At 41.4% G+C, this 72,089-nt stretch overlaps 2 pseudogenes; both read left to right on the top strand.

Annotated features, from left to right (window-relative positions):
* Positions 1-20,825: 20,825 nt before the first annotated feature.
* Positions 20,826-29,123, top strand: LOC111720289 (annotated as a pseudogene).
* Positions 29,124-37,802: 8,679 nt separating this feature from the next.
* On the top strand, positions 37,803-69,017 carry LOC116422705 (annotated as a pseudogene).
* Positions 69,018-72,089: the final 3,072 nt, after the last annotated feature.

Here is a 72,089-nt window from a genome sequence, read left to right as displayed (position 1 = left end):
ATGCTAAAATTAGACAACTGACTTATCACTTTATAAGAATCCTAAAATAAATCCAATATGTATAAACACATTTATATAATTCTCTTCCTGCACAAGAAAAATAAGATTAAAAAAAAAAAGAAATGAAATGAAATGAATAAGGAAACAAAATGCAAGCAAACAACAACAAAAAGACTGAGAATGTTACGGTGTGATTGATCCACATCAGTTCCCACAGTGCTCTCTATGGGTATAGATGGCTCTCTTCATCACAAGATCATTGGAGTGAGCATCAATCATTATTGGAAAGAGTCACATTTATCAGAATTGATCATCTTATAATATTGATGTTGCCATGTACAATGATCTCCTGGTTCTGCTCATTTCATTTACCATCAGTTCATGTAAGTCTCTCTAGATCTCTCTAAAATCATCCTCCTGACCATTTCTAATAGAACAATAATATGCCATAACTTATTCACCCATTCTCCGATTGATGGGCATCCACTCCCAAAAATCCTGTGAAAAGTATTGGCGCAAACATTTTTGCACATGTGGGTCCCTTTCCTTCCTTTAAAATCTCTTTGGGATATAGACCCAAAAAACCACTGCTGGGCCAAAGGGTATGAACAGTTTGATAACTTTTAGAGCATGGTTATAAACTGCTCCCCAGAATGACTGGATCTGTTTACAATTCCACCAACAACATATTAGTGACCCAGTTTTCCCATATCCTCTCCAACATTCATCATTATATTTTTCTGTTATCTTAGCCAAACTGAGATGTGGATAGTGGTATCTCAGAGTTGTCTTAATTTTCATTTCTCCGATCAATAGTGATGTAAAGCATCTTCTCATGTGATTAGAAATAATTTTCATTTCTTCATCTGAAAATTGTCTGTTCGTGTCTTTTTACCATTTATCAAATTGGAGAATGGCTTGGATTCTTATAAATCTGAGTCAATTCAATATATTTTAGAAATGAGACCTTTATCAGAACCGTTAAATGTAAAAATGATTTCCCAGTTTATTGCTTCCTTTCTACACTTGTCTGCATTCATTTTGTTTGTACAAAAACTTTTTAATTTAATATAATCAAAATTATCTACTTGGTGTTTATTTATGAGTTCCAGTTCTTCTTTGGACACAAATTCCTTCTTTTTCCACAGATCTGAGAGGTAAACTATTCTATGTTCTTCTAATTTACTTAGAAAATCATTCTTTATATCTAAATCATGATCTTATTTAGATCTTATCTTGACCGTATGTAGTGTTAGGTGTGGGTCGAGTCCTAATTACTTCCATACTAGTTTCCAATTTTCCCCAGCAGTTTTTGTCAAATAGTGAATTCTTATCCCAAAATCTGAGTTCTTTGGGTTTCTCAAACACTAGATTACTATAGTCATTCACTATTTTGTCCTTTGATCCTAACGTCTTCTACTGATCAACTTCTCTATTTCCTAGCGTGTACCAAATGGTTTTGATGACTGCTTTTTTATAATATAGTTTTAGGTCTGGTACAGCTAGATCATCTTCATTAGCAGTTTTTTTTTTCATTAATTCCCTTTAAATTCTTGACCTTGTTCTTCCAGATGAACTCTGTTACTATTTTTTCTAGATCTGTAAAATAATATCTTGGGATTTTGATTGGTATGGCACTAAATAAGTAGATTAATTTAAGTAATATGTTTATTATATTCACTCATCCCACCCATGAACACTTGATATTTTCCCAACTCATTAGATCTCACTTCATTTGTGTGGAAAGTGTTTTGGAATTGTGTTTATATAGTTCCTGACTTTCCCTTGGCAGATAGAGTCCCAAATATTTTATGTTATTGACAGGTATTTTGAATGGAATTTCTTTTGTATCTCTTGCAGCTAGACTTTATTGGTAATATATAAACATGCTGATCATTTGTGTGGATTTATTTTGTATTCTGTGACTTGGCTAGACTTGTGAATTGTTTCTAGTAATTTTTTACTTGATTCTTTAGGGTTCTCAAAGAATATTATCATATCATCTGCAAAGAGTGATAATTTGGCTTCCTCATGGCCTACTCTAATTCCTTTAATCTCTTTATCTTCTCTTATTGCCAAAAGTAAGACTTGTTTTCATTTATTTATTTTGCTAAAACAATTGGGGTTAAGTGACTTGTCCAGGATCACAGGACCAGGAAGTGTTGAGTGTCTGGGACTAGATTTGAACTCAGATCGTCCTGACTTCAGGGAAGTGTTTTTAATAAGAATGGGTGATACAATTTATCAAATGTTTTTTTCTACATCTACTTAGGTAATCATATTATTTTTGTTAGTTTGCTTATTGATATAGTTGATTATGCTAATAGTTATGCTAATAGTTTTCCTAATATTGAACCAGCCCTGCACTCTTACTATAAATTCTGCTTGTTCATAATGTATTATGCTGGGGATGATTTTCTGTAATCTCATTGCTAATATTTTATTTTAGATTTTGGCATCAATATTCATTAGGGAAATTGGTCTAAAATTTTCTTTCTCTGCTTTGACCGTACCTGGTTTACCTCTCAGCACTATATCTGTGTCATAAAAGGAATCTAGTAGGACTCTGAAAAGGTTCAAATCTAGCTATTCCTTTCAAATCTCTGAAACAAGTGAAATCATAAAGATCTAAGTGACAGATATGGAGCTCAAGCTTGTGAAGCAGGCCAGCAATGCCTTTAAGTTACATTGTTCTAGCTTGATTTGACCATTATGAAATAGAAATTGGGAAAAGACTGAGGGTTTCAAAGATAGGTTTAAACAAAGGTGGAAGTATAGCCCAGATCAGATTTTCTGCCCAAGCTTTCCTGCTTGGCCCTTCCAGGCCTGGTGGTGGAACTTGGGAAGCATCTGACCTTTCAGTGCAGAAAGGCCTCTAACTCAGAACTCTGGAGAATGACATTCACTCTGCTAAGGGTAAGGAACCCTCAGCTCCTGCATAGCATGAGAGAGCCCAGCTGAACGCTTGGCCGATTTCTCCCTACTCTTTGTGAGAGTCCAGGATGCTGGCAACTACAGCTGTTTCTACTATAGAAGAATGGCTCCCTACCAGATATCCGAGCCCAATGAGGTCACTGAGATGACAGATGAGTGTATCCATGGACTTCAGGCATAAAATGGAAATTTGGATTTCAAGTTTGAAAATCAGGCTAAGAAGGCAGGGAACTTACATGGTTCTGGACTGGTCTGACCATGTGAGATAAAAATTGGAACAAGTCTGAGGGTCTCTAAGGACGATTTGAACAAAAGTAGAAGGATGAACCAGCTCAAGTACTGCTCCAAGCTTAAGGGACAAAGAAGGATCCTGTTTCTAGGTGGGCCCAAAAAACATCAGAGGTTTAACAACCATGCCTATTCTGGGATGGAGACTTTGGTCAAAAAGTGACCAAAGCGAGAAAGGAAGTGATGGTGTCTTTCTGAGACTTCGCACCTCTTGCTACCTTCACCCACTCAACCACATTACAACTGTGAAGCTAACAGTGAGGATCTCTGACTTCTGTTTGGATTTCCATATACATTTCCCAAGCGTTCCTCCCAGCCTGACTTGGCCCAGAAGTGATCTCAGGACCAATGTGACCCTGCTAGGATGGGGACACTCAAGGAATAATTGCATTGTTCTCTAAAAGGAAGGAGATGAACAAATTCTTCCAAATATGGATATCACTCAAGATGGAGAACAGCTATTCCTGATGAAGGTGATCCTCAAAGACTTTGGCTGCCATTACCAGCTTTGCACAAAAGGAAGTCTCTGCAAAAAAGGCAATGACCCCCTGCAAGAAGAAGTAAAATAAGAAGGCCGCAATACTTATTGGAAGGTGCCAATGACACTCTCTTACTCAGCCCCTATAAGGAAAAGAAACCAAGACCTTGGCTCTGACCAAGAAACGTGGGAACAGACGGTACTGATATTTTAATCTTTTCTTCAACTTCAGGACTGTAGAAAAAAGATTGTGACCTAGCAAGCAAGACTTTCCCTCATATTTCCCTGGGACCCATAATGCTATGCTAGTTTCTAGCTTTCTAAATATAATTTCAAGGGAGAAGCCCTTTCTGAGCAGAGAACTAACATTGAGGGTCTCTATTAATTTCCCATTAATCTTTGCAATGCTGGCAAAGATGGGTATATCTGCACAGAAATAAGAGAATATATTATTAACAAAATATGAGGATATTCTAATGGAAATTTGAAGGCCTCTCAGCCACCAGGGATTGTGGCCTTGTAACACCCCATTTCAATTCGCCCATTTCCTCCTCCTTTTCCTTTTCATGGAATTCTCTGGAAGGATTCATTTTATTTTAAACCTTTATTTCGTAAGGAATAAAATTAGGTTGGGACTGGGACTTGCTATTTTTTCTTTGTGATCTTCACTGCCTTTGCTTCTCCCTTTCTATTGTGTATCACCAGGGTGTGGGCAAGGAGAGAGCCCTAGGAGATAAGTAGATTCACCACTTTTCCCCATAATCCTCTGGTTCTTCCTTCCAATATAACCTTGGAACTTCTACATTGAATCACAGAAAAGATGAGTACGGGGTGTTCATAAAGTCTCCCAGATGGAACATTTTCCCCCTGTCCTATTTCCTCCTCCCCATATCACAGTGGTCTTTGTTACCCTTGTCTCTGTTAGAGTATCCATATGCAGCCTGAGGGCCCCAAAGAGGAACCACTAATGTAAGATGCTCAGGCAAGAAAGGGATAGGAAAATGAGTCGAGGGGAGGGGATTGTGGAAGGGATTCCCAGTCTTGGAAACCTCCCTCTTCCTCAGATACAGAAGGAACCAAGGAGAGATCAAGGGAAAAACTCATGAGTTACCCCTCCTGTTCTCTCCAGTGAGGAAACTGTTTCATCCTTGACCTTAACCTTTTGCAACAGGCTCTAGGCCCAGAGCTGAACTACTTCTTAACCACTTACCAATATTTTCTTCTAATCCACCAGTGCAGGGCCTCTGAATTGTAAATCCCCCAAATTCATGGAGGGATTTCCAATTAATGATTGATCATTATCACCTGCCCAGGCCCTCTTATTCCGGGCCACATTCTACAGGATCCCCGACCCAAGGATCACACCCAAGGCATGTTGGATGGGGATGGGGCTGGGCAACCTTCCCGCAAGTTTGTAACAACCTGAAATGAAGGTGAGGGTCTCAACAATGTTTGGAACTCTCATCTCACCACATTGGTCTCAATTTAAGTTTTCCAAACTAAAACCACCCAGATACTGAAAAAATTTATTCCCAAATTTATACCCGCCATAAAACATGATGTTTTCTATATATGGATATTCTTTTGTTTGGGACATCTGTCAATCCCTGCCTTTCCCCACCAATTTGGTCTCAATAATTCCCTCCATTGGGAGAACGGCTACAACCATCGTGAAATGGAATTTCCCAGTAGCATAAACATGCCCACCTCCTTACAAAATAAACACCTACAGATGATATTTATTTTTATATTAACCGGAAGTTTTCTTAAATAAATTTAACAGCTATGAACTTGAGAGAATGGAAGTTTTAAACCCATCCCAGGAGATTACAGAGCCTGCTCAATGACCATTGGCATCAAAGAACCTGGAACCAAACAAATCAAATTAAGGTTCTTATTCAATTTTCCCAAAAACAGGGAAGGAAAAAAGAATTTTAATTTTTGAACTGAAACTGCCTGGTACCACCAAAGCCTTTAATGGTCACCAACCCTGTTAAGGGCCAAAGTCCTTGATTCCGGACCTTCGCCATCAATTAAACCCAGTTCCTTTGTGGTCCCGCCATTATTCTACCTTTTTTCAGGCCTCCAACGCCTGTACTATCATTAACAATCATTTAAAGGAGAGTTGACCATTGACCCTTAACCTGAAAATTCATCCTGCATAAATGCTTGTATTGAAATATATTTGTGCCCTTGACAGGTGTATAAAGCCCATAAGGACTATATTTCTTTTTTTCTATGGAATTCTCAGCAACTTTGCACAGATTGGGGGCAGCAAGGAAGCCTTGATAAATGGTCATTGAGTTTGAGCTGGGGTCTTTCTAGCTAGGATGCCACTTTTCAAGGGGACTTTGGCCAACAGATTAAATTTGAATTTGAATGGCAAGACAGCCCAGAAAGTCGGGCTGTGTCCCAAACCTGGACCTTGATATTGTCCAGTTACCATCTAAGGAAAGTATGGAGAAGGGCTGACCAAAGGGCAAGCAGAGCAGCCAATTCCAGTGCTGGCCATTTTGGCATCCTACAGGAAATAGAGTTACTGAGTCATTTATAAACTTGGAGATTGAGAGCAAAAAATGCCTACATCATTTGCATTTTGATTCATGATTTTAATCCATTTGAACCAGGAAATGCTGATATGGAGATAGTTATTTGTTTTATGAGCCTGGGCAGGGAATTTAATTCTGTCTACATCTGCAATCTCATCTGTAAAATCTGGAGAGTGATACCTACCTCACATGCTGTTCTGAGGCTCAAAAGGGAAGACATTTGTAAAATATTTGCCAAGCTAAAAGTACTTCACAATGGTTTCTACTGTTGTTGTTACTGTGGGTGTGGTGGCTGCTGGTGAGGATGTACATACTAAGACACCAGCAAATGACACTCACCCAGAAGTCAACCCAGAATGGAATAAAATGTCCCACCTACCGTCAGCCTTCCAGAGTTGTGGGGTTTTGAAGCTGAACCTTGGGATTTAGGGTCAGGGATTTTTGTAAAATGGCCCGGGATGCTGCCTTTTTCACAAACAGGGATGGAAGACTCCAGATCACCATCATTTGCCTTTTAAACCTAAATACCCATCACCAGTCCTTTCCCGTTTTTCATTTTATTTTAAGTCATTTAATTTGTTCAGAAATAAGCCTTTGGAAATTAATGGTCCCTTTCATCAGTATAAGAGCGGAAACTGTGGGGACTGAGTTTAGGGGGTGTAAGGCAGCAGAGCTGGCCACCACATCCTGGGCCAGCCTCCAGTCCTGTGACCTCTAGTCCTCTTTAGACTCAAGACTGGGACAGAGCTGAAGACCCACCATGGATTCTACATTCACTTTCCTGCTCTCCATCGGTGAGTGTCCAAGGTTAACCCCAAGGAGGGAGGGAAAGGAGCTTGGTTGATTGAGTCAAAGGAAGGGAGGAAAAAAAGAGGAGAAGAATATGGGGGCAAAGAGAACCCAGTCCTTTTCTTCACAGGGATCCCTTCACATTCTGATCAAAGCAGAAATTAGAAGATTTTGTGGGGGTGGGCGGTGGGGAAGAAGTCAGGTGGGCCTGGGGAGCCATCTGTACATGGTTTCTTTAAGGGCTTTTTGTCTGCATTGGTGAGGTTAGGGGGAAAGACAGGGAAAGTCCGCCCCAAAAGCAAAATGTTTCTTTTTCTGTCTTTTTGTCTTCAAATTCCCCAGAAAATCCTTAAAACCAGGTAGGGAAAAACAAGTGATTTGCAAGGGTGAAAATAAGGTGAGGAACTTTAAGGATGGGAGAAACAAACACTTGGCTCCAGAGGCCCCTTAAAATCAAATTTGTTTTCTCAGAAATTTTTCCAAGACCCAAATCCTCTGGCCTTCCCCAAGTCCCTGTGGTAAGGGCCAAGGGAAGGTTCCCCTTGAGGTTAGGGGCCGACTGGGGAGTGACAGATTCCAAACTCTGGGAGGGATGGAGATTAGAGGAGAGAAATGAATTGTGGTCCCAGGCAGACTTTTTGCTCAGGGAAAGTGGATGACTGGAGAGATGCCAGAAGTTACAGTTGCTGCCTGAAAAGGGCCCGTGGTGGAGGTACAGGAAACCCCTTGATGGTGACAGGTGAGGGGTTCAGGTATCAAACCATCCTTTTGGGGCAAGGGGCCAGTGCTGGAAAGGGCCCGATCCATCTTAGGGTCAAGGGTAAAAGGAAAACTGTTGATCTTTATTACTTGTCTCCACTCACTAACCACCTTCCTAGGTTCTGAGACCACCTGCCTCACCCACTCAGAATTTAAGATTATAAAGTTTTGAAATATTTCCCCTCAATTATTCTGCCAGGAGGAGAGCTCACATGTGATGAATTTTCTTTTAGAGATGGAGAAACTGAGCCCTGAAGAGGACGTAAAGGGACTCGAGCAGATCAGTTGGACCTTAAGTGTCAAGGACAGGATCAAGAGTCATGTCTCTTGGCTGCAAACCCAGGGATCTCCCCCATCTGCTCAGTATCCCTTGGTGATTCAGCCATATAAGCCAGCATGCTCCTCCCTCAGGCATACACAGCCGCCTTTGGGAGCAGGGGCACCCAGCTTTTAGAGGAAACTTTCCCTAGATGAACTTTTCCTTTCTTCTTTATGCTCACAACCCCAAACGCAGTTGGCTCCATGTTCCCTCTGGCCTCCCTACATTCCCCATCAGCCTGGGGAACAGATGTTTTTCCCTCCCCAACCCCACATTTAAATTCTGCCTTTGCTCACCCTTTTCCCTCCCGCCTGTAATGCCCCTTCTCACCTTCACCCATCACTTTCCTATACATCTTAAAGCCCAGCTCAGATGCTGGCTGCCCCAGGATGCTGTCCCAGCTGGCAATGGCAAAGGTCCCTGTCCCTCCCTGCTGCCCCCCTCTTGGTCCTTAGTTTGGGTTTTCTGGACAAGTTTGTCCATTTGGTTTGTGATAGAAAATGGGTGGTGGGAGAAGGAGTTGGGAATTGGTGGTTGTGAAAAATTTTAATACCTTGTATTCCCAATATTGGTGGGAGGGAGGGAGGGAAAAGTTTTGATTGGAACCCTTTTTTCATGACATGAAAGTTGTTTTAATGGGGCTGATGGGGTAATGGGGTGTTTGGAGTTAAAAAAGTTGTAATTCCTTGGGAAGGAGTTTTTAAGTAAAAGAATGACCCTTTCCCCTTTTGGGGTTTACTGGGAGAGGAAATGACGATAAGATGAATGAGGTCAGAAAAGAGAGTTTAGAGGGTTTAATTATTCCTTCCAGCAGTTTCTGTTTTCCTGTTGTATTGGAAGGGGACAGGAAAAGCCAAGTGGGAAAGGGGCCTGGGAATTAGACATTTTTTCTATTCCCACAGGTTGGAGTTTGAAGAGAAGCAGAGATTTCAAATTTTTAAAATGGAGAAAAGTTTGAATTTGTTGTGATATTGTATTAAAGTTTTCTTGGTTCCTTGGGTGATTGTTGTGTTGGCCCTTTGAAGGGGAGTAAGAAGGAGATAGATGGAAAAGGGTGCCCCTTGTTTTTTTGTTTGTAAATTTACAGTTTTGGATAGAGTTTTAGGTTGAAAGGAGTTTAAAAAATTTTAGGTTTTGGGATAATGGTTTAAATTGGGCCCAATTTTGGCCCACTTTTTCCTTTTCTGGGTTTTTTTTCATGGAATGATTGGATGGGATTGGGGAAATCAAAACATTAACTTTCTTTTTTCCTCCTTTATGAGGAGCCTTCTCCAAACCCAAGATTGGAGTTTATTTGAGATTTCCAGGGGAAAAGGAATTTGTAAATGTTTAAACAGCCTTACCAGAAATTTTTGTTGGATGGGAAAGCCTTGGGAGTTTATTACAGAATTCCCTTGAAGGTTTAGGATTGAAATTTTCCTTTTATTTTGGGATGGAGGGAAACTGGGAATTAAAAGTTGTATTTAAAAAGACAACCCAACAAGATTCCCATTTTAAAGCCCGGTTGTGGATTGGACTGTGATTGGTGATTAGTTCGGGAATTTGGATTCCATTCCATGTTCCCAAGAGAGGCCCAAAAAGTAGGGGGGAAGGGAAGATCCAGGGAATTTTGAAGGGATGGTTGAATAGGGGGGTTGAAAAATTTCGGGCCATTCTAAAGTTTAGGGGCCCCAGGAAAAGAGGTTTTTTCACTAGAAGGACCTTAAGGGAGTGAGACCAGAAAAAGATTTTTGCTTTGGGGGTTAGAGAGGGGTTTAGAAATGAATTTGACATTATTTAGGATTTTTTTCCTCAGGGAAAATTTTGAGAACCTTTGGGGCTGGGTTTTGGTGGTTCCTAGGAACCAAGATTACCTTTCTGGGTGTTTGGGGTTTGGGGTTGGTTTTAAAGAGGGGAAATTCTTGTTGTGGAAGATTGAAAACCCAGTTTTAACAGAACCAGAATTTAGCAGATTTGGACCGGTTTTCCTCCCTTTCTGTTCGGGACCTTGGAGGACATTGGGAGAGATGTTTTAAAGGACAGGACAGCCCTTGGTCAATCAGAGTTTGGTGAGGCCCTTGGGAAGTTTGGGGTGGGTGAGGGTGGGGGACTTCCAGGAAAATGTTGAGTGTGACCCTTGCCTTCTGCCCAAGGGGAGGGGTTCTCAGAGCCAAGGGAGGGGGGCCTTAATACTTCGATCTGTTTCTTGGGTTGGCCTTGAGTTAGGGAATTTAAAGACATGGATAGTTTCTATTTGGATTGGGATTTAAGGAAAAGTTGATGGTGAGTTTCTGATTAGAAGGTGAAGAGGAAAGAGAATTAGAGTTGGAAAGGGGACCGGAATTTTCCATTAATGATTAATGAGTTCCTGAAGGGAAAGGGATTTGTCCAGGGTTACTTTGGGGTGTGGGATGAGAGAGATGTTTTTCTTTTTCCTGGACCCTGATTTGAGTTTGGATTTTGCTTGCCCTGAGCCCCAAATGTGATGGGGCCCCAATGAGAAGGGAGGGAGACCATGCCTTCCTTGCCTGTCAAAGGATCAGAGTATGAGATCATAGGGAGGTGAGCCCTGGGGAAAAGAAGTTGGATTTTAAGCTGGCTGTAATAAAAGACAGAAATTTTTTTTTCATACCCGCTTCCTTTACAGAGGAGACAATTGGTTCTAGGAATAGACCTTGATGAAAAGAGTCATGGTCACACAGGAACAGAACCGGGACTTGACCGAGGTGTTCCTGATACCCCCTGTTTTACTTTGTGATCTTCGCCCGTTTTCTTCGTCCCAGGGGTGGTGGACTTAAGATGGACTCCGTGCCGGGAGGCCTCGTCAGACCGGAGAGGAACATTCACTTGCTGAAGGTGGGCAGCCCTCGGCCCCCAAGCACTTCCACCCCCCTCCTTTGGAGGGCCAAGGATGTGGGGGAACAACCGGCTACCTGAAAGAATGACCCACCATTGTCGGATTTGTGATGCCCCAGGAGATGTGGGTGACAGGTAAGAATGGCTTCAAGTTCTCAATATATAAAAATAGGGGGGGAAGAAGTTGAAAGGAGCCCCAGCTTTATACCCCAAGGAGATACTTTAAAGAAGGAAAGGGACCTGGGAAAGCCAAAAATGTCTGTTAAGCCCTGTTTGTAGGGCTAGAAACTGGTGAAGGGTTGGATGCCCATCAATTGGGAGAATGGTTGGCAACCGTGGTATATTAATATTATGGAACGTTAATTTTCTGTGTTCCAAGCAGGATGAATAACAGAGAGCTTGGAGAGACTTAATGAACTGATTGCTGAGGAAATGAGCAGAACCAAAGAATTATATATAACAACAACGATACTGTATGAGGATGTATTTGATGGAAGTGGATTTTCTTTGACTAAGAAAACCCAAAACAATTTCAATTGATCAATGATGGACAGAAGAAATTAACCCAAAGAAAAACATTGGAAATGAAATGTAAATTGTTTGTAACTTGTTTTTCCCGGGTTATTTTTACCTTCTGAATCCAATTCTCGCTGTGCAACAAGAGAACTGTTTGGCTCTGAACACATATATTTTTCCTAGGATATACTATTCAACATATATAGGACTTCTTGCCATCTAGGGGAAGGGGTGGAGGGAGAGAGGGGAAAAATCGGGACATAAGTGAGTGCAAGGGATAATGTTGTAAAAAAATTACCCTGGCATGGGTTCTGTCAATAAAAAGTTATTATAAAAAAAAAGAAAGAAAGAAAGGTAGCCCAGAAAATGTGTGCTCTGTTTAGCAACATAAAGGAGAGGTTGGGATAAGGACTGGTTATCGTTTAGGAAGTGGAAAACAGGGTTAAAGGATGGACCAGCTCAGGAAATGCACCAAGCTCAAGGGACAAGAATGGAAGGAGAAACAACCACATTTTCCTAGACAGCCCCAAAGACCATCTGAAGTTTATTATCTACCCCTGTTAAGGGAAACAGACTCAGGCCAATGAATGATCAGAATCAATGGAATGGTTGGTCAGGAATTCTTCAGAGACCTCTATGATCTTGCCTCCCTTATACCCACCCCCAGCACAACTGTGGAGGGGATCTTGAGAACCTTGGGTCTTTATTTGTGTTTCCAGATGCACTCCCCAAGCCTTCTCTCTCAGCCTGGCCTGGTCTAGAGGTAGCCTCAGGGAGCAATGTGATCCTCCTTTGCTGGGGATCCTCATGGATACCTAGGTTTGCTCTGTACAAGGAGGGAGTTGAGGGAATCCTGCACAGCATGGAAGCCCATGAAGACCGGGGCAGGTTCTTCTTGACCCATGTAACCTCCAAGGACTCTGGCAATTACAGCTGCAGCTATCAGCTGGGCACCAATGAAAGTCTCTGGAAGCAGTCTAGTGATGTCCTGGAACTTCTAGTAAGAGGTGAGAAGACCCCAACAGGAAGGTACTGGTAACTGCCCCATTCCTCAGCCCCTACAAGGAACTGAAAGCATGGCCTTGTTCCTGGCCAGAAACAAAATGTAAGACTCTATAGAGACTTTCACCCAGTCCTCACTTCCTGGCTAATGGGGACCCAACGTGTGAGCTGGGACATGAAGCATTGCTCCTTATGTCATATTTGACAAATACATCTTTATTCAGGTTTCTGTCTATCGCACTCTTATTCTAAAAGATAAACGCTCCCTCAGCATGATTTGTACCCAATTGTTTGATAGTCATGATGATGGGAAGTTGTAGAAAGGAGTAAGAGAAGAAATGTAGTGGCAATTATTGGGAATATGGTATTATTATACATAGTTGGTTCATGATAACTTCCTTCTCTTCTCTCTCTACCTATGTTCAGAGTTAAGTAATAAATTTCTACTATCATCTCTCTAGCTGTTTTCTTTTTTCTGTTCTTCTCCTTGTTTTCTCTTTCCTTGGTATCTACTTTTTACCATGGGTCCATTCCTTTCTGTAAGTTTAGAAATGAGAGAATGAAACAGAGAGGGTAAGGACTAAACGTTTTTCCTCCAAGGTATTCCCTGACTTTGCTTTTCTTTCCTTCCCATATGTGTCTCACAGGATCTTTGCAGCAATACATTCCTAGAAGGTAAAGAAACTCAGTTCCTCCTCCCATTATGCCCTTTTTCCTTTTTCCATGTAACTCAGACTCTCTGAAGCAGACAGAGATTCTGATAAGGGGAAAATGTTAGCAGAAAATCTGAGAGTGAACTTTAGCCTCTTATCCCATTTTCTCCTTTTCTTCCTACTGTAGTTGTTTTTGTTGTTCTTGTCTTCCTTGGAATACCTGCAAGACCCATCATGGTGAGGCACCCAAAGAGGAAAGGCCATGTAAGTTATCTGTTCAGGGAGATGACAGAATCCTGGCCCGGGGGGAGGGGGAGAGGAATAATAGAAGGGAATCCTGGTCCTGGGAGCTTGGGAATGATGGAATCTATTCTCCACTTCAGATGAAGAAGAGATCAGTGAAACAACAAGGGACCATTGGTGAGTTAACCCCATTCTGTCTTCTCATCCCTATAGGAATGCTATCTAATGACTTCTAAATGAGGATGTCTAAATTATTGTAAGTTTCTATATAACATTTCAATGACAGTATTTCAATACCCTTTATTTCGTTCATAATTCTATGAGGTATATTTCATGTATCTAAAAGTATGAGAATGAGAAGACATCTATCTATTGCTTTCAGCAGACGAGTCTTGAAAGATTTCATGACATAGAAACAGATTAAGAACATCTGCTCCTAATTCATCACTGTTCTCTCCCTCTTCTATTTCTCCTTCAGGTTCCCATGGCCGACGATCCACAGGGAGTGACATACACTCAGCTGAACATAAGAGCATTGAATAAGAGGAAAACTGACACCAAGAAGACACCAACAGAAGCCACTCTCTATGCCAATATGAACTGAAGGTTTAGGCACTTTTCGCAAAGGAATTCTCTCCCTTTTTCTCTTCTATTTCTTCTCCTCTCCTTAACCCTTCTTTCATCTGTTCCTTAATGCATCTTTCCCAGAAATTAACAATTCAAGAATCATGAAGACAAAAATAAAAGAAGATACAGCTGTTTCTACATTAAGCGATTGGAGAACTTAGATTAACATATTTTGTTGGTCTGTTTGTTTTGTTTTTCCTGGGGTAATTGGAGTTAAGTGACTTGCCACACAGCTAGGAAGTGTAAAGTGTCTGATGTCAGATTTGAACTCAGGTACTCAGGACTTTGGGTGTGGTGCTCTATCCACTGTGCCATCTAGCTGCCCAGGAATAAAACATTTTGAAAAGCAATGGAGATAGGATTAAAACCAAGGATCACCAAACCCACAAAACTGATTATAATCCCTGAGTGGTGCATGAATATACTGTGAAATAGAGGATTTCCAAATATTCTTGAGGAAAAGAAAAGAGCTGATTAGAAAGTTTGGCTTTCAGATACATTATAAGAAATGTAAAAAAAAAAACGTCACCAGGAAAAACAAATCAAGAGGGACTTCACAAGGTTAGACTGTTTACATTCCTATATGGGAAGATGATACTTATAACTCATAACAACTTTCTCAAATTAGGGAAGTTTTGCATATATATACTGAAAGTATTAATTGAATTGAAGAGATGATATCTAAAGACAACAAAATGAAGGAGTGAGAGGAATATTCTGGGAGAAAGAAAAACAGTAGAATGAAGGAAATTATCTTAAGTAAAAGTGACAAGAAAAAGCTTTTACTGTGGAGGAGAAAAATGGGAAAGTAAGAAGGAGTGACAACTTTATTCTCATTAGAACTGGTTCAAAGAGGGAATAACACACACACTCAATTCGGTATAGAAATCTACTATGTCCACAGGAAATGGGAGAAGAAGGGGAAGTGATGGAAAGGATGGCAGACTGGGGAAGAGTCAGTCAGACAGAAAACAATTTTGCAGAGGCATAGGGGGAAAGGAGAGAAAGAATAGAATAAACAGGAGATAAAGGTTAGAGAAAAATGCGTTTGCAAATATAATTGTATAACAATTTCAAAGCAGTTTTCTCTGATAAAGGTTTCTTATCTCAAACATATAGAGACCTGCATCAAATTTATAAAAATAAGAGCAATTCCTCAATTACTAATATGAATAGCTCAAATGACATAATCAAAGCTAACTAAGCATATGAAAATTTGTCCTACCTCACTATTGAATGGAGAAATAAAAATTAAAACAATTCTGATGAACTCCCTCTTATGTATTATATTGACTGATAGGACAGAAAAGGAAAAAGACAAGTGGTAGAGGGCATGTGGGGGAAATGAGATGTTAACGCCTTGTTGGCAGAGCTGTGAATTGATTCAACCATTATATCGAGTGATTTGGAACTGTGTCTAAAGGGCTACAAAGCCATGCATACCCTTTGATCTAGCAATAACACTCCCAGGTCTATATCTAAAAGACAAAACAAAAACAAAAGGACTTTTTATATCAGATCTTTTCTGGGAGCAAAGAATTAGAATTTGAGGGGATAGCCATTAACTATGAAATGGCTGAACAAATTCAAGTATGTGATTTTGATGGAATATTATTGTATTATAAGAAAATGGTGAGTAGGATGCTGCCAGAAAAACCTGGAAAGACTTCTATGAGCTGATGCAACATGAAATGTACTGTGTATAAAGTAACAACAATAAGATGTAAAGTAACAACAATAAGATGTGGTTTCTTAATTGTGGGTGGGGATAAGGGAGAGAACCTGGAACTCAAAAAGTTTTAAACAAATTTTAAAAACCTTGTCTTTTGAACGTAATTGGAGAAATATTAAATAAATAAATACAGAAAGTAAATAATATTTCTGTCTCTTACTCTTGGGCACAGAACCCCATAATACCAGATTTGAACATTTTTATTCACTTTCTACCAGTGTTCTGGGATAAGTAGTGATCGTGATGCTAGGTGAATTTCATCGTTACTATCCATGACTCCTCTACATGCACTGAGGAAGGGGAGCATCAGGTCTCTTCAAGGATCCAGGAAGTAAAATTCTAGAATACATAAAAGGAACTATATATATATATATATATATATATATATATATATTTGAGAGATGTGAATCTCTCAAATGGGAATATATATATATATATATATGTTTATATACATATATATACATATGCATACATACATACGTGTGTGTGTATATATACACACATATATATCTCTTAATGCTAACTGACATGGATATGTGTTCTCCAATCTTAAACCTACTTTACATTGAAGCCTGTATATACATATGAGAGGGTTTTCCAAAGATATATGGGGTGTGGTGATATTTTATACCAAATATTAATACTCTTTCACTTGAACAAATACATTTTTCACAAAGTTAATTACCTTTACCAGAGTGTTTGATATCAGCTGATAGTACGGAGACATACTGTTGGGGACTCATGAACAGTGGTAGTAGAATTACCTTTCTCCAAGTTACACTACATTACTTATGTCCCCCAAATTCTCTGGTCATATTTACATATTTGGAATAATCCTTTCTATTATTTTTGATTTTCAAAAACATCTCCTCCTCTGAGATTCATAATATCCAAGTAATTTCTCAAGCAAAACTGGTTATCCTTCTTTACTAATTAGCAAAATGTTAACCTTCCTCAATAAGTTTAATCCTGACCGCCTTCCTCCTTTTCTCAATTATTCCAGTCAAAAAAATGTTAAGGTAAAAAATGAGATGACACTCATAGCCCACTCCTCTGCAAAGGGAACTTCATGAGTGATACATTGCACATATTTTCAAGTTTCTATAAAAGTATTGATTGGGTTGGATACTCATCATTTTTTTTTGCTTTTTCCCTTTAAAGCATCATTAGTTTTTGAAGTAGAACTACTAAAAGTAGACTGGAAGAAATTAAGAGAATGCAAAAACTCAAAAAGATTAATAAAAATCTATTTTAAAAATAAAGATCCCAGTGATTTCTTCCAGTATTTTATTGACTAGGCTAAATACATCACATTTCTTTTATCATCCTCAAAGGGAATTGTCTTTCATTTTCTAATAATGAGCATGTCATTAAATTTACTGGACAAGAGTTTCCTCATTTATAACATGCAAGATCTGGAATAGATCACTAGTGTGCTCGGTTTTGGCAGGAGATCTCTGTTCAGTAATCAAATGATCTAAATAGATCACTCTGTTCAAGAGTTTCCCACATTTTTTCCACATTCTTCCTACAAGATCACACTCCCCACTGACCAAGATACTTTGGATATGGCCTGATGTTAAGAGAAACAGCAGCATGATCACAGTCTAAGTCTGCAACAGGTCTTCTCCAAATGAAGGTCACAATCTCAGCAAGGTCTGGTACTATTATTTCACCACATTGTTTTCACCTCAAGCCTCCCATTCACTAAAACCACCAGGTAGTTAGATGAAAAATTGACTCTGCTATTTTCACTGTATTTTGATATGTGTGTATGCATGCACATAGATCTGTATCTATATAGGGATATATCTTTGGGCCATCTGTCATATCTATAATTTCCTCCCCCTCCCAAACTTTACTTCACAGGGATCCTCCATTCATTGAAAAATTTGCTTATATATAATCATGAAGATAAAATCCTTCCCAACAGTGCATGCAACTAGTAATGTATTTCTTAAATTTCACATCTACCCACAGATATAGATTTACTTTATATTGATCCCACATGTATTTATTCTGCATAAACATATCCCATGTACATGCTGTCTAACCTGGGGCAGTGAAACTCTTGGAAAATCTTTTTTTCTGGAAAAGGTAATGACAAATCTTGGAGGGGATGTGGGAAAATTGGGACAATAATATATTGTTGGTGGAATTGTGAATGGATCCAACCATTCTAGAGAGCAATTTTGAATTATGCCCCAAAAGTTATCAAATTGTGCATACCGTTTGACCCAACAGTGTTACGATTGGGCTTATATCCCAAAGAGATGTTAAAGGAGGGAAAGGGATCCACATGTGCAAAAATATTTGTGGCACCCCTTTTCATAGTGGCAAGAAACTGGAAACTGAATGGATGCCCATCAACTGGAGAGTGGCTGAATAAATTATGGTATATGAATGCTATAGAATACTATTGTTCTGTAAGAAATAACCAGCAGGATGATTTCAGAAAGGTCTGGAGAGACTCACATGAACTAATGCTGAGTGAAATGAGCAGTACCAGGAGATCTTTGTACACAACAAGAAAAGACTATATGACAATCAATTCTGATGGATGTGGTTCTCTTCAACATTGAGATGATTCAAAACAGTTCCACTAGGGCAGTGATGAAGAGAGCCATCTACTTCCAGAGAGAGAACCATGGGAACAGAGTGTGGAATACAAAACAGTATTCTCACTCTCTCTATTGTTAATCACTTACATTTTGTTTTCTTTCTCACTTTTTCTTTTTCTTCTTTCTTGATCTGATTTTTCTTGTACAAGTTGACTGTATAAATATGTATACATATATTGGATCTAACATGCATTTCAATGTATTTAACATGTATAGGACTACCTGCCAGCTAGGGGAGGGGATGGGGGGAAGGAGGGGAAATTTTGAAACAAAAGCTTTTGCAAGGGCCAATGTTGGAAAAATTGCCCATGCATATGCTTTGTAAATAAAAAAGATTTAATTAAAAAAAAAAAGAATAAACCTTAAATCAATCTTACTTTGTAGCAAAGTAAAGATATAATAATTTGTTACTACCCAGGGCCTCCACTCAGAATTCTGATTCCAAGGTTACTCAGGAAAAAGTTGTCTTTCTAATATTCAGAATGTCTCCTATTATTTCCATCTGTTTCAAATTTAGTACCTCCTGTGACCAACTCACTTTCCCCAATTTTCCTTTGTGCCCTCTGGAATCCCACTTCTATTATGAACAAACTTCCATTCAAGGCAGCTCTGCCTTCCACCATAAAATCATTTTGCATAGATATCTTGTACTGATTGGTACGCTTCGATATATTTTTATCCTTATCAATAGACTAAAAGCGCCATAGGACAATTCTGTCTCTTTCTTGTCACTGCATTCTCAGCACCTGGCTCAGGGAAAATCACATAACACAATATTAATAAATGGTCATTAAGTTTGAACTGAGTCTAGTCTAGGCAGAACTCTAAGCAGAAAAATACTGAATCATGATGTAAAGGAAGCCCAGAGCAACCATTTGTCCTAAAGGACTCTCGGTGCCTCTTTCTCAAGAGAAAACTTTCAGAAGGTAAAATGCCTGATGAAAATGTCGACAGAGCAGCCAACTCCTGCTTACTCTGGCTGGCCATTCCAGGACCAAAAGCCGCTGCCATTGTTACATTGTGGTGTTACAAGGGAGGCTGGAACTAAGGCCCTTAAATACCTACAAGTGAGATACAACAAACTACGACAGTATTTGGTGACAGATTCATGACTTCATGAAGTCAGAACGATATCAGGTCATTGGACATTTATTAGCTCTGTAAATCCTAGCAATGAACGAACTCTGGGGATAAGATAGAAGCCATCTTTCATGTTGTGAGGATTAAATGAGAAAAATGTTTGTACAATCTATACAAAATGGAAAGTGATAAAGAAATGACAACCAGTGCTGTTGGCACTGCTGTTGTTGTTGTTTATGATATTCACCCCAAGAGAACAGAAGATGATCCTATGGGTTTTTTTGCAGAAATGCTTGTTCTGAAATGTATTTGTTTCCTCACTAGTCAAGTATAAGCTCCATGAGGAAAGTCCTCTTTTTTCTCTTTGCATTCCTAGCAAGTAGCACAGGGCAGGCCACAAAGCAGAGATTAATAACTGGTCATTAAGTCTGAGCTGGATCTTGTCTAGGTGAGATGCTGCCTGTCTCCTAGAACTCTGAGCCAGAAAAGCACTGAATGATGATGTGCTACTCAGGCCAGAAGAGTCAGTGGTGTCCTGACTAACTTCTGAGATGTCTTGGTCAAGGCTCCATTGTCAGAGTAGGTACAATGGCTGACCATGGAGGAATCAGAGCAGCCAAGACCAAGGCTGGACAAACCTTGGCTGGAAAGTGTGCCCACTATGGCATCCTACAGGAGATGCAGTCACTGAGCCATTTATATACCTGGAGATAAAGGGAAACAGATTCCTACATTATTTGCCTGATTCATGATTTTAACTGACTGGAAATCAAGAAAGGCTGGGGTCAAAACTTAACATAGCTCAATACAAACTATGAGCTAAGGCCAAAAAATTAACTCAGTCTCAATTTGATCATCTGTAAAATGAGGACAATATAGGGTCTACTTTCCAGGCTGTTTTGAAGATCAAATGAGAACATATGTGAAAAATATGGCAAGATGAAAGTACTATAGAAATCCTATCCATCGTTATTGTTTTGTTGTTGTGCTTGTGTTGTGGATGACAAGGTTCACACCAAGAGAGCAGGAAATGACACTGAGACAGAAGTCATACCATGCATGGAACATGTGCTCACCCTCCATCTGAGCCAAGGGTCTGAGGTCATGTTCTGGGGCTGTGGTGTTAAACCTTTCAGCCCAATCTTGGTGATTTCAGGGGGAAGCTACTTAAGGGGGATGCTGCTCCTTTCATGATACAGTAGAGCATTTGTGGAGACCCCAGACTCCTTTCAGTTGTCTTTAAAACGAAATATTTATCAGTTTCCCCAGGCCTTGCCAGGCTCCATTTACCATAAGTCATGCTGATTCCCTCAGAACTCAGCCTTGAAGGACCATGGTCCCTTTCATCAGTATAAGAGCGGAAACTGTGGGGCCTGGGTTAAGGGGGTGTAAGGCAGCAAGGCTGGCTACCACATCCTGGGCCAGCCTCCATTTGGCCTGCCTTTTCCGTGCTGCACAGTTGAGGCTAGGTGACCCAGCACAGAACCCAAGACCCACCATGGACTCCACAGTGATTTTCCTGATCTCCATTGGTGAGTCTCCAAGTTCAAATCAGGGTAAGGAAGGACATTGTGCCAAGATTCTGAGCTGGCTGACCAGACCGACGGGGAAGAAACTTAAAAAGAATACAGAAGCACAGGGGGTGAAGTAGGACCCCATTGTCTGATCAAATGACTCTTCCTCCATATTCAGACCTCAATTTCTCTTACAGGACTGTGCCTGCTCTGGGAGATTACGGCAGAGATGGGTGAGTGCTGCCCCCCAACATCCCACTGTTCTTTTTGTACTCCTGGTCCCAAAACAACTCAGAAATCCACTCCCAGGATAGGAACTTCAGAGTCCAGAGGTGAAAGATTCATAGGGTGAGAGAAATCCTGAAAAATCTTGAATCTTTTTCCTTCTCAGATGCCCTTTTCAGGCCGACCCTTTGGGCTGACCCAAGTCCCGTGGTACCCAAAGGAGTGAATGTGACCCTCAGGTGCCAAGGCCGACTGGGGAGTGACAGATTCCAGCTCTGGAAGGATGGAAAGCTCAGCGTGGAGAGAAATGGCTTGTGGTCACAGGCAGACTTTGTGCTCAGGAAAGTGAACTTCTTCCATGATGCAAGAAGCTACAGGTGCCGCTCTGGGAAGGGACCCTTGTGGTCAGAGCTCAGTGACCCCCTGTTCCTTGTGGTGACAGGTAAGGAGTGCCGGTATTAAACCATCCCTGGGGGCAAGGAACCAATCCTGGGACAAGATACCCAGATCCTTCTCTAGAAAGTAAACTTATAAATGGGGCAAACCCTCAGGCTATATTATCTTCCTCTTCTTTCTCCTTTACTTTCTCACAACTCAAAGTGCTCTGGGAACATGTTGTTCTTAAGCTCATGTTTTGAATTTTGAAATATTCTTTCTCAATAACCCTATGAGGAGGAGTACACATGTAGCATGATTTCTCTTTTAGAGATGGGGAAACTGAGGCTTGGAGAGGAGATAAGGTGACTTAAGTAGGTGAGAAGGTTCTGTAGTGTCAGGGGATTAGAAGCCATGTCTCCTACCTTCAATCCCAGGGATCTTCCCCGACCTGCTCAGAGTCCCTTGGTGATGCAGTCATGAGAGCCAGACTGCTCCTTCCTCAGATGATACCAAGCAGCCTTTGGGAGAAGAGGGACACAGCTTTCCCTGAGCAAATGGAATCTAAATGAACTTTTTCTTTCTTCTCTAAGGTCCAACCCAGCAACACCCTCCATGTTCAGTTTTATCTCCCACCGCTCCCTTCTGTCCTCACTACATTCCCATTACCCTGAACAGATGTTTCCCCTGCCTTTGATGCCTTTCCCATCTTGACACTCATTTTCCTGCACATGGTTAAAGTCCAGCTCAGACTCTGGTTTTCCTGCTCTCTCTGATGGCAACAAATGTCACTGTCCTGCTCCTTGGACCTCCCAGCATGCTATCTTCACCTCTCTTTTGTGCCCACTCTAAGTTTGGAACCCTTCCCAGCATCTCAGGGTGCCATCTATTTGGCAGCGTTAGAAGGGAACCTGCTAAAGAGGGAAAGAACCTAAGAATGGGAGTTTGGGAGAGGGGCTCAGAGACCTACACCCCCAGCTCCTGGCTGGGTAACAATCCCTGAAGATCTCAGCTCTCCCTCCATGGCATGACGGGCAAGGATTATATAACAGGATCATTTGAATTCAAAACCTTGTGACCTTTAGGAATACAAGGCCTCTGGTGGGAGCAGGGATGGTGCTTTTTCTAAACCTTTGGCTCCCCCAGGCACTGAGCAGGAAATGGCTGGTAAGTGCTGAGTGAGGGCAGGATCAGATCAGTCCAGAGGGATCCCCTGTCCTCCTGTACCAGGATCTTCCCCACCACTGGCCACATAAAGCTCTGCCAGATCCTCTCTAGCCTCACTGAGGACTGGGCAAGGATAAGCAGGCCAAAGACCAATCATTCTGCAACAGTGTTGGAAAATGGTAGAGTGTAATGGGCTGAAGCTGGAGTTGATGCACTGAGGTCCCAAGCACGTGAGGCTAAATAGTAATTGGACCATACTTCAAGCATATATAATAATAGAGTATGGTCCAATTACTATTTAGCCTCACGTGCTTGGGACCTCAGTGCATCAATGTAATGGGCTTAAGCCCATTACAGTAGAGCCCATCTTGAGAAGCTGAATTTCTCTCTAAGCACATCCCAACCCACATGGTCATGGGATTGTTAGGAAGTAAGAGCTTTCCAAACCATGTAGCTGAGGAAAAGAGCTGAATTTGCGAGTGATGTTGCATTAGCATCCTTCCTTGATGGAGCAAACCAAGGCTCTCAACCCGGAGCTCAGTGCCTTAAAGGAGGTGAGAAGGGGGCAGGAAGGGGGTCTAGGACTCTTGCCTTCCCATGGCTCTGCACATTCACAGCCTTCCTGGGCTCAGAACATTTTTTTCTGATGATCCTGAGAGCCATGTTACTGACCAGTGAGATGGCCGACAGTGTAGCACTCTTGGTTGGTTTTCTGAAGGTCTTGGAATCAGTTTTCTTTTCAGTAAAGTAATCACCACGAGAATAGCCAGGTGTTAAAGTCCAAATCCTTTACTTTTCCTTCACAATCTAGTTTTTTTACCTGGGGCCTGGCCATCTTGCTGGAGAACCTTTCAGACCGGCCTTGGTCTCAGTGGGGGAAGTGCAGGAGGCAGGCCACGGTGGTGGGAGATGAAGTGAATGAATCTGGCTCTGAGTCCCCGGGCTTGTGCTCCAGCCTCCAGCCACCACAGAGGTGGATGATGGAACAAATGTGTCTCTGGGTCCCGCCCTGGCTGAGTTTGTCCCAGCTTATATGCTCCATTACAGTTAAATCCATTTATCATACTGAGTATAAGCCAATCATTATAGCACTAGGGAACCATTACTTGTTGCAAGATTAATCAATCATCCTGAACTAGAGAACTCTTAAGCACCACGCTAAACTGAGAACCATTGTCTCATCAATTCCACTGAGCTAGCACCTTGTAAGAATCCTTGTTTTAAGTCCAGAGTTCTGGCCCATAAGAGACAGGACTGGAAACGGGGGTCTGTCTGGTCAGGGACCTTCAGCCCACCTTAGCCCTGCTAAGCTGTTTCAGGCAATGCTGGGAATGGCTGGTGGTGAGAGATCAGGTCTCTCATTTCCTTGATCCTTTCACAGAAGACCTCCCCAGACCCAGAATTTCATCTTCACATGGCTTCCCAGTAGCTCCAGCAACAACGGTGACCATCTGGTGCCAAATGCTATCACCGTCATCCTCTCACGACTACATTTTTGCCCTCCTGGAGGCAAAGAGCCTGGAGCCCTTGCAGCTGCAAAGTCCTACAGAGAGCCAAGCTGCTTTCTCACTTCCATCTGTGAAGGCCGAGGACACTGGGAGCTACAGCTGTCTTTACTACAGGAAGACACCCCCCTACAAAGGGTCGAATCCCAGCCATCTCCTGGAGCTGATTGTGTCTGGTGACTAGAGATAGACACATCCTAAATGTCCAATTCCATCCCCAACATAGGGGGACCCATAGAGCTGTGGGGCCAGAATAAAATCCATGGATTGTTTAGGGATGGTTTGGGGGAGGGGAGACTCTGGTACTCTATCCTGTTCTATATGGACTCAGCTTTGGGCCTCAAGACGATGTGTCTGTTCCCAGCTCAGGCAGGTTCCAGCCAAGAAAGTGGGAAAAGAGGCAAAATTTCTGCTATACCTTTCATTGGGAGATAAAAAAAAAGGGTGCCTAGAAATGACATATGACCTTGACAACTGTCACCCCTTTCTCCTCAGGACCACTCCCCAAGCCTACTCTCTGGGCCAAAGCTGACCTTGTGGTGGCTCCAGGGACCAGCAGCACTTTATGGTGCTCAAGACCCAGGCTGTCTTCTCTTAAGGAAGTGACTTTCACTCTGTGGAAGGCTGGGACCCCAGGGCCCTTACAACAGCAGCCCTCAGCAGATCTCTGGACTGACTTCTCCCTCCCCTCGGTGACACCCAGAGACACTGGGAGCTACAGCTGTACTTACAAAGACAGGACAGCCTCTGGTAGAGAATCAGTGCCCAGTGATGCCCTGGAGCTGGTGGTGCCAGGTGAGCCTGCTGGGGACCCAGGAGAGTGGTCAGGACCACCCCTCCCTTCTCTGCCCACATGGGGGCAAGGGCATGGTACCTACATAGCCAACTCTTGTGATATTATAATCTCGAATCTTGGGCAAAATCTTATGATGGTGCCTAAGTTGGGAGATAGGAGAAGAGGCACAGAGACTAAGACCTGAAAGAGAGTTTGGAGGTTCTTGAGGCCAAACCCTCCCTTACTAAGGAACAAACAAGGCCCTGAGAGGAAAGGACTTCTCCAAGGTCACCCAACAAGTGAGGGACAAAACTTGGAGACAAGCCTGAGCTTTCTCACTACTGGATCCTGATCTGAGGCCAAGATTAGGCTTCAGTCTGAACCTGTCTTTCACAGAATAGAAGGGAAGGGAGTGAGGAACCTGGGTTTTGATCCCGGGAACTTATCAGATATATGAGATCAAAGGCTTGGGGAATTCCCTCCAATTTGGCAGGGTCCTTACCTCCCTGGCTAGAACCAGCCAGATATCTAGTCAAACTTCTCATGTACAAAAGGAAGCTCATGGATCAGGGATAGAAGCTGGGTTTGGAATTCAGAAGACTCATCTTCCTGAATTCAAGTCTGGCTTCCATACCATTACTATCTTCATGACCCTGAACATTTCTGTTAACTCTGTAGGTCTTATTTTCCTCATTTATAAAATGAGCTAGAGAAGAAAATGGCAAAGCACCCCAATACCTTTGTCAAGAAAACTCTAAATGGGGTCTTATCATTGGACGTGATTTAAAAAAATCTGGAAAATCAAAGTGGACTGAGACAGACCCAGTGAGGGAGCCAAAGTCACAGGAAATGAGAGACAGAGCAGGGACTTGACCTAAGTATCCTGACCTCTAGCCTCCTCCCAGATCCCCCAAGCCCTTATTGCCCTCACAGGATCTCTGCCCAAGCCTGCCCTCTCAGCCCTTCCAGGCCTGGTGGTGGAGCCTGGGAAGCATGTGACTCTCCAGTGCAGGCAGCCCCCTCAGTCAGCACTCTGGAGAGCGACATTCACTCTGCTGAAGGTGGGCAGTCCTCAGCCCCTGCAGAGCCAGAGCCCAGCTGGGACATCTGCTGTCTTCCCCCTCCTCTCTGTGGGGGCCCAGGATGCTGGCAACTACACCTGTGTCTACTATGACAGAATGGCTCCATTCCAGGTGTCTGAGCCCAGTGAAGCCCTAGAGATCCAGGTGACAGGTGAGGGTATATTCATGTTCTCAAGGCATAAATTAGAGGGTTGGGAGGTATGATTGAAAGGCAACCCAGAAAATCTGTGAGGACATCATTTTCAGGCTCATTTTATCATCATGAAGTAGAGATTGGGCCAAAACTGCCTGGGGGTCAGAATGCAGAGACCAAGAGAGGGGAAAAGGTCCTGCTCAGTATTGCACCTCTCAGGGAACAAGAATGGAAGGAGAAACCACCTGCCCATCGTTAGCTAGAGAGCCCCAAACAACACCTGAGGTTGACCATCTTTCTCCATTCAGGGAAATAGAGCAAGGAATGGTCAGAGTCAATGGAAGCTGGAGCTGATGGTCAGGGAGTTCTTTAGAGACCTCTACACTCTTGCTCCCCTTCCATACTCCCTCATCTCAACTATGGGAGTGGGGCTTGAGCATCTCTGCTCTCTCTTTGTGCTTCCAGATGAGCCCCTCAAGCCTTCCCTCTCAGCCTCACCTGGACAAGAGGTGGTCTCAGGAACCAATGTGACCCTCCTTTGCTGGGGACCCTCATGGGCTACTAGGTTTGTTCTGTACAAGGAGGGAGTTGAGGAAATCCCACACAGGATGGATGCCCATGAAGACCGGGGCAGGTTCTTCTTGACTCATGTGACCCCCGAGCACTCTGGCAATTACAGCTGCAGCTATCAGCTGGGCACCAATGAAAGTCTCTGGAAGCAGCCTAGTGATGCCCTGGAGCTTCTAGTAAGAGGTGAGAGCAGGATGATGGGAAGATGTCAATAAGCAATCCATTCCTCAGCCCCTACAAAGAAAGGAAAGCATGGCTTGGTTCTGGCCCAGAGATACAGGGTAAGGTCTACAAAGACGTCAACATTGTCCTCATTTCCAGGCCAATGGAGACCCAGTGTGTGAGCTGAGACATCAGACATTCTTCCTTATTCCTTTTTACACACACACACACACACACACACACACACACACACACACACACACATCTTTATTCTGACTTCTGTTTATCTTACTCTGATTCCAAAGATAAACCCTCACTGAACAAGATTTGTACCAAACTGTTAAATGCTGGGGATGGGAGACTGTAGAGGGCATAAGAGAAAAACTTAATAACTAATTATCTAGGAAGGGTAAGTGTTCCTTTGTCCGGGTATTTATGAAGGTTCTTCTCTGCCCCCAATCTATGTTCAGATCCCAGTAAGAACTCCATCATCATCATCCTCAGCTGTGTTTCCTTTCTTCTCCTCCTCCTCTGCCTTCTCCTGTTTGCATTCCTCTGCCATAGATCCATCCCTATGGGTGAGTTTGGGGAAGAGAGGATGAAACAGAAATAATAAGGACTAGACCTCCATTTCCTCCTTTGAGGTCTTCACTAACTTTACTTCTTTCTTCTCATTTCTCTCTCCCAGGGTCTTTGCGGGGATACAGCCTTCAGAGGTGAGGAGACTCAGCTCCTCTTCCTATTGCCCTCTGTTCCTTCTTTTCCATGTAACCTGGACTCTCTGAACTGCAAAGAGATTCTGGTGAGGAGAGGAAGCTGACAGAACCTCGCAGAATGAATTCCATCTGCTTATGCTATTTCTTCCCTTTCTCCCTACTGTAGCTGTTTTTGTTGTCCTTTTCTTCCTTGCCGTTCCTGCCTGTCTCATCATCCTGAGGCACCCAGAGAGGAAAGCCCATGTAAGTTATCTGGTCAGGAAGAGGGGCAGGATCCTGGAATGGGGAGGAATAGAAGAAGGAAATTTTGGTTGGGAAGCTTGGGAATGATATGACCTTCTCTCCACCTCAGATTCACAAGTTGCCAAGGACAGACCAGGGGAACTATTCGTAAGTTAATTCCATCCTGTTTCTTACCTGGAGAAACTTCTTTCAAACTTGACCCTAATTTTTAACAACAGGTCTAGGTTAGAAAAGATCTTTCTTATTTCCTCTCTTCCAGTACAATGTCTCTAAAATGAGAATCTCTTAAATTAGTGAGAATATATAAATAACATTTCCATAACTGTACTTCAATATCATTTATTTCCTTCATAATTCTTTGGAGTACATTTCATGTATCTAACAGTGTGAGACCGAGAAGGCATCTATAGTTTTTTCAAATGAGTCTTCAAAGCTTTCACAACAGAACTACATTAAGAACTGCTGCTGTGAAGTTACTCACTGTTCCCTCCCTCTTATATTTTCTCCTTCAGGTGCCCAGGGCTGAAGACCCACAGGAAGTGGCATACACTCAGTTGAACTTAAGAACCTTGAATAAGAAAAAAAAAGGACGCCAAAGAGCTACCCACAGAACCTATATTCTATGACACTGTATATTTAGACTGAGGGCTTGGGCACTTTTCACAAAGGAATTCTCTCCCTTCTTTTCCTCTTCCATCTTGGATCCTCTCCCTGATCCTTATTTCATGTGTTCCCTAATGCACCTTCCCCCATTGCCATGGATGAGGAGTCATGGTAACTATTAGGAACATCCACTGGAGTGTAGAGTTGGACAGAGTACACCTGTTTAATGGTGGCTGAGGAGGAAGGAGGAGAAGAGAATCTGCAATTCAAAGTTTAAAAAAAAAAACATTATTGAAATTATGAAACACCAGCAGAGAGTGAATTTCATTTTTGTTCATGGTTTGTAGCAAAATAATAATAATAATAATAATAATAATTTCACCCCCTGCAACTATTGCAACCACATTGATTTGGGGTCACTAATTTTTTGCAGGGGTGAGACAAGGGAAAAAGATTATCAGTAGTCCATATGTTTCTGGCATATATTCAGAGCTGTGCGCATATTATAGTGTTCCTTTGTTAGAAATGTTTTATGATTTTAAAAATTAATTTAGTTAATATAAAAAAATGTTAAAAGTTATTATTCATGTAATTAGAAGGAAATAACATAATAAATACAATACAACAAAATGAAGCAAATTCCTTGTTTGATGTTGTCCTTTCAATTTTAATAATTTTTTTCTTTGATTTTTCAGGCAGTCCAATTAAATATTTAATTGGACAATTTTTATTTAAAATCTTGGCTGCGTGCTCAAATCATAGCTCTCCTTCCTTTTTCTCTATTTTATGAATGAAAGCTATCAGAGATGTAAATTTTCCCCAAAGCACCTCCTTGGCTTCATCCCATAAATTCTGCGATATAGTGCAATTGTCATTCTTCTTGATAAAATTATGAATGGTATTTATGATTTTCTTCTTTGACCCACTCATGCTTTTGGATAAGATTATTAAATTTAATTGATCACTCCTCAGTCTTTTTTTAAAATTAAGATGAAGTATAATATATTTTGCTCCAGACTATTAGCCTTACTCTGTCTCTCTGCTTCTAAGGTGTTTCTTATAAATAATGTGCCATACAATTCTAATATTTGATGCATTCTGTTGTGTACTTTGATTTAATTGGTGAGTTCATTTCATTCTTAATCCACAGTAATGATTACTGTGTTTTCCACCGTCCTATATAACTGCATTTTTGTCCTTCCCTCTCCTTTCACACCATCATCTTTAAATGATTGCCGTTTCTAACTGCTGCCTCCCCTTTTATCACCTCTATCTTTTCATTCACTCCTCCCCTATTATTTCCCTGTTGGACAGATTTCTATACCCAAATGACTGTTACATTCCCAATTTGAACCATTTCCATGAGGGAGAAGACTCAAATATTTTTAATAAAGCTTTTTATTTTCAAAATACATGCACAGATGATTTGACAAAATTGACCCTTTCATAGCCTTGTGTTTCAGATTTTCTCCTTCTTCCCCCCCATCCCCTCCCCTAGATGTCAAGCAATCCAATATATGTTAAACATGTTAAAATATGTGTTAAATCCAATATGTATAAACATATTTATAGAATTCTCTTGCTGCACAAAAAAAAAAATCTGATCCAAAAAAATAAATAAATAAATGAGTAAGAAAACAAAATGCAAGCGAACAACAACAAAGAGATCGTGAATGTTACTTTGTGATCCACATTCAGTTCCCATAGTCTTCTCTCTGAGTGTAGATGGTTCTCTTCATTGCAATATCATTGGAGCAGCCATTAATCATTGTTGAAAAGAGTCCCATCTATCAGAATTGATCATCATATAATATTGATGATGCCATTGTACAATGATCTCCTAGTTCTTCTCATTTCATTTACCAGCAGTTCATGCAAGTCTCTCCAGGTCTTTCTGAAATCATCCTCCTAACCACTTCTTATAAACAATAATATTCTATAACATTCATATACCATAACTTATTCAGCCATTCTCCAATTGATGGGCATTCACTGACAAAAATCCTACGTAAAGGGCTGCCTCAAACATTTTTGCACATGTGGGTCCTTTTCCTTCTTTTGAAATCTCTTTGGAATATAGGCCGAATGGAAACACTGCTGGGTCAAAGGGTACATACACTTTGATAACTTTTAGAGCATAGATGCAAATTGCTCTCCAAAATGATTGGATCTGTTCCCAGTTCAACCACCAATGTATCAGTGTCCCGTTTTCCCACATTCCATCCAACATTCAGCATTATCTTTCCCTGTCATCGGAGCCAATCTAAGATGTGGATAGTGGTATCTCAGAGTTGCCTTAATTTGCATTTCTCTGATCAATAGTGATTTAGAGCAACTTCTCATGTGATTAGAAATAATTTTCATTTCTTCATCTGCAAATTGTCTGTTCGTGTCTTTTGCCCATTTATCAATTGAAGAATGGCATGGATTCTTATAAATCTGAGTCAATTCACTATATATTTTCAAAATGAGGCCTTTATCAGAACCCTTAACTGTAAAAATGATTTCCCAGTTTATTGCTTCCTTTGTAACTTTGTCTACATTTGCTTTGTTTGTACAAAAACTTTTTAACTTAATATAATCAAAATTATCTCTCTGCTGTTCAATTATGAGTTCCAGTTCTTCTCTGGACCCAAATTCCTTCCTTCCCAACAGATCTGAGAGGTAACTATTTTATGTACTTCTAATTTGCTTATAATGTCTCTCTTCTTACATGAACTGATGCTGAGTAAAATGAGCAGACCAGAAGATCATTATTTACTTCAACAACAATACTATATGATGATCAATTCTAATGGACATGGCCCACTTCAACAATGAGATGAACCAAATCAGTTACAATACCGCAGTAATGAACTGAACCAGCTACACCCAGGGAAAGAACTCTGGGAGATGACTATGAACCACTATAGAACTCCCAATCCCTCTATTTTTGTCTGCCTGTATTTTTGATTTCATTACAGGCTAATTGTATATGATTTCAAAGTCCAACTCTTTTTAGACAGCAAAATAACTGTTTCTACATATATACTTATATTTTATATAACTTATACTTTAACATATTTTACATGTATTGGTCAACCTGCCATCTCAGGGAAGGGATGGGGGGAAGGAGAGAAAAAGTTGGAACAAAAGGATTTGCAACTGTCAATGTTGAAAAATTACCTATGCATATATTTGTAAATAAAAAACTATAATAAAAAAGTCTCTCCTTATTTCATTTAGATCTTATCTTGGTATTTGGTGTTAAGTGTGGCAAAGTTGAACCCTAATTTATTCCATATTTTTTTTTCCCAATGTTCTCAGCAGTTTTTGTCGAATAGTGAATTCTTATCCCCAAATCTGAGATTTTTTAGGTTTCTTAAACACTGGGTTGCTATAGTCATTCATTGTTTGCCCTGTGATCCTAACCTATTCTACTGATCGACTTCTCTCTTTTTTAGCCGATACCAAATGGATTTGATGACTGCTATTTTATAATATAGTTTTAGGTCTGGCACAGCTAGGCCCCCTTCATTAGCATTTTTTTCATTAATTCCCTTGAAATTCTTGACCTTGTTCTTCCAGATAAACTTTGTTACTATTTTTTCTAGGTCTGTAAAATAATTTCTTAGGATTTTGATTGGTATGGCACTAAATAAGTAGGTAATTTAAGTAGTATTGTCATGTTTATTGTATTCACTCAGCCTACCCATGAGCACTTGATATTTTCCAAACTCATTAGATCTCACTTCATTTGTGTGGAAAGTGTTTTGGAGTTCTGTTTATATAGTTCCTGACTTTCCCTTGGCAGATAGATTCCCAAATATTTTATGTTATTGACAGGTATTTTGAATGGAATTTCTTTTTTTATCTCTTGCAACTGGACTTTGTTGGTAATATATAAAAATGTTGACCATTTATGTAGATTTCTTTTGTATTCTGCACCTTGGCTAGAATTGTGAATTGTTTCTAGTAGTTTTTTAGTTGATTCTCTAGGGTTCTCTAAGGATACCATCATATCATCTGCAAAGAATGAGAGTTTGATTTCTCATGGCCTACTCTAATTCCTTTAATCTCTTCATCTTCTCTTATTGCCAAAGCTAAGATGTTTTAAATTTATTTTTATTTTTTGCTAAGGCAATTGGGGTTAAGTGACTTGCCCTGGGTCACACAGCTAGGAAGTGTTAAGTGTCTGAAACCATATTTGAACTCAGATTGTCCTGACTTCAGGGCTGGGGCTCAAAGCCAAGATTTCTAATATGATATTGAATAGGAATGGTGATAGTGGGAAGCCCTGTTTCACTTATAATCTTATTGGTAATGATTTCTGTTTCTCCCTATTATATATGATGATTGCTGGTGGTTTTAAATTGATGCTATTGATCATTTTAAGGTAAAGTGCATTTATTCCTATACTTTCCAGTGTTTTAATAGGAATGGGTGTTGCATTTCATCAGATGCTTTTTCTGCATCTATCGAGATAACCATATGATTTTTGTTAGTTTGATTATTGATGTAGTTGATTATGCTGATAGTTTTCCTAATATTGAACCATTTTTAGTATAAATTCTGCTTGGTCATAGTGTGTTATCTGGGGCATGATTTTCTGTAATCTCATTGCTAATATTTTATTTAAGATTTTTGCATTAATATTGATTACGGAAATTGGTCTATGATTTTCTTTCTCTGTTTTCACCCTACCTGGTTTAGTTATCAGCACCATAACTGTGTCATAAAAGGAATCTAGTAGGACTCCAAGAAGATTCAAATCTTGCTATTCCTTTCAAATCTCTGAAACAAGTGAAGTCTTAGAGATCTAGATTACACATATGGGACTCAAGCTTGTGAAGAAGACCAGGAATGCATTCATGATACATTGTTCTTGAGTGATTTGACCATTATGAGATTGAAATTGGGAAGACTTGGGGGTTTCTAAGATAGGTTTGAACAAAGGTGAAAATATGGACCAGATCAAGTTTTCTGCCCAAGACTTCCTTCTTGGCCCTTCCAGGCCTGGTGGTAGAACTTGGAAAGCATGTGACTCTTCAGTGCACAAAGGCCTCTAAATCAGCACTCTGGAGAGTGACACTCACTCTGCTGAGGATGTACCGTCCTTAGCTCCTGCAGAGCCATATCCCAGCTGAAACCTTGGCTAATGTCTTCCTGCTCTCTGTGAGGCTTCAGGATGCTGTCAACTACAACTGTTTCTACTATAGAAGAATGACCGTCTACCAGTTATCTGAGCCCAATGATGTCACCTAGATGACAGGTGAGTGTGGCTATGTACTTAAGGCATAAAATAGATATTTGGATTTCAAGTTTGAAAGTCAGGCTAAGAAGGCAGAGATCTTACGTTATTCTGGGCTGGTCTGACTATGTGAGATAAAAATTGGAACAAGGCTGAGGGTCTTTAAGGAAGATTTGAACAAAAATGGAAGGATGGACCAGCTCAAGTACTGCTCCAAGCTAAAGGGGCAAAGAAGGACGCTGTTTCTAGGTGGGCCCAAAGAACATCAGAGGTTCAACAACTATGCCTTTTTTGGGGTGGAGACTTTGGGGTGGGGTCAAAAAATGACCAAATTGACAAAGGTAGTGATGGTATCTTTCTGAGACTTTGCAGCTCTTAATACCTTTACCCACCCACCCAAATTATGACTGTGAAGCTGAACTTGATCTTTGACTTCTGTTTGGATTTCCACATACATTTCCCAAGCGTTCCCTCCCAGCCTGATTTGGCCAAGAAGTGATCTCAGGGCCAACGTGACTCTACTGGGATGAGGACCATTAAGGAATATTTGCATTTTTCTCTAAAAGGAAGGAGATGAAAAAATTCTTCCCAACATGGATATCACTCAAGATGGAGGACAGCTATTCCTGATGAAGGTAATCCTCAAGGACTTTGGCTGCCATTACCAGCTTTGCACCAAGGGAAGTCTCTGGCAAAAAGTCAATGACCCCCTGCAGGAAGAAGTAAGAAGAAGGCCACAATAGTCATTGGAAGGTGACAGTGACATTCTCTTACTTAGCCTCTATAAGGAAAACAAACCAAGACCTTGGCTCTGACCAAGAAACATGGCAACAGACACGACTGATATTTTAACCTTTTCCTCAATTCCAGGCCTGTAGAAAAAAGATTGTGACTAGGCATGTGAGACTCTCTCTCATTCTTACCTGGGACCCATAATACTATGCTAGTTTTTAGGCTTCTGAATATAATTTCAAGGGAGAAGCCCTTTCTGAGCAGCCTTTCTATTAGGTATAGATGGAGGGAAATAAGAGAAGAATATATAGATACAATGTGAGGGTTGTCTAACGATAGTGATTTATGAGGATTCTTCTCTCACAACTACACTAGGATCAGGTCCTAGTAACACCCTCATTATCAGATTCAGCTGCATTTCCTCCCTCCTTTGCCTTCTCTTGATGGCATTCCTCTGCCAAAAATTCATCTCTATAGGTAAAAGAGCCTTAAATCTTTATGTTGTAAGGTATAAAATTAGGTTAGTTTTATTTTTTCTTTTACTTACCCCTTTGCTTCTCCCCTTCTATTGTGTATCACCAGGGTGTGGGCAAGGAGAGAGACCTAGGAGATAAGAAGATTCACTACTTCCTCATAATCCTGTTTCTTCCTTCCAATATAACCTTGGAACCTCTACATTGAATCAGAGACATGATGAGTACGGGGTGTTCATAAAGTCTCCCAGATGGAACATTTTCCCCCTATCCTATTTCCTCCTCTCCATATCACAGTGGTCTTTGTTACCCTTGTCTCTGTTAGAGTACCCATATGCAGCCTGAGGGCCCCAAAGAGGAACTACTAATGTAAATTACTTGGGCAAGAAAGGGATAGGAAAATGAGTTGAGGGGAGGGGATTGTGGAAAGGATTCCCAGTCCTGGAAACCTCCCTCTTCCTAAGATACAGAAGGGACCAAGGAGAAATCAAGGGAAAAACTCATCAGTTTTCCTCCTGTCCTCCCCAGGGAGAAAGCTGTTTCAAGCGTAACCTTTCTAGGCCCAGAGCTGAACTATTTCTTAATCATTTACCAATATTTTCTTCTAATCCCCCACTGCAGGGCCTCTGAATTATAAATCTCCCAAATTCATGGAGAGGATTTGCCAGAACAATGACTGGTGATCATTCATACCACCCTGCCCAGGATTTTTCCTCATTATTCTACAGGATCACAGATTCTACAGGATCCCTCACATTCTACAGGACCACACTCCAAGGTACGTTGGATGTGGCCTGATGGAGCCATGGCAAAGCAGCACTATCACAGCCTAGGTTTGTAACACTTCTTGAAATGAAGATGAGGGTTTCAGCAATGTTTGGAACTCTCATCTCACCACATTGGTCTCACCTCAGGTTTTCCATTCCCTCAAACCACCAGATAGTTAGATGAAAAATTGACTCTGATATTTATACTCTGCTATGAGGTGTGTATTTATACATTGATCTGTTTCTATATAGGGATATATCTTTGTTTGGGCCATCTGTCATTTCTGTATGCCCTACCCCCACCACCTTTGTCTCACTGAGACCCTTCATTTACCGGAGAATCTGCTCACATACCATAATGAAAACGAAATCATTCCTAGTAGCATATATACTAGTGCCTTAACTCTCTGACCAATAGATATCTACCCGCAGATGTATATTTATTTTATGCTAATATTGTGTATATTTATCCTATATAAACATAGCCTATGTATGTGCTATGTAACCTCTGAGAATGGAGACTTTGGGGGAAGATTTCTGTCTTTGAATCCCCAAGAGATTACAAAGTCTGTTCAATTCATTGATTGTGCGTCAGACAGAACCTGGGACCATCAGATCTACAAACAAATTGTGTTCTCATTCACATTTTCCAAACACAGGGAAGGAAAATTGATGAATCTTACTTTTAAATGAACTGAAAACCTGCCTGGGAACCACCCAATGCCTTCACCAGGTATGCTGAGCTATGCACTGCCAAAGTCAAAGCTGTCTGCATTCCAGACTCTCTTTTGCCATGCTTAATCACTTTAACTTCAGTTCCTCTTGTATCTCAGCCCATCATTCCCGACATTAACTTTGGTTCTCTCCACACCAGTACTATCATTAACAATCATTTAAATGAGAGTTGACTCTTACCTGCAAATTCATCCTGCATAAATGCTTGTACTGGAATATATTTGTGCCCTTGACAGTAAAGTATAAGCTCCATAAGGACTGATCTATTTCTTTTTTCTCTATGAATTCCCAGCAACTAGCACAGATCAGGCAACATGGCAGAAGCCTGATAAATGGTCATTGAGTTTGAACTGGGGTCTTTCTAGCTAGGATGCCACCAATGTCGTGGGACTCTGTGCCAACAGATTATTGATTGATGATGTGCAAGACAGCCCAGAACAGTCAGCTACTGTACCGATCGACTCGATATGTTCTAGTCAACCAGTTATTGAAAGCATATGCAGAAGGGCTGACTAAAGGGCAAGCAGAGCAGCCAATACCAGTGCTGGCCATGTTGGCATCCTACAGGAGATGGAGTTACTGAGTCATTTATATACTTGGAGATTGAGAGTAACAAATGCCTACATCATCTGCATTTTGATTCATGATTTTAATCTATTAGAACCAGAAAATGCTGAGTTCACACCTGACTTAGATAATTGTTTGTTTTATGAGCCTGGGCAGGAAATTTAACTCTGTCTACATCAGCAATGTCATCTGTAAAATCTGGATAGTGATACTTACCTCACATGTTGTTCTGAGGCTCATATGAGAAGACGTTTAAAATATTTGCCAAGCTGAAAGTACTTTACAATGGTTTCTACTGTTGTTGTTACTGTGGGTGTGGTGGCTGCTGGTGAGGATGTTCATACTAAGACATCAGCAAATGACACTCACCCAGACATCATATCAGGCATGGAACATGTGCCCGTCTACCACCCAAGTCAGTGTTCCGGAGCTGTGGGGTTGGGCGTTGAAGCTGAATCCTGGTGATTTCGGGGTCAGGCATTTTGTGGCTGATGCTGATCCTTTCACAGAACAGGGATGTTTGTATGAAGACCTAGATCACCGTCAGTCATCTTTGACACTAAATACCCATCATATTCCACAGTCCTTTTCAGGTTCCATTTACTTTAAGTCATTGTAATTTGTTCAGAAATAAGCCTTGGAAGACCATGGTCCCTTTGATCAGTATCAGAGCGGAAACTGTGGGGCCTGAGTTTAGGGGATGTAAGACAGCAGGGCAGGCCACCACATCCTGGGCCAGCCTCCAGTCCTGTGACCTCTGGTCCTCTGCACAGTCGAGGCGGGGACAGAGCTGAAGACCCACCATGGACTCCATACTCACTTTGCTGCTCTTCATCGGTGAGTCTCCTAAATTAACCCTAGTGAAGGAGGGACATTGTGCCAAGAACCTTAGCTGATTGAGTCAGAAGGACAGGGAGGAAACCTAAAGAGGAGACAGAATAATTGTGGGCAAAGCAGGACCCAGTCTCTTCTCACAGGGATCCCCCTTCACATTCTGATCAAAGTGGAATTAGAGGCTCAGGGGCTTTGGCAAGGGCTGGGGAAGTCAGCGTGGGCTGGAGGGGAGCCATCTGTAACCTGGTCTTCTCTTACAGGGCTTTGTCTGCACTGCGAGGTTAGGGCACAGATGGGTGAGTCCTGCCCCCAAAAGCACAATGTGCTCTTTTCAGTCTTTGTCTCAAATCAACCCAGGAATCTACTCCTGGGATAAACAGGAAGGAAAACAGGTGACATTGCAAGGAATGGAAGGGGTAATGAAAGGGGGGACTTCAGGATGTGGAGGAGAAACACTGGCTCCGGAGGCTTCCCTAAAAATCAAATTTGTTTCCTTTTCAGAAATCTTCCCAAGACCCACCCTCTGGGCTCTCCCAAGTCCCGTGGTCCCCAAGGGAGCAGATGTGACCCTCAGGTGCCAGGGCCGACTGGGGAGTGACAGATTCCAGCTCTGGAGGGATGGAATGAGAGGAGAAAATGACTGTGGTGGCAGACTTTGTGCCAGGAAAGTAGATGACTGGGGTGGGCCCAGGTGCCCTCTGAAAGGGGCTCTTGTGGTCAGAGTACAGTGACCCTTTGGCCCTGATGGTGACAGGTGAGGGGTGCAGGTATCAAACCATCCTTTGGGGAAAAGCCAGTCCTGGGAGAGAAGCCCCAGATCCATCTCTAGAGACTAGAAAGAGTAAAGGGAACTATTGGTCTTTATTAACTGTCTCTCCTCACCAATCATAGGCTCTGAGACCACCGGCCTCACCCACTCAGAGTTTAAGATTATAAAGTTTAGAAATATTTCCCCTCAATTATTCTGCCAGGAGGAGAGCTCACATGTGATGAGTTTTCTTTTAGAGAAGGAGAAACTGAGGCCTGTAGAGGAGGTAAGATGACTCAAGCAAGTCAGCAGGATTTTAAGTGTCAGGGACAAGATTAAGACCCATTTCTCTTGGCTGCAAACCCAGGGATCTCCCCTCATCTGTTCAGTATCACTTGGTGACTCAGCCATATAAGTCAGGCTGTTCCTCCCTCAGACATACACAGCCACCTTTGGGAGCAGGGGCACCCAGCTTTCACAGGAAACTTTACCTAGATGAAGGTTTACTTTATTCTTTATGCTCACACCGCCAATATCGCACCTGTCCAGTTGTGTCTCCCAGTGTTCTCTTCTGGCCTCTTGACATTTGCATAGAGCTTGGACAGATGCTTCCCCAACCCCCATCATGTCCCACCTCTCTGCCTTTGCTTAGCCTGTTTTCCCTGCCTGTAATGCCCTTCTCACCTTCACCCATCGCTTTCCTATACATGCTTAAAGCCCTGCTCAGCCCCTGGCTGCTCCAGGATGCTGTCCCAGCTGGCATCAAGGGACAATGTCCTGGCCCTTCCCAACATGCCATCTTTACTACTCTCATGGGTCTACTCTAGCACAGGGGCCCTTCTCACCACCCCAAGCTACTGTCCATCTGCTTGTGACAGAAAATAACCTGATGAATGGAAAAGGAGCCTCAGATATGGTGCCTGTGAAATACCATTCAAACATCTGTCCCCCTAGATGCTGATGGGGTCATTATGGGAAAGTCCTGGCCTTCTGGAACTCAGTTCCCCCCTTCATGACATGAAGCTCATGTTCTAATGGGCTGGATGTTCTAATGGGGGTTTTTGAGCTAAAAACTCTGTGATCCTTGTGAGAGTAACTGTCTTCATTTAGCAAGAGTGACCCTTTCCTTAAATCGTTGGGGCTCCCCCTTCATCGAGCAGAAAATGACTGATAGATTCTGAATGAGAGCAGGAAAAGCAGAGCTCAGGAGTCCCCATTCTCCTCTAGCTGCTCCTGCTCTGGTTTCACTCCAGTATGAATAGCGGGCGATGGGACAAGGACTTGCCACATTGTGGGGAAATTGGGGCCTGGGAATCTAGAAATTCTCTTTCCTACAGTTGGAGTTATTTGGAAGAGAAGACACAGATTTTCAAACTTTAAAACCTAAGAGAAAAGTCTGAATTTCTCTGTGATGTATGAGAGTCCTTTCTTGGTCCTGCTGGTCTGGCTGTAGGGCCAAAGTTGGCCCCCTTGAAGGGAGTAAGAAGGGGAGCAGATGTGAAAGGGTGACCTGCTCCCCCCTTGTTCCTTCTCCCCCATTGCTCTGTACATTCATAGCCTTCTTAGGGCCAGAACAGCTTTCTCAGGGCGACCAAGGGGCCCATGAACCAAATATCCCAGGCCTATAGGACTGTGCTAATGGGCCTGATCAAACACCCTTTGCCCACCCTTTCCCTGCTGGGCTCTTTTCATGGAATGATTGGATGGGATTGGGGAGATCAGGTCTCTAACTTTCTTCCTTTCTCCTTTCTCAGGAGTCCTCCCCAAACCCAACATTGAAACCTCTGCTGACTCCTTAATATCTCCAGGGAAAGCAGTGACCATCTGGTGCCAAATTCCCCAACAGTTCCCCATTCAGGACTACAGTTTTGTCCTGCTGGATGCAAAGAGCTTGGAGCCCTTACTGCTACAGATCCCTGAAGAGCCCAGGATTGAATTTTCACTTCCATCTGTGGGGACCAAGGACACTGGGAGCTACAGCTGTATTTACTACCAGAAGACACCACCACACAGAGCATCCCATCTTAGCCCAGCCGTGGAGCTGACTGTGATTGGTGACTAGTCATGGGAATCCCTAAGTACCTATTCCATGTCCCCGCAGAGAGGCCCATAAAGCTAGGGGGGCAGCATAAGATCCAGGGAATTCTGAAGGGTTGGTTGGAATAGGGCTGGAAGGAACCTCTGGGCCATCTCAGTTTAGGCTTCAGGATAATAGGGGTGTTCTCCACTCAGACAGGACCTAAGGGAGAGAGTGAGACCAGAAACAAGATTTCTGCTGGCCCTCTTGGAGTGTTAGCAGAGGGGGTCTAGAAATGACATCTGACATTGACCTCAGGCACCCCTTTCTCCTCGGACAACAAGACCCACTTGTACCCAGCCGGCCTTGTGGTGGTCCCAGGGACCAACATCACACTTTGGTGCTCAAGGCCCAGACTGGCTTCTCCTAAAGAGGTGACTTTCACTCTGTGGAAGACTGAAACCTGGCAGCCCTTACAGAACCAGAACTCAGCAGATCTCTGGAATGGCTTCTCCTTCTCTTCTGTCAGACCTGAGGACACTGGGAGCTACAGATGTACTTACAAGGACAGGACAGCCTCTGGTGCACAATCAGAGTTCAGTGAGGCCCTGGACCTGGTGGTGACAGGTGAGGGGTGTGGGGACCCCAGAATAATGCTGAGTGTGACCCCTCTGCCCTCTACCCACACAGGGATCTCACAGAGCCAAGGGCAGGGGGCCTACACAGTCTTATCTCTTCTGGGGCTGGTCCTCAGTCAGGGATCTTGTAAGACATGAGATAGTTCTGTTGTGATCTGGGATCTTAGGTAAAAGTTGTTGGTGAGCTCTGAGTTAGGATTTAGAAGAGGCACAGAGACCCAGAGCTGAAAGGAGCCAAACACTCCCATTACTAATGATCACATGAGATCCTGACAGAGGAAATGACATGTCCAGGGTCACTTAAAAGTGAGGGACAGAGCCCGGAGACAGGCTTTCTCTCTTCTGTACCTTGATCTGAGTTGAATTTGGCTCACCCTATTCTGGGTGGGCCCCGATGAGAAGGAGGAGACCATGCTCTCCCTGCCTGTCAGTCATCAGAGGCATGAGATCATAGGCTAGGTGAGGTCCCTGCAGTGACGGTCTCCTTAGATTGCTAGCGGGTTGTGAATAGAATGATAGCAGACATCTTTTATTCGTACCTGCTCCTTTACAGAGGAGATAACCGAATCTCAGATGGACCCGATGAATGAGCCATAGTCACACAGGAATCAAACAGCAACTTGACCTAGGTGTCCTGATACCCCCCCCCATTCTTCCCCTCTCAGGATCTCTGCCCAAGCCTTCCCTCTCAGCCCTCCCAGGCCTGGTGGTGGAGCCTGGGAAGCATGTGACTCTCCAGTGCAGGAAGCCCCCTCGGTCAGCACCTGGAGGCGACATTCACTTGCTGGGAAGGGAGCCCAGCCCCTGCAGAGCCAGAGCACATCTGGCACCTCGGCTTACTTCCCCCTCCTCTCTGTGAGGGCCAAGGATGCTGGCAAGTACACTTGTGTCTACTCTGAAAGAATGGCTCCATACCAGGTGTCTGAGCCCAGTGACGCCCTAGAGATCTGGGTGACAGGTAAGAATGGCTGCAAGTTCTCAATATAAAAAATAGAGGGATGGAAGATAAGATTGAAAGGTAGCCCAGAAAATGTGGGCTCCTTTTAACAGCAAAAAGAGAGGTTAGGATAAGGACTGATTATGCTTTAGGAAGTGGAAAACAGTTGGAAGAATGGACCAGCTCAGAAAATGCACCAATCTCAAGGAACAAGAATGGAAGGAGAAAGAACCATATATTCCTAGACAGCACCAAAGACCCTCTGGAGTTTAGTATCTACCCCTGTTAAGGGAAACAGACTCAGGCCAATGAATGATCAGAATCAATGGAATGGTTGGTCAGGAAATACTTCAGAAACCTCTATGATCTTGCCCACCTTATACCCACCCTCAGCACAACTGTGGAGGAGATCTTGAGCATCTTGGGTCTTTATTTATGTTTCCAGATGCATTCCAGAAGCCTTGTCTCTCAGCCTGGCCTGGTCTGGAGGTAGCCTCTGGGACCAAAGTGACCCTCCTTTGCTGGGGACCCTCATGGATTCCTAGGTTTGCTCTGTACAAGGAGGGAGTTGAGGGAATCCTGCACAGCATGGATGCCCATGAAGACCGGGGCAGGTTCTTCTTGACTCATGTGACCCCCGAGCACTCTGGCAATTATGCAGTTTGCTGGGCACCAATAAGTCTCTGGAAACAGCCTAGTGATGCCCTGGAGCTTCTGGTAAGAGAAGTAAGAGGTGAGAGGAACACAACAGGAAGGTACCAGGAACTTCCCCTCCAAGGAACTGAAAGAAATTAGAGAAATTGGAAACATCGGGGACATCCCCCAGAGATGAGGAAACGGGAAGTTAAAGGAGGAAAAAAAGTAGAAGAGACCAAAGAGAGAAAGGGACAGGTGGTTAAAGGATGTAAATACTAAACAGGGACTTTTCTTTTCAACCTTGGGAGAAGGGAGGACAAGAGTTTGATTTAAAGATTATAGGCCCTATGTTTGGATTAAAAAGGAACATAACTGGAGCTGGGATTAAACAGGCGATTCAAAATGGTTTTGTTGTAATTAGCCACTGATGATGAGGCCCTGAATCAGGGGATACAAGGAGACAACTGGACACCTTTGACAGATGGCAACATGGAAGCAATAGAGCTTAGGGCTGTACCCCACAATTTATGGGTAATGAAGGAGGTTAGTATCTGTTTTCCTGGGGAAGTCTTGTGAAAGAAGTATAAACAGAGGATGTGCTGGGAGAACCTATTTCCTAGCTCAAGAACCTGTCAGAGTTCACAGTCAGCAGGTATTATGAACCTCTCCACAAGGACATATATTTCACCTCCAATTCTGTGCAACAGCTTTTGCCACTTAAAACAAAAAGCCTACATATACGTCTGAAAAAATTTCAAGCTGAGCTTTAATATTCCAATCTATATCAGATAGCTAATGCTCAGCTCCATGTTCATTTTAATGGGATTATTTTCTGCTTGGATTTCAGTATGGTTTCTATCACCTTAGAAAGAAAGTCACACAACTCATTCATCATGTGTTCACATTAACTAATCCTTCCAATCCCTTGAACCCATAGATATCTTCACCTACTAAACGACTTTGAAGCACAGCGCCATGAGTGGGCCACAGAGAAAGGTGAAGGCCTTTCTGGTATTGGGAGATTCATCTCAAAGAAAATATCCATGCTGCTCACCTCAGGGAAGGCCAAGGCAAATCAGGACCTTTAGATATGGCAAGTTTCATAGGTCTCAGAGGTTCAGAATTAGCTCTCCTATTCATGAAAGATCACATTCTCCAGGTGTCTTGCCCAAAGGAGTATACACTCTTCTGATATTCCCAACAGTTCCACCTATCACTGCTCAGTCCACTTTTCCTCACCAACTCCACTTGCACAGATTTTGTCCTTCATTTCAGAAGCATCCCACTCACTCTTCTAATACAAGTCTCCTCTGAGACCATGCGTTCACCAGTCTATTGACTCCTTGCCAGCTGGAAGCCCGCCTACGCTCCAATTACATTGACCTTTCATAATCTCTTGATATATTGACTTATCTCTTCTTTCCCTGTCTCACCACCTATCCCAGATGTCCTCATTGAATACTTCTGCACTCCACTCCCCCTCAATCTCAGGGATGACCTTTGCTCTAGAGAAGTAATAAAATGGGTATGAGTTCCAGTTCCGCAGAACAGGATCAGAAAAAAGGGGAGGAAAGTACAAGAGATGAAATCTTCCCTCATGTGAATGTGGAGGGTTATTAAAGAAAGTCAACTAAATTTTCCAGTGTGATTCTATCCCAACCAAGATGTCTAAGTTAATTAAGTGAGTTGTGGGAACCTCAGAACAGGGAGAAGGGTGGAGCAGGCTAGGATCTGGGACATTTCAAAGACACTTGAATCAAAAAAGTTCCATTCTTGCATCAATGACTCCTCTGATCTTTCTTCCCTCAGATTTGCCAAAAGGATTATACTGTGGGGAATGTCCAGCATTGGCCTGGCCACACTGTCCTTATAATCCTAGGGTTCATCCTAAATGGAATGGAAGACCTGAGGAGGACCCAAGGGAGGGCCCTAAAATAACCCTAAAGCTTCAACAGCCGGGTCAGGAACCTAGATGCAAAAAAGGAAGGAAGACTACCTAATGTTTGAGTTTCTATGAAAATAGTACCCCTGCCTCCTGTGTGGTTATTGCCCCTCTGTTTTGGCCTCTAGAATCATTACCTTTCTTTGATCAACTTCTCAGGTGCTAAATCCTTCCCAGACCCTGGCTGGTACTATTACCCCCTCCCTCAGTTCTTGACATCTTCCCTCTCTTGAAATGATTATATAACTTTGGTTAACTTAGTATTTGCTCATTATATACATCTTGTGGTTTTATATCTACAGTGTAATCTCTTTGAAATAATGTAATGTCTTTGAAGGAAGGGGTTAAATTTTGTCAGCTTTATTTTTGCATCAACAGCTTTAACATACTTTGCACATAGTGGATATAACAAGTATTTGTTGAATGAATGAATCAATAAATGATACAATATGATGTAATGAACATTTATTGAGGTCCTAAGTGATAAGCCCTAATGAGGCAACTAAGAAAAATGAAAAACTGGTTCTGCCCTCTAGGCATTTACAATCTAATGGAGAAGATGATAAGCAAGAGGTCACTGAAGAAGTTGGGGAAAGGACAGTTCAAAGTACCTGAATCTGAGCATGATCAAAATGATGGGGCAGAAAATCCAGTACAGAGGTAAATGAAGAGATGATGAGCATTTTCAGTCCTCCACAAAAGGAAGTGATGGGAGGATGTTTTTGCTCCTCCCTCCAGCATGAATGAATATATAATGGAGGGAAAGGCTCTTGACTAGGCCCAACTAGTCCCCTCTGGATTCCATGACTCTCTCTTCTTTTAGTCTCTGATACAATGCCTTGTCCAAGGCTCACTACCCCATCCCTCCCCTGTCCCATATATATCCTGTTCCTGTACCTGTGAAAGTTCCATGAGACTAAAACTTTACTCAGGCCCTCTTTTTTGTTTCTTTTCTAGAGGGCTTTCAAAGTATCTATAGGGAAATGAAGAAGAAATAAAAATGCAGCCAAAACTCAAAACATTAGTCATATTCTAGAAGCTCCTAGTGATAAAAGCTCTAATTCTGAGCCTTTATAATAATGAGGATGAACTTTGTGGTGGTGGTGGTAGTGATGGTGCTTATGAAAAAGGAGATGATGGTGATTGTTGGAATCCTTACAAAGTACTAATTTAGCATACTTAGCAAAACCTCTAGCTCATTCATGTATTTAAGTACTCATTGGAGTTCACATGTTGGGAGATTTCGATTTAGAAGGGAAAAACCCACCTCCTTAATCCCCTCTCGGGAGGGAGTTAACCTTTGGGAATAATATATATGGGAACCTTAGAGCTCAAGAATTAGTTCTAACATTGCCAAAAGTCGAGAGGACACTTGGGAGAACAAACCCAAAGCCCTTTCTCCGAGGCAAGACAGATTCATTCCAACATTCACTTTTGTGCTGGCTGGAGGCTGAAGAAAGCAGAGGCAAACGACAGCTGCAAGAGCTCTTGGAACCAAGCAGAAAGATAGGCCTCTAAGAAAAACTAACCAGGCTATTTTGGAAGGAGAAAATAAACATTTCAACTTTTATCACTTGGCTGCATTTGAGGTGATTATTACTTTTAACTGAAACTAAGGCTGCCTCCAGAAAACTTCCCCAAGACACCTGCTCACACAGAGAATGATTATATTATATTTTAAAGAAAAAGAACACCACGTTATGGCGCCCAAAGTGGGGCATGACAATGATAAGGAAGATGATGGTAATGAAGATGATGGCCCAGGATGGTGGCAATTACAGATGTTTCTACTAGAAGAAAATGGCTTTCTATTAGGTGTTTAAGCCCAATGAGATCCTACAGATCTGGGTGTAAAGGGAGAGTGAGTTCAAGTGTCCAAGGTACAAAGTAGAAGGATGGGAAGTAGGATTTAGAGGCGGCCCAGAAAATCTGTAAGAACATACTTTTCAGGCTCATTGTATCATCATAAAGTAGAGATTAGGACAAAAACTGAGTCACCCTTAAAAAGTGGAAAACAGAAGTGGAAGGATGGACCAGTTCAGGTACTGCACCAAGCTCAAGGGACAAGAATGCAAATGGGAAATAACTTTCCTATACCTAGATAGCCCTTAAAAATACCTGAGATTTAATGTCTACTTCTGTTCAGGAAAACAGACTTTGGGCAATGAATGATCAGAGTCAATGGAAGCAGGTGTTGATAGTCAGGGAGTTCTTCACAGATCTCTCCAGTCTAATTTCCCATCCACCCATGCTCATAGAAATTGTGGAGGTGATCTTGAGGATCTCTGGACTCTTTATTTTTCCAGATGTATTCCTCAAGCCTTCCTTCACAGCCTCACCTAGCCTAAAGGTGGCCTCAGGAACCAATGTGACCCCAATGTGAGGGTCCCCAGAACCCTCATGGGCTACTAAGATTCTTCTGTACAAGGAGGCAGTTGATAGAATACCACCCTGTATGGAAAGCATAGAGATCAGAACCAGTTCTTCCTAATTCATATGACTCTCAAGCACTCTGGCAATTATACCTCTATTCATCTTTGGCAACAATACATATCTTTGGAAATAATCTAATGATTCCCTGAGCTTCTACAGGAGGTGAGAGGAAGACAAAGGGAGGGTGCCAATATAAAGCCATAACCTTAGTCAGGTCAAGAGATTCAGTGGAAGGGTCTACAGAGACTTTGACATTGTCCTCAATTCTAGGCTAATGGTGACCAAGAATATGAACTGAGACATGAGGCATTCCTCTTTTTTCCCTTTTGACCCTCACATCTTTATCCAGTTTTCTGCTTATCTCACTCTGATTCCAAGAGGTAAACCCTGAGCAGGATTTGTATGAAGCTGTAGGATGCACATGCCCGCACACACACACACACACACACACACTCCTGGTAACTATGACTTCTCAGTCAAGATTTGGAGTCAATGCTTCTTGGGAGGTCTTTTGCAGATATTGATTACTTGATCACTGCATTTTCAGAGTATTTAAGACTTTCAAAGTTGTTTTTCTTTACAATGTTTGTTGTTGTTTTTGCATAACATACTCCTGGAAATGTGTGTATTTATACTTATGTATGTATGTATAAATCTATATACACACAAATATATAAATAAATTTACATGTACATATGCCCTTCATTCTATGAGGAAATTTTTGGTAATTTTTGGATATTTAAAAGAGCATATAAATTCCTTGGTTTTAATATTTAGTATTAGTCTTATATTTTTGCTTTGTTAGAAAGGCTTAACCAGGAGAATTTAACAGTAGGAGGCAGTTGAGAGAAGGCAGACATGAAACCAACAAGACTGTCTTTCAGATCTCACTCCACCACATCTTAGTTCTCCAATTCCAGGCACATCCTTTAGCCTCTCAATGCTCTGTCAATTTTTTTAGACTTTAAATTGCACAGGATTGGCCTAGTAAATTAATAGATGGAAATCCTGACCTGGAAGTTCCCTCTCCCAGTAGGATTACAGGCAAAGTCACTATTCAAATGATTAAAGCTTGCCTTTAATTAGTGTTGAAGTCCATTTATTCTCCTTTGTGTGTCTTGGTAAAGGAAGTCTCAGATAATTTATATATTCTATATTAATTATGAATAGACAGTCTTTTATATCTCATTCTCATGAGTTTTACTGTTAACATACAAAAATACTCCAGATTTCTTGGATTGGTTTTTACAACTTAACAAAATTATTTTGTTAATTTTTTTTATTTTACACTTTATGGTTCAACATTTTAAAATCATATCACCTGAAAAAAATCCTTTTGAGGTTTCTTGTATTGCCTAATTTTTTCTTGTCAAATTAGCAACTATCTCTAGAACTATATACGACAGTGGTGGACAATCATCTGTTTTCAATTTGTCAACAAACACTATCCAGGCACTGTCTTATTCTGAGGTTACAAATAAAGGTAAAAATTCTCAGTCTTCGGTCACCCAATGAAAGAGAGCATTCATATTTTCTATTTTCTCTCTTTGTTTTTCTTCCTATCCTATTCTTATCACCTGTCATTTTTCCAAAAACTCAGCCTTTGTAAAAAAAAATAAAAAAAGTTCCAAAAATGTTATAACAAAATTTTAAACTTTGTTGTGTCCCATCTCTTATTCTTATTCTCCATCTCGATTCATCACCTTTCTGTCAAGAGGTAAATACATGCATGATAATTAGTTCTCTAGAAGGTCAGATGGTCATTCAGGATCAGAGTTCTCATTTTAGGCAAAAATTGTCTTCCTTTATAATGCTGTTATAAAAATCCATCCCTTTGTTTTGTTCACTTTACTCTGCATTACATTATACAAGTTTTCCCAAGTTTCTCTTAAACAAGTCTTTCCATTATTTCTTTCGGTCAAGAAATATAATAATATGCTCATATGTCATTTTTCAACAACCATATTCTAAATTATGGTTAATGTTTGAGTTTCCGGTCCTCTGCCAATAAAAAAAAAAAAAAATCTATGGCTCCTTATTCTCTTTCAAAGTTATTATTTTTTTTTTTTTTTTTTGCTGAGGCAATTGGGGTCAAGTGAGTTGGCCAGGGTCACACACACTTGGATGTGTTAAGTGTCTGAGGCCAGATTTGAATTCAGGTCCTTTTGACTACAGGGCTGGTGCTCTATCCACCTCTTTCATTGTTATTTAAAAGATGTGTCAGATTATTGAGTTTAATTTTTAAATGATTTTCAAAATATGTGTTCATTTTAGAGCTAAACATAATTATGATTAAAATTTTTTTCATATTTCTTTTGATAGATTAAAGTTGTTTGGAAAAAAGCAAAATATGTTCATGTCATTGGCAACAATTGACTATGTGACAGCATTACTTTTTTGTTTAAGTAATAACTTTTTATTTTCAAAATACATACGAAGATAATTTTCAACCTTCACCATTGTAAAACCTTGTGTTCCAAATTTTTCTCCCTCCCTTCCCTTAATCCTTCCCCTAGACAGTAAGTAATCCACTATATGCTGAACACATGTAATTCTTCTATACATATTTCTATATTTATCATGTTGCACAAAAAAATCAGATCAAAAATGAAAAAATGGAAAGCAAGCAAAACCAATAAAAAGGTGAAAAAGCTATGTGGTAATCTGGTAGAGGGCCAAAACTCTGAAAAGGTGTACTTGAACCAAGGACAGTAGGGTGCTAATAGTTAGGCACCTACTCAGCGTGAGATAATAGTTCTCTAAACCTACACTTAATGTAATGTGGTGATGTAATAAGTCCAATTGGCCCATGCTAAGTATGCTGTAGTGATGTAATTATACTGAAATAATTAAGGGCTGGGAAGACTGGGAACCAACTTCTCAGCCACTGACAAAAATTACTCTCTCAGCCACAGACACAGAGGACTCTTTCTGTCACAGATATAGAAGAGTCTCAGACACATACATAGAGAAGATTTGGTACTCCATCTTTCACTAGCCTCGTGGTGGCCCTCCTGCCTCCTTCACTCCTCCACTAAGACCAAGGATTCGATCCCGAGGTCCTCCAGAGAGCTAGCCCAGACATTACATTTTGTCGCCTAAACACGGGACCCCAGAAACACAGAAACACAAATCAATTCAACTGACATGATCTTAAACTCAGTGCAAAAGTCTCTGTGACCAGGAAATAGCATGAATATAAAAATAGACAAGCAGGAAACTTAGGGAAGGGCTAAACTAATCACTTTTATTTTGTTTCAGCTGAAATGGGACAAATACTAAGAAAAGAGCCTCTCCCACCCCAAGGGAAGTGTGTAGAATGCATAGTTAGATTAAGAAAGAAGCAATATTTGTTGTTAACTTGGAAGCAGATCGCTGGACTCTTCAATATATTAGAGTGCATGTCTCCTTGTCTTTCTAAAGAAGAAAAACTAGAGCCAGATAAGTGGGAAATAGTGGGGAGAACAATTAATCAAATATGATGAATCTATGGGTCCTGATTCAATTCCTGAAAAAACATTTCTTATGTACAATATAATACTACTAGCTTTAAAGAATACCACAAGTTCTTTAAAAAAAAAAAAAAAAGGAAAAGTTTTAAGGTGGACAAGAAGAAAAGGAAGTGTGAGGAGAAAGAGCAGGAGGGAAGATGTATTGATAAAGCATGGAGACTTGGACAAGAAAGGAGTTAAGTACAGCCCAGATAAATTACAGGGGTGTGGTGCTTCTCAGTTTCACAGCTCAGTTACACCCCAGGAGGCGCCCTTAGGGCATTCCCCATCTCCTAACCCTTCTCCCTCAATTTCCTCTTCATGGGTGGAGCTTTATCCACACTCTATGACATGCTTACAAAAAAAATTAGTTAAAGCTAAAATGGAAGGATAGGAAATAGGATAAAACTGATTTAAGAACCCTCCCTATGACTGATGAGTTTGACTTCAGATCAAGAAGGGAGAAGCTACACTCCTTTTAATCTAGAAATTATTAAAGATCTGAAAAAGGCTTGCACTCTTTATGGGTCTACCTCTTCATGTTAAAATGTTATTATAGAATTTGGTTTTTGAAATTTTAACCTCTAATGATTGGAAATCTATAGCAAGGACATGTGGCTTTCTGAGTATGGTAAACTCTGAAGAATACAATCCCAACAAAATAAGCAACCTGGAATTAATATACTAGTTACCTCCGACCAACTAACAGGTTTAGATCATTATGCAGATACTTTAGTGCAGATTAATTACCCTATGACAGCATATGAACAAATTGCTGCTGCTGCTATCAAAGCATGCCAGGAAGACAAGATAGAGGGGAAGCCTTCAGCAAAATAGCACAAGGTCCAAATGAACCCTTTGCTGATTTTGTGGGTATCAGCAGACAACTGTCATACAAACTATTGGTGAAAATGCAGCAACAGAAATTATGATAATACAACTTGCTAAGGAAAATGCTAATGAGGGTTGTAGAAGAATTATACTAGGACTACACAAGGATGCTCCTTTAGATGAGATCATAAGATGCTGTGCCACAGTGGGCACAAATATCTTTTATACCCAGGCTATGATACAGACTTTTCAAGATCTGAACATGGGAAGACAGTATGCCTTTTGGCAAGAGACTTCCAGAAACACTCGTCAATGCTTTCAGTGTGGTAAAGTAGGGCATCTGAAAGCTCAATGTTGGCATAGAGATAGAGTGAGAAAACAGAGTAGGAGAACAAGACTCAAAATCCTATGTACAAAATGCAACAGAGGCTTCCACTGGACATTATAATATAGATTGACTCATGGAGAGGGGAAGCAAGGCCCAGCTCCAGGATCCTAGCCAAAAAAAATCTTGGGGCATGATGGCAGCCAATATTACACCCAGAGAGTCTTTAGAAGTTCAGTACCCTGACATGATCAATCAGCCATAAAGCAACTCAATGGGAGAAACAGATTACAATTGGGGAGAATAGAGTTGTATGTAGCTGAGACTACTGACATATCCCTGGGAGAGGTGAAACAAAAGAGAGGGGGATCCACAGGTAACTCAAAAGAACTTTTAAACTTAGCTCTCTATACCATTTTTTTTTAATTTTCTATAAAGACACTTTGGCTCCAGCAGACAGGTTGTAAAACCCACCAGGAGGTGGGCATTGTTCAATGCAAGCAGATCTCCTGTTTTTAGATAAACACCAGGTGATATGGAGAGATCCAGAAAGTGGTCAATGGAAGGGCCCAGGTAGGTTAAATGCTTGGGGGAGAGGGTTTGCTTGTATCTCTACAGATGAAGAAGGAATCAGATGGGGGCCACCCAGCCATATTTGCCTTGTCCATCAGAGAGAGACAGAAAAAGAGAAAAACTTCAAAACAAAGGAAAAAACTCAAGAAACATTGGGTAGTTCCATCTCTGATACATGTAGCACTGAAAAAGCATGACTGTTAACCCAATGTGTATGACAATTGACTCATGAACATCAAAACGTGTTGATAGGACTGTTACAGAACTTCCAAACTTGCAGGAATCATTGGATTTCCTGATACATGATGAGACTATTGTAGGATTTCAAAACTTGCAGGAATCATTGGATTCCCTGACATATATGAAGTAATGGACAATTGATTAGTTTTGGAATATTTCTAGGACTTATAGACATGTATAATTCTTCATGTTGATACATGTTGTGTGTTACATCACTTCTAGCCTCTATTATATTGCTATGTGCTTATGTAATACCTCCCATGTTGATGAATTTATGTATACCTCTTTCAAGTGAGACCCTTCAGAAACATGCGAACAAAATCTGGTTTGACTCCCCATTTCCCTTTGATGTTTTTATCTCCCTTCCTGAAATGTCAGAGAGGGTGTGATCACCTCCTCTTTGGTGTTTTCACCCCCTTTTCTAAAAAGTCATGAAGATCATGATCACCTCCTTTTTGGGATTCTCACCTCCTTCAATAGTCAGGGAGGGCGTGACCACCTATGTTCTAAAACAAAAGAAACTAGGAGATGTAAAGGGCAGAACTCTATAGAAATATACTTAAGGCTCAGTATAATTGATTTAATCGTACAATAAGGTATTAACTCAGTGAAACTGATAAGACAAGAGTTATCTAGTTAAGCATGTGAGTTCTCCAGTTCAGTATGATTGATTTAATCTTTAAAAAAATTATGGTTCTCTAGTGAAATAATGATTGGCTTATACTCAGTGTACTGTAATAATGTAATTGTAATAAAGTATATAAAGTAAAGGCAAACCCATCCAGAGACAGAGAAGACAGAGGACTGGAGGCTGGAGGTCAAGCTCTCAGATTTAGAGAAAGATGTGAAGATAAAGACCCTCGTGGTGGCTCTCCTTCCTCCTGCACTTTGAGAGAGAAGACTTGACCAGCCTTTGGTGGCTCTCCTGCCTCCTGTATTCCTCCACTGAAACCAAGAAACATTCCAGAGGGCTTCCAGAAAACTACCCCTCCCCAGACAAGGGAAATAGAGTGAAGGAAATAATAAAGACTTTGGATTTTATCCCTGATTATTGTTGTGGTGATTATTCTGCTGAGACCAAGGTTGGTCCCAAGATCTCCAGAAAGCTAACCAGAACATTACAAGAAACTTCTTTCCATACTTGACCCTAACTTTTTACAACAGACTCTAGGTTGGAAAAGAACTTTCTTATTTCTTTTCCTCTAGTATAATGCCTCTAAAATGAGAATCTCTTAAATTTGTGAGAATATATAAATAACATTTCCATAACTATACTTCAATATCATTTATTTCCTTCATAATTTTTTGGAATACATTTTATGTATCTAACAGCGTGAGACTGAGAAGGCATCTATAGCATTCCCAAACAAGTTTTCAAAGCTTTCATAACAGAAATACATTAAGAACTGCTGCTGTGAAGTCACTTATTGTTCCCTCCCTCTTATATTTCTCCTTCAGGTCCCCATGGCTGAAAACACACAGGAAGTGATGTACACTAAGTCAAATTAAGAACCTTAAATAAGAAGAAAAAGAATGCCAAAGAGATACTCACAAAATCCACGGTCTATGCCCCTGAATATTTAGTTGGAAGGTTTGGGCACTTTTCACAAAGGAATTCTCGCCCTTCGTCTCTTCTTCCATCTCTTCTCCTCTCCCTGATCCTTATTTCATGTGTTCCCTAATGTGCCTTTCCTCATTGCCACCACTGAGGAGCCATGGTAGTAGAACATCCACTGGGGTATAGGCTTAGACAAACAGACTACACCAGTCTAAAGGTGGCTGAAGAGGAAGGAGGAGAAGAGAATCTGGAACTCAAAGCTTAAAAAAAACCATTATTGAAATTATGAAACACCAGCAGAGACGGAATTGCATTTTTGTTCATTGTTGGTAGAAATAATAATAATAATAATAATTTTCCCCTCCTGTAAATATTGCAACCACATTGATTTGTTGTCACCATAATTTTTTGAGGGGGTGAGACAAGGGAGAAAGATTTTCAGTAATTCATATGCTTCTGGCATATATTCAGAGCAGTACTCATAATATAATGTTCCTTTGAAAGAAAAGTTTTATGATTATTAAAATTAATTTAGTGAATATAAAAATGTTAAAATTTATTATTCCTGTAAAAATGGGGAAATATACTAAATACAATAAAACAAAACAAAACAAATTCCTTCTTTGATGTTTTTCTTTCTATTTTAATCATTATTTCTTTGATTTAATCATTAATTGAAGTCCAATTAGATATTTAATTTTACAATTTTTATTTAAACTTTTGGCTGCAGGTGCAAATCATACATTTCCTTCCTTTTTCTCTATTTTATGAATGAAAACTATCACAGATGTAAATTTTTCCCAAAGCACATCCTTGGCTTCATCTCACAAATTCTGCTATATAGTGCAATTATTGCCATTCTTCTTGATAAAATTATGAATGGCATTTATGATTTTTTCTTTGATCCACTCATGTTTTTGGATAAGATTATTAAATTTAGTTGATTGCTCCTCAGTTTCTTTTTAATTAAGATGAAGCATAATATATTTTGTTCCAGTCTTAGTCTTACTTTGTCTCTCTGCTTCTAATGTGTTTCTTCGAAACAATGTACCATACAATTCTAATAGCTGATGCATTCTGTTGTGCACTTTGATTTAATTGTTGAGTTCATCACATTCTTAAGCTACAGTTATGATTACTGTGTTTTCCACCATCCAACATTACTCCTTTTTGTTCTTCTCTCTTCTTTCACACCATCATCTTTAAAAGATTGTTGTTTCTAACTGCTGCCTTCCCTTTTATCAAGCCATCGCTTCTCATTCACCCTCCCCTACTTTTTCCCTGTAGGACAAGATAGATTTCTATACCCAAATGACTGTCTAAGTTATATTCCCGCTTTGAATCATTTCCATGAGAGAGAAGATTCAAATCTTTTTTAATAAAGCTTTTTATTTTCAAAACAGATGCACAGATAATTTGACAAGATTGACCCTTTCATAGCCTTGTGTTTGTTGGAGATTTTCTCCTTTTTTTCCCCTACCCCTCTGCTTGATGGGCAAGAAATCCAATATATGTCAAACATGTTAAAAATATATTAAATCCAATATGTATACACATTTATACAATTCTCTTCCTGCACAAGAAAAATCAGATTAAAAAAAGAAGAAGAAAAGAAATGAGTAAGGAAACAAAATGCAAGCGAACAACAACAAAAAGTCTGAGAATGTTAGGTTGTGCCTGATCCACATTCAATTCCCACAGTGCTCTCTATGGGTGTAGAAGGCTCTTTTCATTACAAGATCATTGGAGTGGGCATCAATAATTGTTGGAAAGAGTCACATTTATCAGAATTGATCATCGTATGATATTGATGTTGCCATGTACAATGATTCTGCTCATTTCATTTACCGTCAGTTCATGTAAGTCTCTCCAGATCTCTCTAAAATCGTCCTCCTGACCATTTCTTATAGAACAATAATATTCCATAACATTCATATACCATAACTTATTCTGCTATTCTCCAATTGATGGGCATTCACTCCCCAAAATCCTATGAAAAGTATTGGTGCAAACATTTTTGCACATGTGGGTCCTTTTCCTTCCTTTAAAATCTCTTTGGGATATAGATTGAAAAAACTACTGCTGGGCCAAAGGGTATGCACAGTTTGATAACTTTTGGAGCATAGTTCCAAACTGCTCCTCAGAATGGTTAGATCTGTTCACAGTTCCACCAACAATGTATTAGTGACCCAATTTTCCAACATCCCCTCCAACATTCATAATTATATTTTTCTGTTATCTTAGCCAGATTATCTGAGATGTGGATAGTGGTATCACAGAAATTTGCATTTCTCTGATCAGTAGTGATGTAGAGCATCTTCTCATGTGATTAGAAATAATTTTCATTTCTTCATCTGAAAATTGTCTGTTCATGTCTTTTGACCATTTAGCAATTGGAGAATGGCTTGGATTCTTATGAATCTGAGTTAATTCACTATATATTTTAGAAATGAGATCTTGATAGAGATAAGAACCCTTAAATGTAAAAATGATTTCCCAGTTTATTGCTTCCTTTCTAATCTTGTCTGCATTCGTTTTGTTTGTACAAAAACTTTTTCACTTAATATAATCAAAATTATCTATTTGGTGTTCAGTTAGGAGTTCCAGGTCTTCTTTGGACACAAATTCCTTTCTTTTCCACAGATCTGAGAGGTAAACTATGCTATATTCTTCTAATTTGCTTATAATATCACTCTTTATATCTAAATCATGAACCCATTTAGATCTTATCTTGAATGTATGTAATGTTAGGTGTGGGTCGAGTCCTAATTACTTCCATACTAGTTTCCAATTTTCCCCAGCAGTTTTTGTCAAATAGTGAATTCTTATCCCAAAATCTGAGTTCTTTGGGTTTCTCAAACACTAGATTACTATAGTCATTCACTATTTTGTTCTGTGATCCTAACCTATTCTATTAATCAACTTCTCGATTTCCTAGCATGTACCAAATGGTTTTGATGACTACTCTGTTATAATATAGTTTTAGATCTGGCACAGTCACCTTCATTAGCATTTTTTTTCATTAATTCCCTTTAAATTCATGACTTTGTTCTTCCACATGAACTTTGTTACTATTTTTTCTAGATCTGTAAAATAATGTCTTGGGATTTTGATTGGTACGGCGCAAATTAAGTAGATTAATTTAAGTAGTGTGTTTATTATATTCACTCAGCCTACCCATGAGCACTTGATATTTTTACCAACTCATTAGCTCTCACTACATTTGTGAGGAAAGTGTTTTGGAGTTGTGTTTATATAGTTCCTGACTCTCCTTTGGCATATAGATTCCCAAATATTTTATGTGATTGACAGGTATGTTGAATGGAATTTCTTTTGTATCTCTTGCAGCTGGACTTTATTGGTAATATATAAACATGCTGATCATTTATGGGGATTTATTTTGTATTCTGCGACTTGGCTAGACTTGTGAATTGTCTCTAGTAATTTTGTAGTTGATTCTCTAGGGTTCTCAAAGGATATCATCATATCATCTGCAAAGAGTGATAATTTGGTTTCCTCCTCTACTTCCTTTAATCTCTTTATCTTCTCTTATTGCCAAAACTAAGACTTATCTTCATTTATGTATTTATTTATTTTGCTAAAACAATTGGGGGTAAGTGATTTGTCCAGCATCACATGACTAGGAAGTATTAAGTGTCTGAGGCTAGATTTGAATTCAGATCATCCTGACTTCAGGGAAGTGTTTTTAATAGGAATGGGTGTTGGATTTTATCAAATGCTTTTTCTACATCTACTGAGATAATCATATTATTTTTGTTAGTTTGCTTATTGATATAGTTGTTTATGCTAATAGTTTTCCTAATATTGAACCAGTCCTGTATTCTTAGTATAAATTCTACTTGTTCATAGTGTATTATTGTGAGGATGATTTTCTATAATCTCATTTCTAATATTTTACTTAAGATTTTGGCATCAATATTCATTAGGGAAATTGGTCTATAATTTTATTTCACTGGTTTCACCCTACCTGGTTTACCTATCAGCCCCATATCTGTGTCATAAAAGGAATCTAGTAGGACTCTGATAAGGTTCAAATCTTGCTATTCCTTTCAAATCTCTGAAACAAGTGAAATCTTAAAGATCTAGATGACAGATATGGGACTCAAGCTTGTGAACCAGGCCAGAAATGCCTTTAAGTTACATTGTTCTAGCTTCATTTGACTATTATGAGAAAAGACTGAGGGTTCAAAGATAGGTTTGAACAAATGTGGAAGTATAGCCCAGATCAGGTTTTCTGCCCAACCCTTCCTGCTTGGCCCTTCCAGGCCTGGTGGTGGAACATGGGAAGCATGTGACTCTTCAGAGCAGAAAGGCCTCTAAATCAGAACTCTGGAGAGTGACACTCACTCTGCTGAGGGTGAACAGTCCTTAGCTCCTGCAGAGCCAGATCCCAGCTGAAACCTTGGCTAATGTTCCCTGCTCTCTGTGAGGGTCCAGGATGCTGGCAACTACAACTATTTCCACTATAGAAGAATGGCTCCCTACCAGGTATCTGAGCCAAATGAGGTCACCTAGATGACAGGTGAGTGTGTCTATGTACTTAAGACATAAAATGGAAATTTGAATTTCAAGTTTGAAAGTCAGTCTAAGAAGGCAGAGAACTTACATTGTTCTGGGCTTGTTTGACCATGTGAGATAAAATTGGAACAAGTCTGAGTGTCTAAGGAACATTTGAACAAAAGTGGAAGGATGGAGCAGCTCAAGTACTGCTCCAAGCTCAAGGGACAAAGAAGGATCCTGTTTCTAGGTGGGCCCAAAGAACATCAGAGGTTCAACAACCATACCTTTTCTAGGATAAAGACTTTAGTCTAAAAGTGGCAAAGGAAGTGATGGTGTCTTTCTGAGACTTCACACCTCTTGCTACCTTGAACCACTCAACCACATTACAACTGTGAACCTAACATTGAGGATCTCTGACTTCTGTTTGGATTTCCATATCCATTTCCCAAGCTTTCCCTCCCAGCCTGACTTGACCCAGAAGTGATCTCAGGGCCAATGTGACCCTGCTAGGATGGGGACCCTCAAGGAATAATTGCATTGTTCTCTAAAAGGAAGAAGATGAAAAAATTCCCCCTAGCATGGATATCACTCAAGATGGAGAACAGGTATTCTTGATGAAGGGATCCTCAAAGACTTTGGCTGCCATTACCAGCTTTGCACCAAGGGAAGTCTCTGGAAAAAAGTCAATGACCCCCTGCAGGAAGAAATATTAAGAAGAAGGCCACAATACTCATTGGAAGGTGCTAATGACACTCTCTTACTCAGCCCCTATAAGGAAAAGAAACCAAGACCTTGGTTCTGACCAAGAAACATGGGAGCAGACGCTACTGATATTTTAATCTTTTCCTCAACTTCAGGCCTGTAGAAAAAAGATTGTGGCTTGGCATGTGAGACTTTCCCTCATACTTCCCTGGGACCCATAATGCTATGTTAGTTTCTAGCTTTCTGAATATAATTTCAAGGGAGAAGCCCTTTCTGAGCAGCATTTCCATTAATTCTTTCAGTGCAGGTGAAATTCGTATATCTGGAGGGAAATAAGAGAAGAATATATAGATACAACATGAGGGTTGTCTAACGAGAGTGATTTATGAAGACTCTTCTCCCTCAATCACACTAGGATCAAATCCCAGTAACACCCTCATTATCAGATTCAGCTCCATTTCCTCCCTCCTTTGCCTTCTCTTGATGGCATTCCTCTGCCAAGGATTCATCTCTATAGGTAAAACAGCCTTAAACCTTTATGTTGTAAGGAATAAAATTAGGTTGGGACTGGGACTTGCAATTTCTTCTTTGTGATCTTCCCTGACTTTGCTTCTTCCCTTCTCTTGTATATCACCAGGGTGTGGACAAGAAGAGAGCCCTAGGAAATAAGCAGATTCACCTCTTTCCCCATAATCCTCTCTTTCTTCCTTCCAATATAACCTTGGAACCCCTACATTGAATCAGAAACATGGTGACTACAGGATGTTCATAAAACCTTGCAAATGAAACATTTTCCCCCTGTCCTATTTCCCCCTCTCCATATCACAGTGATCTTTGTTGCCCTTATCTCCTTTGTAGTATCCACATGCAACCTGAGGGCTCCAAAGTGGAACCACTATGGAAGTTATCAGGGCAAGGAAGGGTAATAAATCAAGGGGAGGGAATTGTGGAAGGGATTCCCAGTAATGGAAACATCCCTCTTCCTAAGATACAGAAGGGACCAAGGAGAGATCAAGGGAAAAACTCATGAGTTACCCCTCTGGTCCTCCCCAGTGAAGAAGCTGTTTCTCCTTGACCTTAAGTTTTCCCAGCAGGCTCTAGGCCCAGAGCTGAACTAATTCTTAATCACTTACCAATATTTTCTTCTAATTCCTCAGTGCAGGGCCTCTGAATTTTAAATCTCCCAAATTCATGGAGAGGATTTGCCAGATCAATGACGGGTGATCATTCATATCACCCTGCCCAGGATTTTCCCTCATTATTCTACAGGATCACAGATTCTCCAGGATCACACTCCAAGGTACTTTGGATGTGGCCTGATGGAGGCATGGCAAAGCAGCACTCTCACAGCCTAAGCTTGTAACATGTCTTGAAATGAAGGTGAAGGTCTCAACAATGTTTGGAACTGTCATCTCACCACATTGGTTTCACCTCAGGTTTTCCATTCCCTCAAACCACCAGATAGATGAAAAATTGACTCTGATATTTATACTCTGCTATGAGGTATATATTTATATACATAGATCTGTTTCTATATAGGGATATATCTTTGTTTAGGCCACCTGTCATTTCTGTATGCCTTTCCCCCACAACTTTTGCCTCACTGAGACCCTTCATTTATTGGAGAATCTGTGCCTAGTAGCATATACACTAGTGCCTTAACTCTCTCACCAATACATATCTACCCACAGATGTATATTTATTTTATACTAACCTTCTGTATATTTATTCTATATAAAAATAGCCCATGTACGTGCTGTAACCTAAGAGAATGGGGCCTTTAAGATTTCGTTTTGAACCCCAAGATTAAAGTTGTTCCATTGATTGTGCAACAGACAGAACCTGGGACCATCAGATCTACAAACAAATTGTGTTCTCATTCACATTTTCCAAACACAGGGAAGGAAAATTGATGAATCTTACTTTTCAATAAATTGAAAGCCTGCCTAGGTATCACCCAATGCCTTCACCAGGTATGCTGATCCATGCACTGCCAATGTCAAAGTGGTCTGCATCCCAGACTCTCTTTTGCCATGCTTAATCACTTTAACTTCAGTTCCTTTTGTGTCCCAGTCCATTATTTCCCACATTTTCTTTGTGTTCATTGAACACCAGTACTATCATTAACAATCATTTAAATGAGAGTTGACCCTTAACCCGCAAATTCATTCTGCATAAATGCTTGTACTGGAATATATTTGTGCCCTTGACAGTAAAGTATAAGCTCCATAAGGACTGATCTATTTCTTTTTTCTCTATGAATTCCCAGTAACTAGCACAGATCAGGCAACATGGAAGAAGCCTGATAAATGGTCATTGAGTTTGAGCTGGGGTCTTTCTAGCTAGGATGCCACCTGTGTCGTGGGACTCTGTGCCAACAGATTATTGACTGATGATGTGCAAGACAGCCCAGAACAGTCAGCTATTGTCCCGATTGACTCGATATGTCCTGGTCAACCACTTATTGTAAGCTTATGGAAAAGGGCTGACCAAAGAGCAAACAGAGCAGCCAATACAAATAGCTGGCCATGTTGGCATCCTACAGGAGATGGAGTTACTGAGTCATTTATATACTTGGAGAAAAATGCCTACATCATCTGCATTTTGATTCATGATTTTAATCCATTAGAACCAGGAAATGATCATATGGAGATACTTACTTGTTTTATGAGCCTGGGCAGGGAATTTAACTCTGTCTACATCCGCAATCTCATCTATAAAATCTGGAGAGTGTGATACCTACCTCACATGTTGTTCTGAGGCTCAAATGAGAACCTGTTTGTAAAACATTGGCCAAGCTGAAAGTACTTCACGATGGTTTCCACTGTTGTTGTTACTGTGGGTGGGTGTCGGTGAGGATGATACTAAACATTAAAAGCCTCACCCAAGACATCATATCAGGCATGGAACATGTGCCCATCTACCTACCGAGTCAGCCTTCTGGAGCTGTGGGGTTGAGCGCTGAAGCTGAATCCTGGTGATTTCAAGGTCAGGCTTTTTGTGGCTGGTGCTTCTCCTTTCACAGAACAGGGATGTGTGTATGGAGACCCCAGATCACCATCAGCCATCTTTAACACTAAATACCCATCATCCACAGTCTTTTCCAGGTTCCATTTACTTTAAGTGACTCTAATTCATTCAGAAATTAGCCTTGGAGGACCATGGTCCCTTTGATCAGTATAAGAGCGGAAATTGTGGGCCCTGAGTTCAGGGGGTGTAAGACAGCAGGGCTGGCCACCACATCCTGGGCCAGCCTCCAATCCTGCAACCTCTGGTCCTCTGCACAGTTGAGGCAGGGACAGAGCTGAAGACCCACCATGGACTCCACAATCACTTTGCTGCTCTCCATCGGTGAGTCTCCCAGGTTTACCCTGGCAAGGGAGGGACATTGTGCCAAGACCTTTGGCTGACTGAGTCAGAAGAACAGGGAGGAAAAGTAAAGAGGAGATAGAATCATTGGGGTCAAAACAGGACCCAGTCTCTGCTCAGAGAGATCCCCCTTCATATTCTGATCAAAGAGGAATTAGAAGATCAGGGGCTTTGGCAAGGGCTGGGGAAGAAGTCAGCGTGGGCTGGAGGGGAGCCATCTGTAACATGGTCTTCTCTTACAGGGCTTTGTCTGCACTGCGAGGTTAGGGCACAGACGGGTGAGTCCTGCCCCCAAAAACACAATGTTCTCTTTTCAGTCTTTGTCCCAAATCAACCGAGAAATCCAATTCCAGGTTAAGCAGGGAGGAAAACAGGTGATATTGCAAGGAATGAAAGGAGTGATGAGAGGAGGGATTTCAAGATGTGGAGAAAAAATTTGGTCCAGAGGCCCCAAAAATCAAATTCTTTTCCTCTTAGAAATCTTCCAAGACCCATTCTGGGTCCAAGTTCTGGGCGCAAAAGATGTGACCCTGGGTTAGGGCCAACGGGGAGGACAGGTTCCACTCTGGAGGGAAAAGAGCCAGAGAGGAGAGAAATGACCGTGGTCCCGGCAACTTTTTGTGCTCAGGAAAGTAGATGACGAGGATAGCTCAGGGCCGCCTGGAAAGGGGCCCTTGTGGTCAGAGTACAGTGAATCCCTGACCCTGATGGTGACAGGTGAGGGGTGCAGGTATCAAATCATCCTTTGGGGGAAAGGCCAGTTCTGGGAAAGGAGCCCCAGATCCATCTCTAGAGAGTTGATAAGTAAAAGGAAAAACTGTCAGTTTTTATTAACTGTCTCCCCTCACCAACCACCGCCATAGGCTCTGAGACAACCTGCTTCTACTCAGAATTTAAGATTAAAAGTTTAGAAAATTTCCCCAATATTTTGCCAGGAAAACCACATGTGATGAGTTTTTTTAGAGTGGAAAACTGAGACCGGAGAGGGGTAAGGGACCAAGCAGAAAACCTATGTCAGGGGATAGGATTGACCCATTTCTCTTGTCTGAAACCAGGGATCTTCCCTCATCTGCCAGTATCCCTTGGTGACCCAATAAAGTCAGGGCTGTTCCTCCTCAGAATACATAGCTACCTTTGGGAGCAGGGGCACCCAGATTTACAGAAAACTTTCCCAGATGAAGGTTTCCTTTCTTCTTTATCTCACCCAATATCACCTTGCCCAGTTGTTCCCAGTTTCCCTTCTGGCCCTCCCTACACCCCCTACCTGGGAAGATGCTTTTACCCCAACCCCCATCATGTCCCACCTCTGCCTTCTCACCCTTTTTCCCCCTGTAATGCCCATCTTACCTTCATCCATCACTTTCCTATATATGCTTAAAGCCCAGCTCAGACGCTGACTGCCCCAGGATGCTGTCCCAGCTGGCATGAAGTGGCAATGTCCTGGACCTTCCCGGCATGCCATCTTTACCACTCTCATGGGTCCACTCTAGCACAGGCGCCCTTCTCACAGCCCAATACGTCCATCTGCTTGTGACAGAAGATAGCCTGATGAAGGGAGAAAGAGCCTCAGATATGGTGGCTGAAATGCCATTCACGCACCTGTCCCCCTAGATGCTGATGATGTTATTATGGGAAAGTCCTGACCTTCTGGAATTTCCCCTTCAATAAAGCCTGTTCAATGGGTAGTTCTAATGGGGTTTTTGGGCTAAAAACTCTGTGATCCTTGTGAGAGAATGTCTTCAGGAAAGAGGACTTTCCTAAATCTTTGGGTCTCCCCCTTCACCAAGCAGGAAATGACTGATAGATGATGAAGGAGGGCATGAAAAGAGCTCAGGAGTCCCCATTCTCCTCTAGCTGCTCCTGCTCTGGTTTCACTCCAATATGAACAGTGGGCGATGGGACAAGGACCTGCCCCATGGGGTTGGGGCCTGGGAATCAGAAATTTCTCCATCCACAGTTGGAGTTTTTGAGAGAAGACACAGATTTTCAAACTTTAAAATCTAAGAGAAAAGTCTGAATTTGTCTGTGAGGTATGAGAGTCCTTTCTTGGTCCTTTTTTTGGTTAAGGGAAAAGTTTTTGAAGGGAAAGGGGGGGGGACCCGTCCCCTTGTTCCTTTCCCCATTCTCTGACATTGCAGCCTTCTTGGGCCCAGAACAGTTTTCTAGGTTGACAAGGGAAACCCAAACCAGAGTCATGACCAAGGAGCCGAATATCCCAGGCCTACAGGACTGTGCAAATAGGCAACAATTTCATTTTTTTTTTCAGTGGAAGGGATTGGGGAGATCAGACCATTAACTTTCTTCCTTTGTCCTTTCTCAGGAGTCCTCCCCAAACCCAACATGGGAGCCTCACCTGGACCCTTGATATCTCCAGGGAAAACAGTGACCATCTGGTGCCAAATGCCCCAACAGTCCCCCCCCTAGGACTAAGTTTTGTTTTGTGGATGCAAAAGAGCCTGGCCCACTTTTCCAGACTCTGGGGCCCAGGACCAATTTCTCCATCTTGGGGATGAGGACACTGGGAGTAAGCCGTTTACTACCGAAGACACCACCCACAGAGATCCCATCTTAGCCCCAGCCGTGGAGCTGACTTTTGGGGAGGCATCATGGGAACCCTAAACCATTCCATGTCCCCACAGAGAGGCCCACAAAGCTAGGGGGACAGCAGAAGATCCAGGGAATTCTGAAGGGATGGTTGGAATAGGGCTGGAAGGAACCTCTGGGCCATCTCAGTTTAGGCCCCAGGATAACAGGGGTTCTTCACTCAGACAGGACCTAAGGGAGAGAGGAGAAAAACAAGATTTCTGCTCCCCTAAGCAGAGGGGTCTGAAATGACATCTGAATTGATCTGGCACCCCTTTTCCCTCAGGAAAAACTACCCAGACCCCCTTTGGGCCCAGCGGGCCTTGTGGTGGTCCCAGGGACCAACATCACTTTGGGTGCTCAAGGCCCAGTCTGGCTTCATCTGAGGAGGTGACTTTCACTTTGTGGAAGACTGGATCCTGGCAGCCCTTACAGAACCAGAACTCAGCAGATCTCTGGACTGACTTCTCCCTCCCTTCTGTCAGACCTGAGGACACTGGGAGCTCAAATGTCCTTTAAGGAAGGGCCTTTGATACACAATCAGAGTTCAGTGAGGCCCTGGACCTGGGGGTGACAGGTGAGGGGTGTGGGGACTTAAAATTTTGCGGACCCCCCCTCTTCCCCAGAAAGGGTCTCCGAGCCAAGGGCAGGGCCTAACAGCCTGATCCTTCTGGGCCCGGTCCCAAGTCAGGGTCTTGTAAGACATGGATAGTTCTGTTGTGATCTGGGATCTTGGGTGTTGTTGGTGAGCTTGAGTTAGGGAGGTAGAAGAGGACAGAGACCTGAGCTGAAAGGGGCCAAGCCTCCATTGCCAAAATCAATGAGGTCCTGACAGGGGAAAGGACTTGTCCTATTGAGGAAGAAGACCCAGAGACTATTTCTTTCCTGGACCCTGATCTGAGCTTTTTAGGTCAGCCCGAGCCTGCTGTGGTGGGCCCTGATGAGAAGGAGGGAGACCTTCTCCTGCCTGTCAGTCATCAGGGATGAGATCATGGGTTTGGTGAGGTCCTGAGGTGACGGTTTCTTAGATTGTGTGGTTGTGAATAGAAGATAAGAATTTTATTTGTACCGTTTTGGGAGGAGATAATGTTCAGATGGACCGATGAATGAGCCATGGTCACACAGGAATCAAACAGGGACTTGAGCCAGGGTCTGTACCCCATTCTTCCCCTCTGGATTCTGCCCGCTTCCTCTCAGTCCCTCCCAGGTGGTGGTGGAGCCTGGGGCATGTGACTTCAGTGCAGGGCCCCTCGGTCAGCACCTGGAGGCGAATTCACTCGTGAAGGTGGCAGCCCTGCCCCTGCAACCAGAACACATCTGGAGTGGCTTCTTCCCCTCCTCTCTGTGAGGTCAGGTTCTGGGAACACACCCGTTTTACTCTGAAAGAATGACTCCATACCAGGTGTCAGAGCCCAGTGATGCCCTAGAGATCTGGGTGACAGGTACGAATGGCTTCAAATTCTCCAGGCAAAAATTAGAGGGATGGAAGTTAAGATTGAAAGGTAGCCCAGAAAACGTGAGCTCCTTTTACAGCAAAAGGAGAGGTTGGGATAAGGACTGGTTATCCTTTAGGAAGTGGAAAACACAGTTGGAAGAATGGACCAGCTCAGGAAATGCACCAAGCTCAAGGGACAAGAATGGAAGGAAAAACAACTTTCCTTTTTCTAGATAGCACCAAAGACCCTCTGAAGTTTAGTATTTACCCCTGTTAAGGGAAACAGACTCAGGGCAATGAATGGTCAGAATCAATGGAATGGTTGGTCAGGAATTCTTCAGAGACCTCTATGATTTGCCCCCCTTATACCCACCCTCAGCACAGCTGTGGAGGGGATCTTGAGCATCTTGGGTCTTTATTTGTGTTTACAGATGCACTCCCCAAGTCTTCCCTCTCAGCCTGGACTGGTCTAGAGGTAGCCTCGGGGAGCAATGTAATCCTCCGTTGCTGGGGATCATCATGGATACCTAGGTTTGCTCTGTACAAGGAGGGAGTTGAGGGAATCCTGCACAGCATGGAAGCCCATGAAGACCGGGGCAGGTTCTTCTTGACCCATGTAACCTCCAAGGACTCTGGCAATTACAGCTGCAGCTATCAGCTGGGCACCAATGAAAGTCTCTGGAAGCAGTCTAGTGATGCCCTGGAGCTTCTAGTAAGAGGTGAGAGGAACCCACCAGGAAAGTACTGGTAACTGCCCCATTCCTCAGCCCCTACAAGGAACTGAAAGCATGGTCTTCCTTCTGGCTGGAAATATAGTGTAGTGATCTATAGAGACTTTCACCTAGTCCTCACTTCCCGGCTAAAGGGGACCCAACGTGTGAGCTGGGACATAAAGCATTCCTCCTTATGTCATATTTGACAAATACATCTTTATTCGGGTTTCTATCTATGTCACTCTTATTCCAAAAGATAAACCCTCCCTCAGCATGATTTGTACCCAACTGTTTGATGGTTGTGGTGATGGGGAGCTGTAGAAGGGAGTAAGAGAAGAAAATGTAGTGGCAATTATAAGGGAAATGTGGGCATTGCTTAGCACAGTCATTCATCTGACTCTTCTCTCTCCCCTCTATTATCTTCAGAGCCAAGTAACAACCTCATCGTCATCCTCAGTTGTGTTTTTTTTCTGTTCTTCCTCCTCTGCCTTATCTTGCTTGCACTCCACTACCATGGATCCATTCCTCTGGGTAAGTTTGGAGAAAACAGGATGAAACAGAGAGGTTAAGGAGTAAAACGTTTTTCCTCCAAGGTCTTCCCTGACCTTGCTTTTCTTTCCTTCCCATATGTGTCTCTCACCAGGATCTTTTCAGGAATACATCCCTAGAAGGTAAGGAAACTCAGGTCCTCCTCCCATTGTGCCCTTTTTCCTTTTTCCATGTAATTCAGATTCTCCAAAGCAGACAGAGATTCTGGTGAGGGGAAAATGCTAGCAGAAAATCCGAGAATGAACTCTAGCCTCTTAACCCATTTCCTCCCTTTCTTCCTACTGTAGCTGTTTTTGTTGCTCTTGTCTTCCTTGGAATACCTGCAAGCCCCATCATGAAGAGGCACCCAGAGAGGAAAGGCCATGTAAGTTATCTGTTCAGGGAGATGACAGAATCCTGGCCCGGTGGGGAGAGGAATAATAGAAGGGAATCCTAGTCCTGGGAGCTTGGGAATGATGGAATCTATTCTTCACTTCAGATGAAAAAGAGACCAGCGAAACAACAAGGGGACCATTGGTGAGTTAACCTCATTCTGTCTTCTACCCCCAGGAATGCCTTTCAATGACTCTAAAATGAGGGTATCTTAAATTATTATGAATATTTCTATAACATTTCAATGGCAGTATTTCAAGACCCTTTATTTCCTTTATAATTCTATGAGGTATATTTCATGTATCTAAAAGTATGAGAATGAGAAGGCATCTATTGCTTTCATCAGATGAGTCTTCAAAGATTTCATGACACATAAATTGATTAAGAACATTTGTTCCTAATTCATCAATGTTCTCTCCCTTTTCTATTTCTCCTTCAGGTTCCCATGGCCAACGATCCACAGGGAGTGACATACACTCAGCTGAACGTAAGAACGTTGAATAAGAGGAAAACTGACACCAAGAAGACACCAACAGAAGACACACTCTATGCCACTGTATATTTAGACTGAGGGTTGGGCACTTTTGCAAAGGAATTCTTTCCCTTCTTCTCTTCTCCTCTCTTTCACCCTTATTTCATCTGTTCCTTAATGCATCTTTCCCAAGAGTCATAATAACTATTAGGAATATTCACTGTGGTATAGATTTGTACAAATCCAATAGATCAGTCTAAAGGTGGGAGGGAAAAAGGGAAGAGAATCTGGAACTTGGTTTTTACATATGATTGGGGCAAAATAATGTACTAAATAAAACAAAAAACAGCTCCTAGTTCATTGCTTTCCTTACTTTCAATTTTAATAATTTTCCTTTGATTTTAAGAAAGTCTAATTAAGTATTTAATTGTGCATTTTAAATTTGAAATTTTTACTTCAATACCCAAATGATTGATCTCCTTTTCCCCTATTTTGCATCAGAGATATAATTTTTCTCCAAAGCACTACTTCAGCTACATCCCTTAAATTTTGCTATATTGTCCCATTGTTGTCATTTGCTTTAATGAAATTATGAATCATTTTTTGACCCACTCATTCTTTTGGAATAGATTATTAAATTTAATTGCTCTATCTAAGATCATGATTGTTACCCAGCATTTTTTTTTGACTTAAGATAAAGCAAAATATATTCTGTTCCAAACTCTTACCTTTACTCTATCTTTTTGGTTCAAGTATATTTCTTGAAAACAACATACTGTCTTGAAAACAACAAATTCTAACATTTCATGCATTCTGCTTTGAAGTTTGAGTTAACTGATGAGTTCATTACATTCTTAATTCATGGTTATAATTACTGTATATTTTCCTCCACTCTATGTTCCTCCTTTTTTATCATTCTTTCTCTTTCCTTTCACACCATCATATTTTAAAGCCTATCTGTTTCTAACTACTGCCTCCCCTTTTATCAGACCTCCCTTCTCTTTCCCCCTTCCCTACTCTTTCCCTGTAGGACAAAATTTTTATGCCCAAGGCATCATATATGTTATTCCCACTTTGAAATAATTCCAATGAGAGGAGAGTCCAAGTCTTGCCCCCACACCCCTTTTCCCTTGCCTTAGGAGCTATTGTTTTCCTCCCTCTTTCCTGTGAGATGATTTCCCCATTCTACCCCAATTGTAATACCTTTCCCACCTTCACCTATTATTTCCTACATGTGATTAAAGCCCAGTTCAGTCTATGCCAAATCTAGGATGCTGTCCTTGACAACATTAAACATCAAGTGGCAATATCCTGGCTCTTGGTACTCTCAGTGTGCTGCCTTCACTCATAAGTCCCCTCTAGAATTGGGGCCCTTTGCAGCACCCCAGGCTCTGTCCACCTGGCTTGTGTTAGAAAGGATCCTGCTGAAGTGGGGGAGAGCCTCAGAGCAGAGGCTTATAAAAACATAATAGGCCAAATGACTAAAGCAGTTTCCAAAAAACATGGAGAGAATACCTTAAAATGGTAAATTGATGAATTGGTGAAGTGGAAATAAAGCAAAAAAAGTCACTGGGGAAAAAAATCCTTATTGGTTTTGGTCAAATGGAAAGGAACTACAAAATCATGCTGAGGAAAATAATTCCTTAAAACCAGAATTGAGGGGCAGAGCCAAGATGGAGGAGAGTATTTACATCTCTATCTGAGCTCCTCCTAATGTCCCTTAAATCAACAACAGATTAAGCCTCTGAACTGGTTTTAGAGTGACCAAACCCACAAATATTTGGAATGTAATAAATATCCCAAAGAAGATACTTTGAAAAACCTTCAGAAAATGTCTGTTTCAATCAGGCATGGGGAGAGGCTGCTGAGCTCAGACCACATTGCAGGGGGCCTGGGACAGGGATCTGGGATAGGTAACCCAGGCATTAAAGCTTCCATGCACTGGGGAATCTACTGCGAGGCTCTTGAGCTACTCTGATCTGCTTACAGGCCAGTGGTTCAGCAGATTTGCTATGAAACATCCAAAGCAAATACAAAAGGCTAATTGTGAGCCACTGAACCTCAGAAAAACGCAGGACCTGGCCACGCCTACCCAGCACCACAAGTTTAGTCAGCAGCCCTGGCCACAGGGTAAACTAAAATGGCTCTGCCCCTTTGCCTTTGGAGCAGACCTCAATCTTTTTTTAAAAAAAAATGAGAAAAATCACAAAGCACTCTGACGATAGACAGCTTTCATAGAGAAAGAGAAGAACAAACCTCAAACCATGAGGATCCTAAAAGCATATCAGCTCCAGATGAAGCCCCTTGGCTTCATCTCTTGGAAAAATTCAAAAAGGATCTTAAAATAAAATTACAAGAAAAATGAGGAAAGGGAATGAGATTATGCAAAAGGGTATAGAAAAGTAAAAACAGAAATTATTGGAAGAAAATTGGAAGAAAATTAGATTTGATGAAATGGAAAAAGCATATAACTCCTTGCAAAACAGATATGAAAGAGAAACCAATTCACTGAAAACCAAAATCTATGAAATGGAAAAAAAATTGGAATGAACAAAACACCTCATTTAAAAGTTCAACTGCCCAAATGCAAAAGGCAATAAAACATCTAACTGAAGAAAATAATTCACTAAAAATTCAAATTGAACAAATGGAAGTGAATGACTCAGTGAGACTTCGAGAATCAATCAAACAAAAGCAAAAAAAAAAAAAAAGAAAGACAAAATAGAAGAAAATGTAAAATACCTCATTGGAAAAACAACTGACCTGGAAAAAGAGATTTAGGAGAGACAATCTGAGATTCATTGGACTTCCTGAAAACCATGGTGAAAAAAAGAGAGTAGACATCATCTTTCAAGAAATCATCAAGGAAAACTGCCCATATACCCTAGAACCAGAGGGGAAAGTAGCCATTGAAATAATTCACTGGTCACTTCCTGAAACACCAAAACAAAAACTCCAAGGAACATCATAGCTAAGCTTTAGAATTATTAAATCAAGTAGAAAATATTGCAAGTAGCCAGAAGCAAACAATTCAAATATCGAGGAGCTATTATCAGTATTGCCCAGAACCTAGCAGCTTCCACTTTAAAGGATTAAAGGACATGGAATATGACATTCCAAAATCCAAAGGAACTTAGATTGCAGAAAACCTCCCCAAGAATCCTGCTTTCT

Source organism: Sarcophilus harrisii, chromosome 3 (assembly GCF_902635505.1).
Source record: "Sarcophilus harrisii chromosome 3, mSarHar1.11, whole genome shotgun sequence".
In the NCBI taxonomy this organism is placed as follows: Eukaryota; Metazoa; Chordata; class Mammalia; order Dasyuromorphia; family Dasyuridae; genus Sarcophilus; species Sarcophilus harrisii.
The sequence above is the reverse complement of the archived record's forward strand: the minus strand, read 5'-3'. Positions and strand labels throughout refer to the sequence as shown.